The 72,089-nt window shown below is 38.5% G+C and overlaps 1 protein-coding gene across 1 annotated transcript; it reads left to right on the top strand.

Moving 5' to 3' along the window:
- Nucleotides 1–48,548: 48,548 nt before the first annotated feature.
- On the top strand, nt 48,549–67,447 carry LOC137620958 (protein FAM200C-like). The gene is made up of 3 exons (XM_068351399.1): nt 48,549–49,037; nt 49,230–50,027; nt 67,163–67,447. Exons 1-3 carry the CDS (start codon nt 48,549–48,551, stop codon nt 67,445–67,447), a joined length of 1,572 nt encoding a protein of 523 aa, XP_068207500.1.
- The last annotated feature ends 4,642 nt before the right edge of the window (nt 67,448–72,089 follow it).

Below are 72,089 nucleotides of genomic sequence, written 5' to 3'. Positions count from 1 at the left end.
TGGGTTATTCAGAAACTTTTGGATATTGAACTGTGCCATCTTGTAATATTTCAATAATAAATACCTCTCAAAAAAATAATATACTAACAATACTCAAAATCCTATCAACACTGTACTACTAAAAAAAATCTTTAATCAAACAAAACACGGCCCTGTTATCACCAATATTTGAAACAGACTCACTCGATCCCAAGGGTTTGGGCACCAAAATATATCATATGATATGGCTTCCGAAGTCTGGGCACTAAAAATATACTATACTATGGTTCGTAACTGGGACCAAACATATAATGCTATATATACTATGACTGGAAAGTTAATCAACCTCTCAAATTCCAAACTCCATTGTTTGCTTTTACATGAAAACTATTACACTTTAAAACATTAATACACGAATTCTGAGACCGTTAGATAACTCCCAGACAGCAATATGTAAAAGACAGAATATCCAAAGGTCTCTTAAGCACACTCAAAACCAAGCTGGGTAATAACTCTTAGTTATTAAAAAACATATTTGACTTAATTTGGTTCTTAACAGGAATCGAGCGGAATCTGGTTCCAAATAATGATGACTGTAATAATACACTCTTTACATAAATAAATATATTCTATATAAATTACAACACTTTGAAAGAATTTACACAATAATAAAATAATTACCTGGAAAAAAATTAAATCTGAACAAAACCTAGATTGAGACAAAAATGTTACAATCTAAAAATTATATAAGAACTTGACTTAAACTATGATATCTGAATAGGCTATACCTTAGCCTAAGAAAAGAAACAATGCAATGAAAATTATACAAAAGCTTAAAATAATTCTGAATAATACAATGTTCACGTTAGAACCTTAATGAATAATGGACAACCAGATCATGTTACAAAATCTGTACTTCCTACAGGGCCGTTTACAAAAAACGTTATACTATGCCAGCAGTTACCCTAATACAATGAATTCAAAATCACCTTTAGTTTTGCTTATCTTTTCAGCACACGAATTGCTTTGGGGCACAAAGTCACTATGAGAGGACACATTAATGTACTGAACACTTTCAAAAAACAATACAGTGGGTTACATACGGGAATAAGAGAGCGAGAGGGGAAGGAGGCTATCTTCAGGCTGCAATTCTATCTCGATCTCTATCTGAGTCTAACCAACTTTAGGTCACCCTTTATATGAAATCTAACTACTTCCCTAAACTTCCCTGAGATTTGAGAAGCCTGGTGGGGGTGGCCAAAAAGCATCATAGTCACTAAGTATTACTCTTCCGAACGCTGTAATCATGCCACAACAGATGGCTCTCTCAGACAGCTAGCACCGCACACCTTTTGTGTCTGCAATAAAAAAGATAACATCCTCTCGCTGGGCCTTCATGACGTTTCTAAAGCACATGGTAGAGAATCTTCCAAAGCTCATATATCGGAACATTCTCTCACAAACATGACGCAATACATCATAAAATATAAAAGAACATTACCTAAGCCCTTGTTCATATCTCACATGAATCCTAAAACATTCTCAAATAGACTACGTAAGACTTCGTAGCAAACATTCGTTAAATAAAAAGTTAATCCTTAAAATTTATGTAAATTCACGTATACTAACTTGAATAAAGAATACATTAAAATTCACAACAAACGTTTTATGTAATTTACATAAAATACTTACATCTACATGAGAGGGGCTCATTTTACAGGCTGGGGATCATCTCTTATATGCACAAATAAAAAAAGATATATGAAATATAAATAAAATCATTAATAAACAATGGTATTTACTTTACACTAGACCAGCTTCGTAAAAGAATATAGATACATTGTTACGACTCTTGTCGGGCTATGGTGCAAGTTCTTATTGCACGATAAGAGATGTCAGTGTTTATAGAAATACCCAACAGCAAATTGGTCAGCGGAAACAAAAACACTTGGGAAAACTTAACAATGTTTATTAACAACAAAATCTAGAACAATCAACCTTGTAACTACTTAACAATTAGAAGTAACAATTAACAATTTACCATATGAACATTAATGTCTAAAAAGGCACACACTGAGACAGAGTTTAATATTAATAAAATTCTTAATGTGAAACACCACACTCTTAACGAGAGTCAAATAATTAAATAACAAAGCACAAAAAAAATATAATTATATATATTCTCACACTCTTTGGGGCTGGAAGAAACCACCCCCTGCTCCAACCAAAGTAGCGACTCCAATAACAACATCATCACTCAACTACCGTAGGAAGTGCAGCTTCGTAGGACTCTTTATGAACGGGAGGGAAATGGAGCTCTGGTCCCCAACCCAAAAAGGGTAAAAAATATCTCCTACCTAACAACTGGCCCCCTACTTGTCCCCACGAGCTCCAAAGCTCCTGCAACTGCCTATATCGAGATTCTCTAAAACGCGTTGACGGCGGTGTCCCTCGAGTGTCCACCTTGATGCCAGGATTCCTACGTCGGCGCCGAGCAGCGCAGAAGAGAAAACACAGGAATCACAAATCCCCGCAGGTGGCCGAAATACACCTGCTTAAAGCCGTCAAACATTGGCGTCGCAATCCTCTAAAACGCTCACATAAGCCAGTTGCTGCAGTAGGTTAGGGGAGTGGCGAGCTCGAACTGTCTTCCTGCAATCGAGTTCCTTGCACGTAAATACAGGTGTCTCTTCTCACCAAGGACTTGAAAAACACAGGAAAGAAACAAGCATTAAACTCGACACTTATAAATCTTTAAGCGAGCGGGGAGGCAGCACTTCAAAAGAAAAAAAAATTGAATTTACAACTGAAACCTTATTAACCAAACCTTATGCTAGTTTTACATAAAACAAAAATACAGTAACAAGGCTGATGTAAACAAAAGCGAAATTGCATTATTACATAATACCTTCCTCCCCAAAGAAAAAAATAATTTAAACAGAAAAATTTTTTTTTTATATACAAATGGAAATGCATCTGTAAAGTAAGAACAATAAGTATAATAACAGAAAAATAAACCTAAAACCAAACAGAAAGTACCCCTAAAGATTACAAAACAAAAGCTTTGTATAGCTTACCATTATTTTAAAGATCCAATATTACCGTACTTCGTCAAAAATCTATAATTCTGTGGAAACAAACCTACCTAACTAAACCTAGATAAACTTGCAGGTACGCCCACAGACATACCCTTAACCTACAATACACCAGCATTATAATCCAAAAAGTCATAGATATTATTATACAATCAAAAGTCTTAGTATATCGGGACAAATCAATAATTAATTCAAGGGAACCTTCATTAAACACTAGAGTGTATACCACTCAAAGAAACCTCTTAAACAGAACTACATCCTGACAAATATTTTCCATACAAACACAATGGAGAAACACGCAAGGCGGCGTATGAGAAGGATCAGGCAGGCACACTAAATTCTAGAAAGGGTGTCAGGAATTTTGTTGTCAATCCCTTTAACATGTTTTATAACTAAATTGAATTCCTGCAAAAAAAGGGCCCAGCACAAAATCCTCTGGTTTACTCCCTTCATCTGCTCAATGAAAACCAGAGAATTGTGGACCACCCATATCTCAGCCGGGAAAGAAAAATTTGTCACGTACTGCTTGAAATAGTGAAGAGCGCGGACCAAAGAAAGAGCTTCCTTTTTTATGGTGGAGTAACATTTTTCCGCCGCCAGAAGCTTTTTACTATAGTAAGACAGGATGAACACTGTCCTTCTTTCTCTGAAAAAGGATACCTCTAATGCCGACGTCACTGGCATCTACTGCTATAATAAAAGGCTTCTGAAAATCTAGGGAAGTCAAAATGGGGTTACTAATTAATACTGATTTAATTTTATTAAGAGGTTCTTCACACTGATCCGACCACAATTTTTTTTTCCTTTTTCTAATAAACTAGTAAGAGGCTGAGCAAGATCAGAGTAATTACACACAAATCTTCTTACCTCTCTAACATTACCAGGCCTTTTCAAATTTATAATTGCCTCGAGGTTAGCTTGTTTCGGAGCCACCTGACCTAAACTAACCTCGTGACCCATATAACAAACCTTGGCCTGGCCCAATTCGCACTTAGCCAAATTAACAACTAACCCTGCAGACCTAAGGGCTTCCTAAACATTCCATAACATTAACATGTGGGTATCCCAGTCATTATTGTATACTACCAAGTCATCAATATAAATTTCCACTTCTTCCAAACCACAAATTACCTTATTCATGAGCCTTTGAAAAGTACATGCACCATTCTTCATTCCAAAAGGCATTACCTTACACTCGTATAGGCCAAATGGAGTGACAAATGTGTATATTTCACGAGCTTGGTCGAATAATGGAACCTGCCAATAACCCTTTGAATGATGCAGCTTAGTAATAATTTGGCAGAACTAATCCGATCCAGACAATCATCAATACTAGGGAGAGGAAAAGAATCATTTTTCGTATTGGTGTTCACTCTACGGTAATCCACACACATGCGGAACTTACCATCGGCTTTCTTTACTGCTACAACAGGAGAACTCCAGGGACTTACAGATGGTTGAATAATGTGATGTTTCAACATATACTCTATCTCCTTACTAACTAAATCCAATTTTATTGGGTTCAGCCAGTAAGGACTCTGCTTCACAGGGGAAGCATCACCTACATCAACATCATAACTTAAAATATTTGTCCTACCTGAAGCATCCTGTTAAAGATCTGAAAAGGAATAAATTAAATTCAGCACATCCTCCCGTTTGTTAACATCTAAATGATCTAAACTACTTTATAACATCTCCACATTTTGCATATATTCACCCAATGCATCCGAAGGAAACTGACACCCTAACTCGTCAGAGTCCTCGGGAGGCACATCCAATACCACAAACACAGGCTCCGACACTATCGCTAATGGATCACCTTGCTTACCTTTCAGACGATTAACATGAAATATTCTACATTTACGGGTTGAACCAGGAGCCTCAATTTAATAGTTAACCTCTGACAGTTTCCTCAAAACCTTCCAAGGGCCCTTATATCTTGGTTCGAGAAAACTATCCTGGTCCCCAGGTTCAAATGAACGTACTTTTACCTTTTTGTCAAAGTTGTTCTTCATTACTGACTGGGACCGTTCCAAATTTTCCCTGGCAAACTTCCAGGCACTAGCCATTCTTCCCTTCAAGTCTTCCACAAACCTTTTAACCTTTATTTCCTCCTTCCAATTAGATTTGAGCATTTCAAATACAATTTCCAATGGTCCACGAACCTTGTGCCCAAATACCAACTCGAAAGGAGCTACATCAGTGGAAGAGTTAGGGTGATTCCTGAGAGCAAAGTGGGCAAAAGGGAGGGCTTTGTCCCAGTCGCTATCATGATCATAACAATGTTTCTTCAGGACAGACTTGAGGGTTTGGTGGAACCTCTCCACCATCCCTTGACTCTCCGGGTGATAAGGTACGCTCGTAATGTGCTGAATGGCCAGTTCAGCACACTTACCCCTAAATACCTTACTTGTGAAATTCGTCCCGTACTCGGTCTGAATTACACGAGGGAGACCATACCTGAAAAAGGAATCCATTCATTTTTCAAAGACAACTTTGAAAGTAATACGCCTCATAGGCATATCTTCAGGAAAGCGAGAGGCTCTATCTATGATAGTTAGTAAATATACGTCACTTGATTTAGTTTTGGGTAAGGGACCTACTACAACAATTACTAACTCAGAAAATTGATCACCTATAGCAGGTATGGGATGCAACGGGGCTTTAGGGACCCCCTGATTTGGTTCACCCATAATCTGACAAGTCTCACACCCTCTGATAAACTGCTTCACACTCAATTTAATTCCAGGCCACCAAAAATACCTAGCCAGGCTATGAAAAGTTTTTAACACATACAAATGACCTGAAAAAAAAAATTAGTATGAGCTAACTCCAAAACAGAATTTCTGAATTAAGAAGGTACCATAATCTGTTCCACCCGACCAGTTTTATTCAGATGTGGGACAACTAAACCTATATAATAAGCCCTTTACAACTCAAAATCTAGGTGTAGTTAGATCCTCAACATTGCCTGAATCAAAATTAAATTAATCTTTTTGAGCTTTAATGAAAGCAGCTCTGTCCCAATCAAGTTTCATATTAACTACATCACTACAACTACTCTCTACTAGGCCAGGCCTTAATACATCTAACTCTGCACTAATTAACATCAAGTCATCATCGCTCTCCACATCAAGTAAATTAGCAGCTTTTGCTGCGGACCGAGTCATTACAGCTCCGGGACTAGCATTTACTGATAAAATAGGGAACAGCTCCCATCCTACACTATCCAGCATATCATTTCCCAGGAGACCATCAATACCTGGGATAGGTAGACTATCCACCACAGCCAACTCAGTGACACGATCATATCTTGGAAAAGTCATGCGGATATTAACCAAAGGAGCAGACACAACTGAATCCGGAAAACCTCCCAATAATACAAAATTCCAGTGTATTTGTCAAAACCATTCAGAGCCCTCTTCATGGCTAACGATCTGGCAGAACCAGTGTCCCTAAAAATTTCACCTGGACAACACGAGAGTCAAAAATCAACTTTCCAGGCCACACATATTTGTCGTACTTGAGTCACGATTGGGGATTAGGAGCATTAGGCTTACTACTATTTACTAAACTACTCCTATCTACTACAGGTCTCTCTACAGGACTACTGCTACTAACCTCTGACTTATCATTCACCAAGGCTACAGGACTTTGATTATTGCGCTGAAGGTACATCCTAAGAGCATTACACTGGTTTTGGAAATGCCCGGGCTTGTTACACCAAAAACAGCCTCCTTTACAGCTCGAGCTTCTATTTCCATTATACCTGTTATTTCCCCCACCTGGAAAGTCTCTATTAGCAAAAACTTTAGGGGGAGGAGGACCTCCTTGGACTCTACCCACATCCCTATCACCTGAAAAAGAATTAGAATTAACATTACTATTCTTAGGGATATGGGAAGTCAATGAGGAGGTTTCCCCTCTCTTACCACCATTACAGGAGCAAGATGTTTGATTATCTAAAGTCTTATAAGTAAAATTACCACTACCTGAACGGTGAGTTAATACAAATTCATCCGCTAACTGAGCGGCACTACTCAATTTCACACTTTTTACCTCCTCCAGGTGAACTCTCAACTCCCTGCTACAGGCCTCCTTAAACTCTTCAAGGAGCAACAGTTCACGTAACGCATCGAAAGTGACTATCTGACGACTTTTCAGCCAGTTGTCGAACTGTTCCTCCTTGATGTGTGCAAACTCCACGAAAGACTGCACAGGGTTTTTCATATGGTTGCGAAACTGGAGGCGGAAGGCCTCAGGGACCAAGTCCTACGACTAAAATTAAGGCTTTTACCGTCTGGTAATCCCAAGCTACTCACTCCTTCAATGCATTATACACCCACATTGCCTTGCCCACTAACCTACACTGTACTAATACGAATCCTCATTTCTGCGGGCCAAGACAATTGGGAGGCCACAGGCTCAAATGCCTTGAAGAACTCAGGGACATTCTTTTCGTCAAACACTGGCACCAATTTTAGTGCAGCACCTATGTTAAACTGATCTTGGAAGGTATCTTTTAGGGAACTTATCAAATTGGCCCAATGTAACCTAAACATCTCTATATTTAATTTCGCCATCACCAACTCATGACACCTTACCCACTCGTTCTCCTCAAACTCCATTTTTCGCAACTCTTTGCGTTTACAAATAAGGTTGTATTCCTTCGCCTCCTCGGAGTCACCCAACGCATTAACAGGGGCCAGAGATTTGAAGGGAACAGAATTAGGGTGGCCAAGAACGGATTAGAGGACACATTACCTGGACCCTTCGGAAAATGTGCTGGACCCTCTTAAATGGTACCTACATCAGGAGGATCCTCAAACAGAGTTAGACCAGCCCTCATACTTACTTTGTCCTCTTCTAAACCCTCACCCAAATTCTCCTCACCATCACCAATTACCTTACTCTCACTCACTGAATGTTCAGCTGCAGCTAACTCCTGTTTTATTTTATCCCTAACTGCTACCACTATTTCTGCTCTGGTGTCCGTCGCCTTCCACAGAACACCCAACCACTTAGCACACTCAACTAATTGTTTCTTACCTACCAGGGGCAAATACTTAATGCAATCAACTGACCCCGAAAATTCAGCTGGATCAAAAACAAATTCGTCCATTTCGTAAAACAAAACAAAAATTCAGAGGAGAAAGGCAACACTAAAACAAAAAAATAAATATTGAAGAGTCCACCCAAGTGTCGCTCTACCGACCAAAATGCCGGATACCCTGAGCTCTCTCTCCTGTCATGGTTGCCAAATATGTTACGACCCTTGTCAGGCTATGGTGCAAGTTCTTATTGCACGATAAGAGAGGTCAGTGTTTATGAAAATACCCAACAGCAAATCGGTCAGCGGAAACGAAAACACTTGGGAAAACTTAACAATATTTATTAACAACAAAATTTAGAACAGTCAGCCTTGTGACTACCTCAAAATTAGAATTAACAATAAAAAATTTACCATATGAACATTAATTTCAGGCACATGAGACAGATTAATATTGATAAAATTCTTAAATGAAACACCATACTCTCAACAGGGTTAAATGATTAAATAACAAAGCACATATTTATATATATATATAAAATTCTTAACATGAAACACCACACTCTCAACAAGATATATAATATATATATATATAATAATATATATATAATATATATATATATATATATATATATATATATATATATATATATATATATATATATATATATATATATATATATATTCTCACACTCTTTGGGACTGGATGAAACCACCCCTTGCTCCAACTAAAGTAGGACGCCAATAACATCATCACTCGGCTACCGTAGGGAGTGCAGCTTCGCAGGACTCCTCATCATAGGGAGGGAGATGGAGCTGTGGTCCCCAACCCAAAAAAAGGTAAAGAATATCTCCTACCTAACAACTGGCCCCCTACTTGTCACCACGAGCTCCAAAGGTCCCGCAACTGCGTACATCGAGGATCACTTAACCACGTTGACGGCAGTGTCCCTCCCACATCCACCTTGATGCCGGGATTCCTACGTCAGCGCCGAGGAGCGCAGAAGAGAACACACAGGAATCGCAAATCACCGCAGGTGGCCGAAATGCACCTGCTTAAAGCCGTCAAACGTTGCCGTCGCAATCCTCTAAAACGCTCACATAAGCCAGTTGCTGCAGTAGGTCAGGGGAGTGGCGAGCTCGAACTGTGTCTTCGTGCAATCAAGTTCCTTGCAATTAAACACAGGTGTCTCTTCTCACCAAGGACTCGAAAAACACAGGAAAGAAACAAGTGTTAAACTAGACACTTATAAATCTTTGAGCGAAGGGGTAGCAGGTTAAAACAGAACTTCAAAAGGAAAAAAAAATTAAATTTACAACTGAAACCCTATTTACTAAACCTTATGCTAGTTTTACATAAAACAAAAATGCAGCAACAAGGATGACGTAAACAAAAGCGAAATTACGTTAATATATATATATATATATATATATATATATATATATATATATATATATATATATATATATATATATATATATATATATATATATGTACTATATATGTATTTATTATCACGATTAGTGAATTACGTAAAATCCCGAGCTCCAAAACTCCTCTGTTTTATTTTACATAAGTCTGATACATACTAGAAATACACCGAGATATGATAAAATTACGCAACTCCCAGACAGCAATATACATGAACAATGAATACCCAAAGGTCTCTTTACATAACTCAAAACAAAATTAGGTGATTACTTTACATAAACTATTCAAAAAACAACCTCTTATTTGGTTTTTAGTAAGTGATAGCGAGCAAAATACTGTATCAAGTATTGGTGATATAAAATAATACACACTTTTAAAAAATATATATATTCTATAGAAATATAAAAACAATTCAAAAGAATTCACACCAAAAATAAATCCCTCGAAATGTAAATTTGAATTAGACCTGAGACTTAAAACATAATACTTCAGAAAATTATACAAACACTTGTTTTACCAGAAATTCATTTATAAAGATATTCAATTTTGACAATTAATGAAAAAATTTAATACTTTAACACTCTAATGAATAAACAATAATGAAATTCACATTTACATAACTGTTACACTTACATCTTTTGATTCACATAAGGTTAAAGAACGGCTAAGGAAATTTTTTTTAATCCACTTCACAGTTGCAAAAACTATATAATATAAATTCACTTACACACACTTCATTTGAATTAACATCCAATATTATCAACAACGTTTGAACAACACTATACACGATATATGTTGGATAAAAAATCGCTATTCCCGTTTGAGAGGATACACTATACACACCTGAGAGGAGAAAGGGATAGGCTGAATCTCTTCTGCTGCTTATGCATTGCTAGGTCTTATATATATTAACATAATTAATTCCAGAACCTTCCAATTCGGCCTACTGGAATCGTGGGGGCATGGAAGAATTGATAATGCTAGAGAAGTAATTTGAAGTCATATGTAATTCACAAACCTTACTTAATCCTATGTGAGTGGAACTCACCCTCACCTTACGAGCTGGCTTTACATCTCTTAAATACACAAATAAAATACATGAATAAAATATTCTATTTTCATGAAGACCAGCTTAGTGAGATATATATATATATATATATATATATATATATATATATATATATATATATATATATATATATATATATATATATATATATATATATATATATATATATATAGTTACCTATATACATACAGTATATACAGTTTTCATATAGATATATGCATATATAAACAAGTATATATTACGTTGAGTAAACATGTATGTATAAGTATATATAGATATATATATATATATATATATATATATATATATATATATATATATATATATATATATATATATACAGATAGATAGATAGATAGATATATGCTACAATTATTTTGAAAATTGCCTGGCCATTTTGAAATAAGACCAAATCTGTAGTCACATTGCAAAATGACATAAATTGTTGGGCGTTTTATAAAAGAACCTAGGTTTTTCCTTTTAACAAAATCACCATTATAAATGTTGGTAAGGCCGTTATCAGTAAGGCAATGGTGAAGGTCAGGCAAGGGTGGACAAAGTGGTATTATTACCAGAAATTTTTTTTACTTCCGCCAAATAAGTTGGGAGGAAGTTATGTTCGCCCCTATTTGTCTCTTTGTCCGCTAGTCCGTTTGTTTGTTTGTGAACAACTTTCCGGCCATCATTTTACTCATAGGCTAGTTAAATTTTCAGGGAATAATTGTTATGTTGAGAAGTGGAAGAGATTCAGTTTTGAAAATCCTATGTCAAAGATAAACCCCAGGACGCTCACGCTATCTCAGGCTATTTGAAAGAAGCAATGTAGATCCACCTCAATCTACTCCTCAGACAGAGCACTATGTCTTTATTGTAGGGTCCTTATTACATAGCGCTATAGCTGAGTCATATGCAGATTTCACCATTTGAAAATTTGGGGTGGCAACAGTATATTTTGATGGCTATAATGGACGTCCATCAATCAAGGATAACACTCACCAAAGGCGTTTTGGGCAGAAAGTTCACCCTGTTGTTAGTGTTACAGCAGAGACTTTGTTCTTTGGCAAGAAGGACAAGTTAGATAGCCTAATAGGTTTTCCGATAGAATTTGATATTATATTTCTGCAAGAAATAGAGGCAATTTATACATTTTCTTCAGCAGGCTTTTCAAGTATTAGAAGCAAGATTATTGAAAGCAAGGAACTTGTGGAGTAGTGGCTGCGCTAATAAAAACTACCTTTTAGAGAATCATGTTTATGATGTAAAAGAATTAAAAGACCAAGTGCGGTTTTGCCTTTGCTCTTTTCTTGACCTGTTGTTGGATGCGCTTTCCATTCCTCCCGTAATTCCCTTTATTACAATAACACTAGTTTCTCATTCATTCAAGAACAGATATATAATAACCCTGATATCGAATTGTTGATAATAGGTGAATTGAACCCACGCCTAGGGTCTCTTGTATATTCTAATAATTTCCAGGGATTCCATTATAAATTCTTACATAACTATAAATAATCATAGTAGAGTATTGAGAGAGATTTCTAAAACTTTAAACCTAGCACCAATAAATCATCTAATACAGAGTTCACTGAAGGCGGAAGGAGGACAGACCTATAGACAGGGTTCTCAATGAAGAAGTCAATCTGACTGGGCATTTTCTCATCAGGATTATTTATCTGTTGTTAAAAATTTCTATATTTGCTATTCATATAATCTTCCATCAGACCATGTCCCCACTGGTTTAGAAATAAAAACAGATTTTTGTGCTTCGTTCTTATTGATCGAAATATCTAAATTACTTGCATCCCTTCCTAAAGGTAGCAGTTTACCATTACGAAAACCCATTACATTTAGTAAAATTGTCACAGAACAAGTTACTTTACTGTTATCTGATTTGATGTCAATTATGAATAATGATAATGAATATTGTAATATAAATAATGTATGTTTAAGGTAGGAATTTGTATGATATTCCTTTAAAATCTTTGCAACCCATAGTTACGGTGCCAAATGTAATTCGTGACAATAGAAGGAAATGGTTATTTGGACAGAACGATGTTAAAACAATTTGGACAGCAATAAATTGGAAGGGCACTTTTGACAAAAAGAAAAAAAAACGTATACTGCTTCAAATGATTTTGAAAAGCGAATTATTTTTGTAAAGTGTATAGTGCAGATCATAGGGAAATTGAAGTCCCACACCTCAATGATCCCATTACAGAAAGAGAAATGAAGGATGGCGTGAACACTTCAATGGTCCCATTACAGAAAGAGAAATGAAGGATGGCATTCAGGATATCAAGTACAATAAAGCCCCTGGCCCAGATGGTATAACTCATGTAGTTTTTAAACTGATTGATGTAGCTTCGATTTGATTCACAGCATTTATTCTGAATTCTGTCTTCACAGACAACTACCAAGTTTTTTAGCATTTCAAAGGAGGGGATCCTAGGGATCCTAAGGATCATGGCAACTACTTTAGGATAAACATTATGTCGGCATTGCCCAAACTTTATTATCATGTACTTACTAATAGACTAAATCAATTATTTATACCTGACAAAGAACAAGCTGGGGCCAAGTAGTGGAAGGGATGTGATGAACAAATTTTTACTTTGCGCCTCTAAATAGATATTTCTAGAAGGACAAAAGCCCCATTGTATATATTTTTTGTAGATTTTGCGAGGGCTTACGAAAGAATACTCCCATATACAAATAGGTTGAAGACCATATTAAGAAGCATGCTAATAGCCTGCAGAAGTTGCTCTCATATTTATCTAGAAATAATGATGCTCCTTTTAATGTAAAACGAAAGGTTTGGTCTGTAGGATTATATAGTGCAGTATTTAATAGTTCTGGAACTTAGATGTCATCTAACTTCAAATCTGCTAGAAATGCTTGCCTGCGGAGTTTGCATGATCTTCTAAGTATAAAAAACCAGTCTGCTCTGATTTAGTGCATTTCGAATCCAGAGAATCAACCTACTTTGCTACCGTCATAAATAAGACCATAGAATTACAGTCTCCGATGGTCATCTACATTGACTAGTTACAGAGAACTCAAGAAGATCCAATATCACTTAAAAAACAAATACTAGAAACATAGGTGAACAACCACTTTGAATCAACTCGACGGAAAACTTACAAACAGCTCAACCCACATCTAGAATCTCCAGCATTGTCCCAGAAAAATACACCTTGCATTCCAGGGTATCACCGAATTGATTAAACGCAATTACGACTGAGTTCTCACCACCTTAGATTTGAGATTGGACAATAGTCAAGAATTCCAAATGGGATACACCTTTGCCCGTGTGGATCTGTACAGGATGAGATCCATGTCATCTTAAACTGTCCTTTGCTCATGCATGTCAGAAAATATTTTGCAGGGATCAACTTTAATTCCTTTGAAGATTGCATGAACTATAATGACGAACGTGAACTATATAAATACATATGCAGTGTAACTCAACTTATTATTCAATATAACTCTAAATTACTGCAAACCATGTAAAAAAATTCTTCTTATGTTGTAATGTAATTTTTTTTTTTCTTAGGTAAGGTCTACATCTGAAGTTCATTAAAGCTAATGAACCGTCAGAAGATCATTATGGACAGTCATAAATTAATTCAGGATCTTTGTCCCCTATTTGATTTGCTGAATGTAACAAATAAAAATTAAGTAAATATTTGTAATTGTATAAAATGTAATGATTATGGTCAATAAATAACTAATTAACTAACTAACTAGGTCTTAAAATGAATTGGGGTAAAACTAAGATAATGTTCAATGAAAATATAGAGAGACAAAAAAATAAGAGTTATCGACGAACCTCTAGACTCTAGAGATTGCTTATTAATATATATAGTCAGGACAGGCAGTAATTACTTCCCTAGGATACGAGACCGAAATTAAAAGAAGGATAAGTGTGAGATGGAGAGTTTTTGGTAAACCAATACATTGAGTCTTATTTTCGTAAAAGTCGTGGCCATAAGAAAATTGTCGAAATGCTAATACATCTAAAACAGGTAATTTGATTTCATTCTCCTTCACAGAAGGATTTGGTATCAAATTAATATGTGAAGAGATCAAATGTCATCAACATACTGTACTGCATGTGTTTCGTACATGCTCATACACTGAAACAGTTCTGATTTTTTATCTTATCACTCGCTCTTCCCTGTACTGTTATATATCAACTTATGTTCTCATGCTAGTTCATGCTTTTTCATGTTTGAATATTTTTGACGTTCTTGCTCGCACATTATTATCATTATAATTATCATTATTATTATTACTAGCTAAGCTACAACCCTCGTTGGAAAAGCAAGATGCTATAAGCCCAAAGGCTCCAACAAGGAAAAATAGCCCAGTGAGAAAAGGAAATAATTAAATAAATAAACGATATAAGAAGTGATGAAAAATTCAAATAAATATTTCAAAAATACTAACAACATTAAAACAGATATTTGATATACAAACTATAAACTGACTTATGTAAGCCACTTCAACATAAAAACATTTGCTGCGAGTTTGAACATTTGAAGTTCTACTAATTCAACTACCCGATTAGGAAGATCCTTCCACAACTTCGTTACAGCCGGAATAAAACTTCTAGAGTACTGTGTAGTATTGAGCCTCAACATGGAGAAGGCCTGACTATTAGAATTAATTGCATACTTAGTATTACGAACAGAATGGAACTGTCCGGGAAGATCTGAATGTAAAGGATGGTCAGAATTATAAAAAAAAATCTTATGCAACACGCATAATGAACTAATTGAACGACGGTGCCAAAGATTAATATCTAGATCGAGAATAAAAAAATTTAGTTGACCTTAAGTTCCTGAGAATCTGCAGCTGAAGACCACACAGGACAACAATACTCGAAACCATGTAAAATGAAAAGATTAAAACATTTCTCCAGAATGGATTGATCACCAAAAATCTTGAAAGGTGTTCTCAATAAGACAATTTTTTGTACAATTGATGAAGACAGACCAAATGTGTTTCTCAAAAGTAAATATACTATCGAGAATCACACCTAAAATTTTAAAAGTCATACAAAGTTAAAGAAACATTATCAATGCTGAGATCCGGATGTTGAGGAGCCAGGGTCCTTGACCTACTTACCTTGAGTCATGTTAGGATTCAACTTCATACCCCATGATTTGCACCATGCCCTAATTGTAGCTAGATCTCTATTAATGGAATCAGTAACCCCAGATCTACATTTAAGAGAGGGAACTGATGCAAAGAGAGCAGCATCATCTGCATATGCAACAAGCTTGTTCTCTAGGCCAAACTGCATGTCATGTGTATATAGTATGAAGAATAATGGGCCAAGAACACTACCTTGAGGAACACCAAATGCACATTCCTATACTCTCTATGGTGCCCATCAACAACTCTTTGCGATCTATTCCTTAAAAATTCAATAATTATGCTAAGAAACGACCCACCCATTCCCAACTGTTTGAGTTTGAAAACAAGTGGCTCATGATTAACACAGTCAAAGGCAGCACTAAAATCAAGGCTAATCATACGAACATCCTGACCAAAATCGAGGTATTTCTATACAGCATTGGAGATTGTATAAAGGGCATCACATGCTCCAAGACCTTTACGAAAACCAAATTGCAAACTAGGAAACAGATGATTACCTTCAGCAAACCAATTAAGATGTTTTGACAAGACGTTCAAAAACTTTAGATGATATGGGAGTTATGGAAATTGGGTGGTATTCAGTTGGACTTGAGCTATCAAAAACACATTTACATAGTGGAGTAACATTACCAATTCTCCAACAAGTGCAAGAAGCTCCTCTTCTTGTTAACTTGCGCAAAATAACAGATAACTTTGGAGCTAAGAAATCTGCAGTCTTTATAAAAAACAAAGGAAAATACAATTTTGGTCTATGCCTACATAAGCTACAAGGTCCATCAACAGAGCTTTAATTTCACGAGATCGAAAAGCTAAACTAGTTAGTTTAACCTCAGAAAAACAGGGATGAGGAAGATCAGGTTTTTTATTACTCTGCTTGCTGTCAAACACATCAGCCAAAAAAAGTTGCCTTTTCCCTTGGACAGTGAGTGACAGAGCCATCTGGTTTAAGCAAAGGAGGAACTGTTGCATTTACATAAAAAAGAGTGCATATTTAAGGCTAATCCACCAATTATGCTCCTAGGTTGTACCAGAAAGTTTTTTTTTTATGGTTAATTGTATTCTTTTTCAGCTGAATCATAAACTCTCCTTCATTTGGTACCTTAGTAGACAAAACAGGATACGCCTGTCAATTATGCTGACTTAGATTACCATTCAAAGGGCCCACAAGATCAACACTACTATACAATCGTTGTATATCGCTGTATATAAACTCAATTATTGTTTCATAAAGTTTAGCTGTATTCACTTCACCTCTCAGTTATCACCTAACTGGCACCTTCGCACATTGGTGACCAGTGCAAAGTCTGCTCCCTCCTGCCTGCCCCATCACTGCCTCTTTGGCACACTCCACCTCATTGACTGCCACCCTTCGCAAGCAGAGAAGCGTTTGCCTAGTTCTAGCGTGCTGATGTCTCATTTTGCATCAAGGTCCTGACTTAGTCAAGCACTAAAGTAGATTATGTTCTCACGGCAATCCCTGAGGGCATGTTCCCGTAAATCTCCAAGCTCTTTGCAAGCAAGGGGGCACCCCAATAGCATATGACGCACTCAAAAAATGGCTCATGGAGCTGTACTCCCTATTGCCAACTGCCCGCATAGCCAAAATTTTTCAGCTTTCTCAACAAAGAAAGCTTCTCGCCCTCAGAGAAATGACCAGTATTGCTCGCCTGCAACTTGCCTCTTTCATGTCTTTTGGGTACGACTGCTACTTGAACCAGTATGTGCTGCCATCCCCGTTGTCGATATTTTGCCAATGATGGACCTGATTACCAAAGTCGACGCCCTTATGGACATCCACTTCACCACCTTTAAGACCTCCATCAACACCTTCCTTCATGACAAAGTGGACAAATATTCAACATTGACCAAAGCTGACTTGAATGCGGTAGGAGACAGATGCCCACCCCGTGACATGCCAGAGCAATGACAAATATATCATCCCTCTCTTACACTTAAACCAACGACCCCTCCACCCACTTACTGACACCCATTGGCCGCATTTATACTACTATCACTTCAAATTCAGGGCTGCTGCAAAGAAATGTACGAATGATTATCAGTGGCCAAAAAACATATAAGTAGGCCATTGCTTATGGTATAGGCCTCCCCTGTCACTAATCTTTTCTTTTTACATGATGCAGATACGGGCGTACAACTTTTGGTAGACACAGGTTCTTGCTGTTTTCTGCCAAAGCCGCTCTCCAGGACATGATGTAGTCGGTCTAAGTCTGCTGACATCCGCCTGGTAGCTGCCAAAAGATCTGCGATACCCACTCACGGTTATGAAACCATCACATTATCATTTGGAAGTGCCGAATATATTTGAAAGTTTCTCGTTGCTGGCGTCACATTGCCAATCCTCAGTGCGGATTTCCTATCACATTTCCACATCCTGGTTAATGTAGCTCACCGACAGTTAGGTAATACAGATTCATACTCCTCGACACCTCTCCAACTCGCGCCCTCCAACATCACTCTCCACATCAGAGCACCAATGGATGCTTACGCCTACCTCCTCATTACGTAGCCGGAAGTTTTCCTTCCAGAACTTCATCAAAGCTCCATGGTTCCAACCGAACAAAGTTTGTCACCATATCAAGATGACGGGGCCCCTAGTATTCTCCAGATTCAGGTATCTGGCACCAAATCGTTTGGCAGATGCTAAACAAACGTTTGCTGAAATGCAAGAACCTGGCCTTTGCCCAAAGGCCTCAAGCCCATGTTCCTCACCCTTACACATCATTCTGAAGACAAATGGCTCTCTACGTCCAAGTGCAGATTAAATGCGCCTGAAAATGCAGAGAGGAGCTGATCACTACCCTCTCCCAAGCATGACCTCCTACTTGCACAAAGGGAAGGTTTCCCCACGTTCGACCTCCTGAAGAAGCCCATGAACACAGAAGACACCCCCAACACTGGCATCACCACCCTCTTCGGTACATACACTTTCAATTACTCCTCTTTAGGCCTTCGTAATGCTGAGGATGGCATCTTAGGGAACCTACCTTCCATGTATGTTATGTGGACGACATACTTGGGTTCTCTTCCTCTAAAGAGCAACACCTCCGTCATCTATGTAACGCGTTCGACAGCCTACAACAGAATGGCCTTGTAGTCCGGTACGACAAATGTACCTTTGGCGCTAATGAAGTATTGTTCTTAGAACACCACATCACGCCTGAAGGAGTCTATCTTCTGTCTGAGAAGGTAGCAGCCGTTCAGAACTTCCCCACACCCTTGACCGTCAAAGCACTGGAAGAACTTTTAAGCATGATCAACTATTACCAGCGTTTCTTGCCAGTCATCGCCACCACTCTTGCCCCCCTCTATGCGTCCCTCGAGGCCAAGCCAAAAGGCCTGCAGTGGGGTTTCCTTCAAGAAACGGCCTTCTGCAATGCAAAGAAGGGCGTATCAACCTCTACTGCTGTTCTCATTTTTCCCTCCTCTGCTTCTCTCCACCAATGTCAGTGACAGCGCTATTGGTGCAGAACTCGTGCAGGTGGTCAAAAGCTCACCACATCCATTGGCTTTTTTCAGTAAAAAACAGTTCAAGGCAGAATCCAGCTACTCTACCTTCGACCGCGAATTGCTGACGGTGCACTTGGCTGTCCGTCACTCTCACCACTTACTGGAGGGTACACCCTTGGTCATTTGCATGGACCACATGCCTCTGGCGCACACCATTACTTGATAGTTCGAAACCTGGTCTATTCGCCAACGCTGACATATCTCTGCCATGGCTGAATAAAATGGCACTCTTCAACAAGTCCCTAGGAAAATAAATCCCGTTGCCAATATCCTGTCAAGAAACACATTGTCTGCCATTCACCTGGGATTAAAGTACAATGCCTTGGCAGAAGCCCAACGAAAGGATCTAGAGTACCAAACACGTAGGACCTCCTGCTTATCCCTCCATTGGAAAAATATCTTCCTCGATGACTCCAACGCCACCCTCCTCAGTGACATCAGTAATGATAGACCTAGACCGTGGATACCTGCTCCCATGTGCCGACAGGGGTTTGACTTCATTCATGGCCTTTCATATCCATTGCGCCAATCTACTGCACAGCTACTGAAGACAAAGTTCATTTTGTACGGCATTACTAAGGATAGGGTCCACACCTGTACTTCATGCCAAACTTCAAAAGTTCATCGACACATAGATTCAGGAGTGGGCACCTCTCCTTAACCTCATCATCGGTTTCCCCATACCCACGTTGATGCAGTTGGGCTCCTTCCCACATCACGAGAATATCTTTACCTCTTTACCGTCATCAACCACTCCACCCGTTGGCCTGAAGCCTTTCTGATTGAAACTGCAACGTCCGCCTCATGTACCTCTTCCTTACTCTCAGGAGGGATAGCAAGATTTGGTATCCCTGAGCATATTACTTCAGACAGGGGTACCACTTTCACCTCTCAATTGTGGAAATTATTAGTGAATCTTCTGGAAATCAGAAAACCGCCTACAACCCTGCTGCCAGTGAAATAGTTGAACATTTTTATTGCACCCTCAAAGCAGCTTTGATTTCCCGCTGTAATGACTCGAGCGAGTTTATCTAGCTTACCTGGATCTTCCTAGGACTAAGGACTGATGATATATAATGAGGTGTTGTAGATGAAGATAGATGATTCCACAGAGCAAAAGGGTTCTGTACAGTGGTGCTCTACAAGGAGAACAGCTCATACCAGTAGAAGCAAAAAGACTGATCATAAGCATGCACAAGTGCTGGCCAGGACAACTCATGCAAATCGTTTGTAACATACAAAGATTTTGAAACGTAAAGGGTGCATATATGTAAGACAATATTACAATAATCTACACTTACCCTCCCCTTTTGCGTTCAAAAAAGTATATTGAACCTACTAAGCAAGTTACATACACTGAACTAATCAAACAATAGTGTGCAAAGCAAATAACATAAAATGGATGTATCAAACATAAAGGTATGCAGCAGGTTGCAAAAATGGCACATGGGCTTTATACATTATATAGGCCTGCTTAATCTTGGAGACCTGTGGGTAGTTGTGGAAGGAACTGATGACTTATCCATGTCAGAGTTAGAGACCACAGGGAGATCAGAGTTGGGAGCTTAACTGGGACCAGGCACTGGATGCAAGAAGAGACGGTTTTGATGTAGCACTCGACCATTAGGGAGGCAAATCTTGTACTTGCATGATCTCACGCCACCCATGATGATCACAATCTTGTCCCATCTGTGGGATGTTGGGTCCTGGAGATGGACATGTTGACCAACATTCAGTCCAGGCAGGGAACGGAAATGGGCATCATAGTTGTGCTGCACTTAAGTAGTTCTGGCAGCAGCTCGGCAATCACAACCATGGGCCTTTTCTTACTAAAATTCCATGAATAACTGAGGATGGGCGTGCACACACATACGGAGAGGGTGACCATGCAGTACCTGACCAGAAGAGTGACCAGAGTGGTTAGGCATGTTTAGTAACTTAAAGAGTCCACGATCAAAAGCCTCGTAGTCAATATTTCCTGAAGGGGCCGTTTTGAGGATCAAATGCTTGACAGCTTTGAGAGGAGCCTCGGTGTGTCGATTAGACTGTTGGTAGTGTGGCAACAAAGTTATATGGTGTACATCCCAACGATCTGCGAAGTCAGCAAACTCTTTTCTGGTAAAGTGGGGTCTCCCATCAGTGGGTAGGCGCAGGGGAACGCCTACCTCTCTGAGTTAGCGGCAAAAGTGTCGTAAGTTTGAGGAGGCAGTTATGTCGCCCTTGCAAGGAACGACCACAAGCCAGCTGGAGAGGTGGTCGGCAACAACAAGGAAGGACTTCTCCGCTACCTGGAAGAAGTCCGCCGATACTGACTCGAAGTGCCTTGATGGGTGGTTATCATTGTGAAGAGGTATTGGCTGTAACGTAAGACTTTGCAGGGCTCGCAGGCGACGATGGTTTTAGCAATGTCAGAGTCTATCTCAGGCCAGAAGACAGTTTATCGTGCTCGATGTTTAGTAGCTTCAACACCTCGGTGGCTGTCATGGAGTCTGGGTAGTGTATGGCGACGTAGAGCGGCAGGAACTAATATTCTTGATCTGTAGACCATGAGGGTACCATTAGTAGAAAGGGCTTCTCACAGCTTCCAATGTGGTAGAAAAGAATGTATGTAGGTCGTACCAATTCGTGGGAAATCCAGACATGATGTAATCACAAAGGTGAACATTTTTCGGATCAGCCTGCATTTCTGTTGACATGTCCTTTAGAGTCCTGTTGGCATTGACGATTGTGGCATCCTCTTACTGGGAAACTATGACGACATCGAAGACAGACCTGACATGTGACGTTACCTCAGTACAGCTGGTCATGTCCTCAGATGTGGGGTAATTAACAGGTGCACACTAAAGGGCATCAGGAATGCATAAATACTTGCCGGTGTGTCACACTGCAATAAATTGGTATTGTGACATACACTCCTTCATTCACTGAAGCTGTGGGTTTCCAATCATGTCTAATGTGTAGATGTTGATAATAGGCACTAGTGGACGATGCTCCAATTGTAGTGTGAAGGATGGCAGTTCTTGGAGGTACAAACGGTATTTTGTGAGAGCACAAGAAACAGCGAGCATCTCCAACTCAATTGTCGTGTACCTCGTCTCGGCATCCCCGAGAAAGCGTGATGCGCGCTGGACTACTCGCAGGCGTCCGGAACCGTAGTCCTGGAGGAGAGGGCAGCCTATTCCATAGAGACGAGATGCGTTGGTCTGGAGAATTGTTGGCAAGGTTGGGTCAAAATACGCTAAAACTGGAGAGCTTGAGGGTGCTTGCTTCACACGTTTGAAGGCCTGGTCGTGGTCTGGTGTCCAAATAAAAGAGCGCTTGGGGCTCATGATTGGGCGAAGGGGCTATGCAGTCATAGCGATATCTGGAGTGAATTCTGCCAATTGGTTAACTAACCCCATGAAGGAACGTGTGGGGAAATCTTGCAAAGGTGCAACTCGTCCTGGATCTGCATCTATTCAGGGACGTGAGAATGTTTTTTTAGGGTGGGGGGCTAAAGTTTGAAAACTTACTGATGGGGCAGGTCTGGGGTCCTCCCTCAGAAAATTTTTACGAGGAATAATTTCCTGGCATTTCAGAGTAGATTGTAGCAACAAGATATATTTCAATTTGTACACATTAAATATAACGAAATACTAGTAGACCTACTTGATGAATTTATCAAGAGCATACTAATGATGTTGACTCTCTGCTATAAACTCAATCCCAATATCGATGACGTTAGGGTTATCAGTTTCCGAAACGTACTATGTCTTTACTTACGTTTTATTATATCTATAATTTTTTTTTCAGTTCCAATTTTATCTTAAACCTTTTAACGGCTTTTAGATTTTGAATTTCTTCTAATTTGTAATTTACATATGACAATTGTCTAATGTTTTAATTGATTATTATGTTATTTATCTTTGTTTTTAGAAAATGGTGATAAAGTATGAAGATGAAAACCTGACTAACAGAGAAGTTCTCCATAGATTCTCAATACTGCATTATTCATAAAGATAAAGGTTTCCAAGATTCCTTTCTATTCAGAAACAGTATATATATATATATATATATATATATATATATATATATATATATATATATATATATATATATATATATATATATATATATAACGGATTTTGAGCGAAGCGAAAAATCTATTTTTGGGTGAGATAGCCATGTCGTCCTGATGGAAGTTCCTATAGGGTAGCTTCCTAGGGTATATTACAACTACGGCGATATTCCCAGAGAATTTACCTTAAGGTACCAGAATTCTAACTCCTGGAGCGAGTATCCCTCGTGAACGGGATATCGCGACATATCAGAGGACGTATTCTAGACACGTCACATGGCAATCTACGACCTGAACAGAGATTCGTCTCGTAGGAGGGAGATTGACGAGATACGAATTCGGGAAAGAAAAAGGGGGAGCCGCTCCCAAGGCTTCCCAATCCCCCGATTCGTATGCGTGCCTGGCGCCAATCCTGGCGCCATCTGTATTCCTTGTAGCGTACACGAGGTGCTACAGATACTGTATGTAGGGAGGGGTCCTACAGCCCTTTCTTAGAAAGGCAAGGGCGGGTCCATCAGGACGACATGGCTATCTCACCCAAAAATAGATTTTTCGCTTCGCTCAAAATCCGTTTTTTGGGCTCAAGCCATGTCGTCCTGATGGAAGTGTACCAGAGCATTACTGTATCTGTGGATTCTCAGAACGTGCCGTACTCCCCGGAGGTATTTATTCCCGGTCGACTAGACCTAGAGACCTAAGATGTTACCGTTATACATCTTTTCAACTAACTATAAACTATGTTAGAGCTTCCTGCCCCCTACAGGGAAGAGTCCTACTAGACTCTGGAAAGTCTCGAAGAGTACATATATCTATGTATGAATACCAGGCAAGCTAATATAGTGGTCTCGCCCTATATTAAGTAAAGCATAGTTTGTATAGAACCACTGCGTCAATCTATTGACCAGTAATCCGCACAATACTTGTATTGGACAAAGGTTTATATCCGCATAGGAAGAAACTAATAAAACCGCCCTCGTCCCTTTATGGGACGGAGTCCTCCCATTAGGGGACTTACATAAACCAATGCAACATAGCTTGCATAACAGAACAATTCTATCAGAATTATCCCGGATAAGATACATAGAATTAAAATGCTCAATTATACCAATAAATAGACACAGGTGAGAGAGACGCAAGGTTCTCAAGAACAAGTTTATTGACAGATAATAAACAGACAGGTTAACAACAAATATATATATTTATATAAAAGAGGGTAACCCAAAACTTTAAGCATAAGTATGATAGTAAACAGAACTTGTTTATCTGAAAGAAAAACCATTAAACACCACTTTAATAAGATACCAAGGTATCAAGTCATAAAAATCTGTATTACAAATCAATCACATTAGCGTTAGAAACGCTTGGCACACATGTCTGAACTTATGCAAGGTTCACCTTTGAAAGAAGGAACAGTCTATATGGGCACTTGGTGCCCTCATTTAGTTTGTAGTACAGTATGTACCTACACACTCACCCTGGACTTAATCGTCCCAATTAAGACCACTGTTCCTCGCAGAGTTAAACAGTAGGGTTAACTACACGACCCACTGCTACCACAGATCTCTTAAGTTCCTCTACTTGCTTCGCATAGTGGCGAAAGAACACCCTGGAAGACTTCCAGCCCGTGTATGAACGGAGATGTTCAAAATCCATACAATTAAAGAAATTTAGGGATGAGGCAACTTTCCTCGGATCGTGACCTGCGGGTGTACTGTCAGGATCCGCTCTGCGAATAAAATATGTCATTTTCGCTCTGAGTTGATTCAGAGATAAATTTGAGCCTGATGTTTCTCCCCTGAATAGTTGACTACCCTTGAAGTCTGAAGTTCTACGAAGATAGACCTTTAGGCATTCTACTGGACATAGAGATGCATCTTCTTTCAGAGGGCAGATTCTCCAGGGACCCCACCTGTTGGTGGGTAACTCATTCTTGGCGAGAAACGTAGGATCCGGAAACAGGTTCAGCTCCCCCCCATCCAGGAACTGAACACGACCTGCCTCTCTCGAGAGGGCTACGATCTCACTAACCCTGGCCCCGGACGCGAGTGCAAATAGGAAAATAACTTTTTGCGTTAAATCCTTTAACGCACATTCTTCATTGCTCAACAGGGAGGCGAAATGAAGAACTTTGTCTAAAGACCATGAAATGGGCTTTGGAGGTGCTGAAGGTCTGAGCCTAGCGCAGGCTTTCGGAACTTTATTAAAGATCTCGTTACCTAGGTCGATCTGGAAGGCAAATAAAATGGGTCTCATCAAACCCGATTTACACACTGAAATCGTGTTAGCTGCCAACCCTTGGCCATGGAGGTGGATGAAGAAAGATAAGCAGAAGTCTGTTGAGATCTCCTGCGGATTCTTTGCCTTTACAAAGGCCACCCATTTTCTCCAAGATGACTCATATTGCCTTCTAGTCGATTTGCACTTATATTCCTCTAGGAAGTCTATGCTGGCTTTCGAAACCCCGAAACACTTTCTCACCGCTAGGGCGAGAAAATCATGAGCTGCAGGGTCTGGGTTTTCTGTAATGAAGCGCAGACAGTCGACTTCTGGACTCGCTGGGTCAGAACTGGATGTGGTAGCGGCACGAACTTCATCTGTAGTTCCAACGCCAAGGGGAACCACATACTGTTCGCCCACTTGTGGGCCACTATTGCCGCTACCCCCTTGAAGGATCTCAGTTTGTTGAGGACCCTCAACAGAAGGTTGTGAGGAGGGAACAGATAAATCCTGGACCATCTGTTCCAGTCGAGGGACATTGCGTCCACTGCTTCCGCTAAGGGGTCCTCGTACGGGGACACGTACAGGGGCAACTTCTTGTTGTCTTTCGTCGCAAAGAGGTCTATTTGCAGTTCTGGGACTTGATTCAGAATGAAGGAAAGTGATCCTGCGTCTAAGGACCATTCCGACTCTATCGGTGTGAACCTGGATAGAGCGTCCGCTGTCACATTGCGGACTCCTTGAAGGTGAACTGCCGACAGGTACCACTTCTTCTTTTCTGCCAATCGGAAAATGGCTAACATCACTTGGTTGAGAGGTGGTGACCTCGACCCTTGTCGATTCAAGCATCTCACAACCACCTCGCTGTCTGTCACCAATCTTATGTGGATCGAGTGACGCGGGGAGACTTTCTTTAAGGTAAGGAGCACTGCCATAGCTTCTAGAAAGTTTATATGAAAGGTCCTGAATAGCTTGGACCAAGTCCCCTGGACTTTTTTCCGATGAGAGTGACCTCCCCATCCCTCCTTTGAGGCGTCTGAGTGAATCGTCATCGACGGGGGAGGTGGCTGAAGAAGAACCGACTTCTTTAGATGTCTGGCTTGGGACCAAGGTCTGAGAAGAGTACGTAGCCGAGGCGGCACTGGTCTTCTCAGGTCTCTTCGCGCGTTTGATGCATACCTTCTCCAAACTCCGGTTGCATCCTTTAGCTGTGCTCTTAGCACTGGGTCTGTCACTGAAGCAAACTGGAGAGAGCCTAGTACCCTCTCCTGTTCGCGTCTTGATATCCTTTTGGAATCTAGAAGTCTCTTGACAGAGCCCGCTATCTCCTTCCTTTTCTTCATTGGGATGGAGAAACTGTGTGACAAAAGGTCCCAGTGGATTCCCAGCCACTGGAACTTTTGGGATGGAGAAAGTCGAGACTTTTTCTTGTTGATCTTGAAGCCTAGGTACTCTAGGAACTGGATCACCTGACTGGAAGCTTGCAAGCATTCGGTCTCGGATGCTGCCCACACCAGCCAGTCGTCCAGGTAGGCTACTACCTGAATTCCCTTTAGGCGTAATTGTTTGAGAGCTGCGCTCGCAAGCTTCGTGAAAATCCTTGGGGCTATGTTTAGCCCGAATGGCATGGCTCTGAAGGCGTACAGTTTCCGTTGTAGCCTGAACCCTAGGTAGGGGGAGAGTCGACGGCTGATTGGGATGTGCCAATAGGCGTCTGACAAGTCTATAGAGACTGAGTATGCCCTCTTGGGCAGTAAGGTCCTTATGTGTTGCAGTGTTAGCATCTTGAATTTGCAATTCACTATGAACTTGTTGAGTGGTGACAAGTCCAGAATGACTCTGAGCTTTTCCGAGTCTTTCTTGGGAACACAAAACAGCCTCCCTTGGAATTTGATGGACTTTACCTTTCGGATCACATTTTTCTCCAACAGTTCTTGAACGTACTCCTCCAAAATGGGGGTGGAGTGTTGGAAAAACCGAAGGCATGGGGGTGGAGTGCTGTACCAGCTCCAACCCAGTCCATTCTTGAGTAGGCTTTGGGCCCAGGGATCGAAGGTCCAGCGATCCCAAAATTTCATCAGTCTCCCTCCTACCGGTATCGTTTCACTTGGACTGCCGTCCTGAGGTCTTGCCTCCCTGACCACGACCACCTCTGAATCCCCTTCCCCTTGAGGGGCGCCTAGACGAGCCTCTGGCTGCTCCTCTAGGTTTTGCACGAAAGGAAGAAGACTGTCCTTCGAACGTTGGGGTGAATGTGGTTGACTGACCTGGCACAGCCTGGGGTACCCACTGAAAAGTAGTCGGGGTTTGTGCCACCATCTGGGGCACTGGAGGGAAAGGCAATTGCAGTTGCTGTTGCTGTCTATAAGGCTTGGCTGGCCGAGACGGTAGCCTAGTCCTCATATTCTTCCTCTTTGGTTGAGGACCCTCATCCGGGGAAGATTTTCTTTTGATAGCCAGGCCCCACTTCTGGAGAAGGTTTCTATTTTCCACGGCGGCCTTATCAACAACCTCTTTGACCACATCGGTAGGGAAAAGGTCTTTTCCCCAAATGTTGGAGGATATTAACTTCCTTGGCTCGTGTCTCACCGAAGCCCCGGTGAACACGAACTCCCTGCAAGCTCTCCTTGCCTTGACGAAGCCATAAAGGTCCTTCGTCACTGTGGCTAGGTGAGACTTAGCCACTACCATGAACATTTCATGGACCTTAGGGTCACTTGCCATCGTCTCAAGAGTAGTCTGATGAGACATTGAGGCAGCCAGTCTTTCTTTTGTCTCGAACTCTCTTCGTAAAAGAAATTCGGACAACTTGGGGAGGTCCTCGCCGAATTGCCGTCCGGCAATATCAGCCTTCAACTTTCCCACTGAGAATGTCAGATGGACATCCTTCCAGTCCTTGTGGTCCATAGGCAGAGCCAGCGACAAGGGTTTACACTCCTCCAGGGAGGGGCAAGGCTTGCCGGCCTCGATTGCCTTTAGGACAGCCGCAAACCCTTTTTGTAAAAAGGGGAAGGCTCTATCAGAAGAGGACACAAAAGAAGGGAGCTTCTTGCTCAATGCTGCTACCTTCGAATTCGAGAAGCCCCTCTCTTTCATCGAGGATGAAAGTAGGGCTTGAGCCTTAGCGTGGTCCATAATAATGACCTCTTTCGGCTCTGTCTCCTCCCTTGAAGCTGGTTCTTTTCTCAGCCGGACATAGCAGTCCGGATATGATGCCTTGCTGGGCCAGAATTCTACCTCCTCTAGGAGAACTGAACCCAGCTTATCCGAAATGATGATCTTACCAGTCGTCATTGGCATGTGCTCAGCATACCTCCATGGGTTAGCATCTGAGCATATGGGAAGGTCTTTCACATTGAGCCTTTTCCGGGGCCCATGTGATTCTGCTAGGGACTGCATACGCAGTTCCATTGCAGCCGCCTTCTCCTGATTCTCCTTCTGCATTTGTTGGATCATTCCAACAATCGAAGAGAGGGCCTGTCCCAGTTCTACTGGGAGACCAGCGGATGTTGAGGGGATGGGCTCCGGCATCTGAACCGGAGTAGCCGACACCTCGTCGACCCCATCCTCTGCGACATCCGGGGTTTGAACTTGATCCTGACCTTCTGCCAGGAGGTCTTCTTCCAAACCTTCGTCCACTTCAGACATCCTGTCACACAACTGGATGTCTTGCATCGCATCTGCGACTTCCTCGTCCACCTGGACTAGGTCTTGGGGGATCTCCTCTTGAGGCTGGGGAATCACTGCTTCAGCTGATGCCTGGGGAAAAAGATACGCCCTCATCTTCTCACTAGGAAGATAAGGGCCAGAGGTGTTCTTCTTGAAGCCCCTTGCCCAAGTACGGAGCTTTTCCCTAGCTATATCCCTTGATTCCGCCGTTCTAGGGGAATCAAAAGCCTCAGTAATCAGGTTAGTGCATACAGTACATACCTGAGGGTCCCAATACTGGAGATCATCCTTGGAGACAGCGCATGCTGCGTGTCTCCTACAACACTCATGTCCGCAGAGGTTCCTGCTACGGACATTGCAGAAAACATTTCCGCACTTCGGAGGGTCCTCCTGTAAAGAGAAAAAATTTCCATGAGTATCAAGTGAACTATGTATCACTTGGATATGCATAGTATAGCATAACAATTCATAAAGGAAAGACACACACTTGTGTTTCCTTCACAACCCATTGTTGCAGCTTTCCAGATAATAAAATCAAAATGGTTTATCTCTACTAGAGTAACCAATGCAAGGTTTCCAGAGGAAACAGGTGGAGCTCACACCTAGGCAATGATTTTAAAATCCTGGATAATAGACGGGGAAGAACTCTGCTTCCTGTCTGAGGGCAACAGCAAAGGGCTGTGCAAGAAAACACAATAGTGTTAGAAGATACAGTGCTGTACCTAAACTTTTACTATAGTTTTCTTCTTACTGTATATGCTATACAGAAGAATACTAGTACAGTATAGGAGGATGTGTGCCGGCCTGCCTTTGCAGGCCGGCACACACCACAATTAGCTTTAAAGTATACTACTTAACAGCTATAGGGCGGCAGCCCTCTGGTTCAAATGCCTGTGCCGGCGGCAGTAGCTGCCGGCCAGCAACAGCCAGTGTTGGCCGGCAATGACTGCCGGCCAGTAACTACACAAGGTAGTACCTAGCTGCCGGCCACACTCTTGGTGACCGGCAGACAAGGACTGACATAAGCCGGCCGGCAAAGGTACAAGACCGATGCCAGCCGGCAGCAAAAGAACCAGAAGACTACACCTGCCCGGCTGTCGGCCTCATAGGCCGGCAGCCGGGACAGGTACAGCACTAGAAGAAAATAGAATGGATGCCGGGATAAGAGTGTACACAACCCCCCAAGCCCGGCAACCAAAAGAGTGCATATAAGGAAGGGGAGAAACTTAATTCAGGCTTCCTTGACCAATGCCGTCCGGCTCTGTCGGCGGGCATGGATGAGGGACCAAGAGAGGTCCGGGCAGCACTCGAAAACATAAGACCCTTGCCGGCCAGCATCTCAGCCGGCCGGCAATGGGCTTAGTCAATTCCACATCCCAACCTATACTAGGTCCAGAAGTAGAATGACGTACAGTACAGTAATACCCCTGCCGGCCAGCTCTGCCGGCCGGCAAGGTACAGTACAGTAATGGCAAGGCCATTACGGAGATAGAGGGGGAAGGGACAAAAGGGTCCTGCCAACCTTGCTTTAGTGACAGATCACCCGCAGCCAAGAACTTTGTCTTAGCCTAAGGGAGATCTAAGGGAAAGGGCCAGCAATACTTGCCAGCTTCCAAAGCACCAAAGCAAGGAAGGCGTTGCTACTCCCAAGGGAAGATTTTATCCTCCCCAAGAACAGCAACAGGACTTAGTCTGGTCGATCACAAAAGGAGGAATCATAACTACAGAAACCTTCGATAGTGACCTAAGGGAGCTAAGCTCCCTTTATAAGTGTTAGGTCAGCGAGGGGAACTCTGCCCCAAGCCAGACAACACGGACTCAGACTAAAAACTCTGTTGTTCTGTCCCTCTTTGAACCAGACTTTGCTGGAACAGGAAGGTACAGTAACACCCTAGTATAGTTTTATCGAAAATAAATTCGGAAAAAACCACTTAGGGATAAGCCCAAGGCTTAAACAGAGGGAAAGGGATTGCATACCTTCTCCGAAGAAAAGAAAGCAACCGGGGAGAATAATAAAGTATACTAAGGCTCCATAAGCAATTAGCCTAGGCACCAAGAGAATCGATTACCTAATTCACCGAAACTCTCACGTATACAATCTTGGAAATATTCCACACAGTCTAAAATGTATAAAATATAGCCTAAAGCTTTAATAAACTTTTAATTACACTCGGAAAAACCAAAATCATGCATTAAGTACTAGGACCAAACGACTAGGCTACATGGCCTAGCGTAGGCCAGAATGGCGAATACTTCGCCAAATAATACTAAGCACGAAAGGAAATCCTATGTAAAGCTAAATAGCTAAAATTTATTAAGCAAAACAACCAGGAATGTCACTCTGACTAACTAATTTATACCTAGCGAGTGACAGTGTCCAGGACACCTCTGGTAGGCTACGGCTCTTGTATCAAAGATTAATCCTATTAATCACTCAAAATTTTACCAAGAGCCTACATTTATACATAACAGACACTATACTCAACTTATCCGAGGCCAACGAAGACGGAGAAGCCATGAAAAGCTGAATAAATCCAAGATTTGCGAGAAAAACAGGAAAAAACACCGAGTTGTTAAGCTACGCAAAAAGGAATACAGATGGCGCCAGGATTGGCGCCAGGCACGCATACGAATCGGGGGATTGGGAAGCCTTGGGAGCGGCTCCCCCTTTTTCTTTCCCGAATTCGTATCTCGTCAATCTCCCTCCCACGAGACGAATCTCTGTTCAGGTCGTAGATTGCCATGTGACGTGTCTAGAATACGTCCTCTGATATGTCGCGATATCCCTTTCACGAGGGATACTCGCTCCAGGAGTTAGAATTCTGGTACCTTAAGGTAAATTCTCTGGGAATATCGCCGTAGTTGTAATATACCCTAGGAAGCTACCCTATAGGAACTTCCATCAGGACGACATGGCTTGAGCCCAAAAATATATATATATATTTATATACATATATATATATATATATATATATATATATATATACATATATATATATATATATATACACACAGTATATGTATATATATATATATATATATATATATATATATATATATATATATATATATATATATATATATACACAGTATATATATATATATATATATATATATATATATATATATATATATATGTATATATATATATATATACATATATATATATATATATATATATATATATATATATATATATATATATATATATATATATATGCCAACTTTGAAAACTGAAGCTTCCAACATACACATCAGGACCCTGTGTAGGGATGATGTTGCTGAGTTAATAGAGGAGCTGAAAGTAATGAATTGGGATACAATAGGATTAAGTGAAATGAGAAATGGGAAATCTTATAGGCTATATAGTTAAAAGAGAGCCATGTCTTTTGCATGAAATGACATGAAAAGAACAAAGAAAATGAAGTGGGTTTTCTCGTTAATAAAAATTGTAAAGGCAACATAGAAGAATTTTATAGTATCAGTGATAGACTTGCCGGATTCATTATCAAACGAAATAAAAAGTATAAAAGGAAGATCATTCACATGTATGCCCCAGCAACTGAGAAAGAAAGACAAACTATTTAGGGATATCCGGAAAAAAAACATAATACTCCATTTACATTTATTTTGGGGAATTACCATGACAAAGTAGAGCGAATGAAGAGAGGAGAATCAGCTGTAGGCAAATTTGGAGAAGGCGCAAGAAGTAACAGAGGCGACATGCTTGTATAATTTGCTGAAAGAAACAAATTTTAAAATCTTAAACACCATTTTTTATAAAAAGGAACATATAAAATAGAAAGAAAGAAGACAACCATTAAGGGAAAAAAATAAATTTCATCATCAGTGAAAAAAAAAAAATAATTTTCTTAAAGATATAGCCGTGCTAAAAAGGTTAAATTCAAGTGACCATAGAATTGTAAGAAATAAATTTTTGTAGATATGAGGAAAGAAAGAAAAAATTACGAAAGAAATTAAACACTCCTGCAATAAAAGAAAAATATGACGAGTTTAGTTAATCAGTACAAAATTGGTACTCCTGGATACATAAAAAAAATGGAGGCAAATAAAGACTAAATTAGTAGTAATTTAACAAAATTTGTATGTGAATGGGTCCAAGAGATAGCTGGAAAGGTTTTTCAACAAGATAAAGAATAGTTTCCAGAAAACACCAAATATCTAATAAAGGACTGTAAATGAGGGTAAAATCCAACAGATATAAAGTTGAATTAGCAAAATTATCCAAAACCATACACACAAAAAAACACAAGACATTTGCAATCAAAATCAGACGAAAAATTAAAGAGAGGAAGAAACATCAAGTTAATGAAAAGAAGACTTGGAACAGGGTGCCAACAGATATTTGCATTAACAGATGAAAATTGAGGGAAAAAATGGTATAGGATTTCTATGCAATGCTATACAACAGTGATATAAGGAAAAATCTTTTCTGATAGAAATAGTGAAACACCTGAGCCGGTACCCAAAGTAAGAGTAAAAGTAAGAAAAAAAAAATTAGAAGATGGCCTAACACATGATTTATAGATGGAGGATATTTCACAATAGTAAATCTTGCCGAACTTTACACAAAATGTTTACAATACTGTTGTATATTTTCATTTTAGAAAAAATCTAATTTTATCATTCACAAAAAGAGACACACAAAACACCTGAAAAATTACTGCCAAATAAGTTCACTGTCAGTAATAAATGAAATATTTACCAAGATCAAATTTGGCAAAAAGGAAAGAAAGTAGACTTCAATCAACCAAGAGAGTACATTAACCATGTCATTGAAAAATCAACTAGGACAAATCACTATGTTTGGCATTTAAAGACTATAAGAAAGCTTTTGATTCGATCAAAACTTTAAGAATAATGAAAGCACTTCAGAGACCAGGAATATATGATACTTATGTTAGAACACTTGAATATGCCTTTATGGATAGTTAAGCAATCCTAGAAATACATAAATTTAGTAAAGAATTCCAATTGAGAAAAAGAGTTAGAAAAGGAGACCCTATCTCTCAAATTATTCACAGGTTTCTTAGAAGTTTTTTAAGAATTTAGATTGAGAAATTGTAGGAATTAACATTCTTGGCAATACCTTAACAACTTCAAATTTGCAGAAGATTTAGTTCTATTTAGTGATAGAAGTTTGAATAGAGAAAGCAAAAATGTAGGACAGAAACTGAAGAAAAGTAAAACTAAGATAATGTTCAATGAAAAAGCAGAGAGATAACAAATAAGTGTTATGGACTAAGCTGAAAAGCTTGTTAAGGAATATGCGTACTTATGACATACACAAGGGTTTCCCATCGACATGAGACCGAAATTGAATAATGGAATAGCGGCAAGTAGAGAGTTGTTGGTTTCATTGAAAAGAAAAGTATTCAATCAGATGGTCCCACCAGTATTAACTTGTGCATCAGAAAATTGAGACCTACTAAAGCCTCAAACCATAAGGTAGTTACAACTCAAATAGCTCTACAAAGAATAATGATGGGCATACATCTAGGAGACAGAAGAAGAGTAGCATGGATTCGAGAACAAACTAAAGTAGAGGATATTCTAATAACATGTAAGAGAAAAAAATGGATGTGGGCATGACATATAATGATAATGGTAGATAATATATGGACTAAGAAAATAACAGAATGGATCTCTAGAAATTACAAACTGAGCGAGGGAAGGGAGAAAAGATGATGGATTCACGCGCTAAGAAAATTTGCTGCTGTATATGTGTATACAGATATATCTAATATATATATATATATATATATATATATATATATATATATATATATATATATATATATATATATATATATATATATATATATATATATATATATATATATATATATATACTTATGTATATATATACATATATTTATTTATATCTATACAAATAAGTAGAATAATTCTTCCCTTTAACATGAAAATTAATGTAAACAAAACCCTTTTATTGGAGATATTGTTTTTGAATGATAATTCTTATGAAGAATTAGTTACTAAATTTATGTAATATAAAATGTTTGAATCTTTTCTGAGTTACTAAGCTTATAAAGTTTATTTTCTCTTAATCTTTTCTGAAGTAAAAGATAGAAAATTAGATTTCAGACAAAAGAGTGGGGAGGAATGTCCCCCCCTCCCCCCCCCCCCTACTTCTACGTCCATGGTCTTCTTCGGAAAGGGTGAATCCACAGAAATTCACTTGAGTCTCTGCTACTATGAACTTACTTATCTCATTTGACAGTGATGTCGTTTTTGCGGCAGCGAGTGAGTAATTCATGGATCCTATGGTAATGTGTCAGTAGGTAGTCGTCAAAGATGAGAATGTCATCGATAACCTTGACACATTTCTTCATGCCCTGGAGGTCACAGTAACAGTAGGCCTCACCGTTGGCAGTGAAGCATATAGGTCCTCAGCAATGCTGGAAGCATCCATAAGGAGTAATAAAAGTGGTGAGATGACAGTCCTCCTCCGCTAGCTCTATCTGCCAGTAACCGTGTAGAGCGTCCGCAGTGCTGAAGAATTTAGGGAAGGAATGGACAGCATTGACAGCAGCTATGGATGTGGGTGAAAGGTGGGCCGGTCTGGAGACTTGTGATGCTATCTCCATTGGCCTTTGGGACGACAACTAGAGGGTGGCCCCATTCTGATAGCATGTCTCCACAAGGATTAATGATGCCCTGCTGGACCATAGACTCTCATTCTTTCTTGACAGGTTCGCAGAAAGCGTGGTGGATCTGCCGGTAGGTCCTTACATCTGTTCATGTGGACATCCTGTAGGATGGGTCGTGGAAAGTCTTGTGGGATGATGGCTAACTCCTTGCAATGTGCGTAGGACAGGAGTGGCATCTGAATACCTTCATGGACTTGGATCGCAGCTTGACAGGATTGGTTGGCCAAAAACAGAGTGGCCTTAAAGGTACCTAAAGCTGGTATCATCTGTGTTCCATCTGCTGTGAGTGTCATCGAGGTGGTAGAAAGTTGTAGCTCATTCCTGGTGATTAGAAGAAGTTCCAAATGCTGAGGACCCACCACTGATAAATCGGCTCCTGTGTCTAGCAGCATCATAATCTTGGATGTCTCACCCTTTTAGGTGAGGTCGAGGGATATGGGCGCTGGTGAGAGGCAAGTTGTTGTAGAAAAGGTCTCAACCTTGCGACAATTAGAGGGCTTGCTCGAAGGGGGTGTGACATTGAGTGGGCCACCTTGCTTGGCATTCATCTGTTGTTGGCAACATCTGTCGTAGTGTCCCACATGGCCATAGTGTCTGCATGTGGCCTTGTTTGCAGGATACTTTGAGGTCTTACGCCAGTGTCCCTTGCCAGAACAGTTTCTGCATACGCACTCGGCAGCCGGACAAAGTGTACCTGTTTTGGTTTAGATGAGAAGTAGTAGCTTTACTCCCATGTCCTTTAGATTTTGTAGGTATAGACAGCACACATTTTAGGTGGGGCACGTATGGCAGTCGTGGCTGTCCTTGTGGCCTCATAGGAGTGACATTCATTGAAGAGTCCAGGGCAATAAGTTTTTGTGTGAGCTCCTCGTCCCTGACTCCCATAATGATGATCATCTTTAGGTGAGTTTCTTCATAAGTAGCAGACTGGCCAGGAGGGACATCAATTTCTTTAGCTACCTACTTCAGTCTGACGTAGAAATTGCTGAAGCTTTCCCCTTCCCTCTGTTTGCAGGAAAGCAGGTCCCTGGGACATAAAGCTTAATTTCATAAGATCTTGGTGTGTTCCTAGAGAACCTTCAAGATTTCCTCCACGCTCCGATCTGTGTCTGGTGGCACGTTGACAGTGTGTTCGAGTGACCTTTGGGTCTCCAGGCTGAGGCGCATGCGGAGTTTCATTGACTGCTTCCTGGTAGGTAAAGTGCCTAGGTCCACCATTACACTTTAGTCATCCCAGCCTCTACGCCATTCCCTAAATACTTGATATGTGGTGTCGAGACGTAAGGGCGATGTGGTCTGGGCGATAGCTTTTTGTGAGGTGCTGGCTGAACGGACAAAGGTACTGAGGATTAGGTTGAATATTGTTCCGAGTCCGGTGGTGTTGCTAGCTGGTGGGCAGGGTTGACCATGAGTAGCTGAAACAAAGCAGTGAAATGCTGGGCTTCCTCTTCTCTTCTTATATAGTCCTCTTGGCTGCGTAATTCCTCCTCGTGATGACATTGAGCCTCCTCTGTCCAATGTGTAGCCAAACTAAACCTGTCGATATACCTCCAGGTATTTGATGAGGAGCCTTAAATCCCCACCTGTAGCTGTTGAAGGCAGCATAGTCAGGTGTGGTGAGAGCAAAGGCGGGGTTTCCAGCATTGAAAAACCTAGTGGAGTTCGACATTCTCTTGGTGAAGCTGGGTGTGAAGGTAGCTGGCGGTCGTCATTGGCCTGGTCATGTTACATATCCCAAGATTCGTCTTGATGTGAGGTAGTAAACATTATAAATCCTATTAAGCTATCGCCCACAATTTAAAAGAAAAGACAAAAAGATAAGGGACTTTGTACCATTATTATTTTTAAATTACTGTAAATCACCAGTGGCAAATGGCAACACGAGCAAGTGTAGGAGGGCTCATAGGTGGGGCATGAAGTGAGACAACTGACCACTGTCACTTAATGAGCCGGTCAGCGGGCCGTGTGTTTCCGGTGATGAGGAAGAGTGCCTGGAACTTGAATTCTGGAGATGGTAGGGGTAAAAAGGTTCTTAGATGGGGCGTGAAGAAGGGCACGACACACAAGAGAAATTCTACCTACTAAAATAAAATCACCAATACCACAATACATTGGCATTGTATCAATGGTTCACAAGCAAAGCACAAACACTAAAATCCACATGTGGTCGACGGGAAATGGAGCCCCGATGCAAAGGCTGGATCCCCCTGTTCCCTTAAAGCTGAATGGTTTTGTCACTGCGCCATAGTGATATATGATGAGGTTTTGTAGATGAAGTTAGATGATTGCAGGTATGAATAAATAAAATCCTGAATTGTAGGTTGTGGTTATTTCACACAGCAAAGGGGTTATGTACAGTGGTGCTCTGCAAGGTGAACAGCTCATGACAAGAAGCAAGATGACTGATCATGCACATACACGGAGTGCTGACAGCACGACTCATGCACATGCATTTGTAACATACTAAACTTATGAAAAGTAAAGAGTGCATATATGTAAGACAATATTATTATAATCTACAAGGACCACTCCTAATAATACCCTGTATGTCTCGGAAGCTGAAAGGGTGTATGGCGACCCATTGGTACTGCCTGCTGATTTTATTCCATCTACAACCTTCTCCGACAATCTCCAGCACCTACATCACATTGTAGGAAAATTTACTTCATCCCGCCAGACTTATAAGCCCCCAGCTAAGCAACACATACCGACAAATCTATATTCAGCAACGCATGTTTTCCTGTACAACAACACTAGCAAGCCACCGCTAACTAACCCCTACACAGTCCCTTTCCTCGTGATCCATCATATATCGAAGGCTTTCTGCATTGATCGTCTAAAACCTGCAAATCTCATGTCATATGACCCACCTACAGTATTCCTCTCTTTAGCATGGTGTTCATAATAAGAGACAATTTTCCAGTATGGTCTCCTCCAGGGATCACATGGAAATATTGGCAAACGTTGGTAACCCATAGCTATCCCATCAACCTTTTTATTTAATTCCCCATTGAAAACAAGGGCCATGTTCAGGACAGCCAACTTCAATAGTTTCTTGAAAGACATGCAAGATCACTCTCGACTGTTTCCTCCAAAGGAACGTTTGTTAACAGGCTACTTTATTTATTTTTCAAAGGAGATAGTACCGGGGAGAGGTTGCATTTTAGTGAAATTTGGAAATGTTTGTCTCAGGACGAAATTAGAGCCAATCACATTGCGAGATCACTTAGTGGAGGCAAGTATTACCAACCCATGACATCATCACTTACCCTTGTACTCCGTGTACCACCTGCCAGGTCAATTTATATCACATCCCTCAAATGGTCTTTGTTCCTCCGTGACTCCCTTCACTTGCAATTAAACATTATCTCATTGCTCCTTTGTTCTGGTGAGTGGTACATGGATGTGCTTTGCATGCCATCCACATGTGTCACTATTAAAGATTGGTAATACTTGCCTCTGCTGAGTAAGCTAGTGCTGTGATTAGCTTTAATTTCATCCAAGGACAAACACTTCCAGACCTTACTTAGCTGTGGTAGGTTGGCCAAGGCATCAGCCACCCATTGAGGTACTACTGCTAGAGAGTAATAAATATTGGGTTCCTAGACTGGCCAGACAGTACTACATTGGATCCCTCTCTCTGGTTACTGCTTATTTTTATTTTGGCTGTACACACTGAATAGTCGGGCTGATTCTTTCCACAATCTCTTTTGTCCTTATACGCCTGACAACACTGAGATTACCAAACAATTCTTCTTCATTCAAGGGGTTATCTATTGCACTATAATTGTTCAATGGCTACTTTCCTCTTGGTAAGGGTAGAAGAGATTCTTTAGCTATGGTAGGCAGCTCTTATAAGAGAGGGACATCCAAATTCAAACCATTGTTCTCTAATCTTGAATATTGCCATATACTCTGTACCAGTATTCCATTGTCTTCAGTTCTCTTGCTTGACGGTGCACCCAGGCGCACTATTCTATCTTATTTCTCTCCCTTTTGTTTTGTTTTTATTTTTTATGGTTTATATATGAAAATCTATTTTAATGTTGATGCTGTTCTTAGAATGTTTTATTTTGGTTGTTCATTGTTTCTCTTGTAGTTAGTTTTTCCTTTCTTCATTTGATTTTTTTACCCTGTGGAATCTTGTGGGCTTAAAGCTTCTTGCTTTTCCAACTAGCGCTGTAGCTTAGCTAATAATAATAATAATAATAATAATAATAATAATAATAATAATAATAATAATAATAATGTGCCTCGGGATATAATCCTCTACTTTACCGTTGAGTCTTTATGAGTAAGAATGATGGTCCTGCTAACTTTTTTTGACACCAGCAGAACCTAGTTCCCAATTAAGAAGTCAATGAAAGGATCCACTGACCTTGGAAATATGAACGAAGCCTGTGGATGAAGGTGGCAAGACATTTATTTTTCTAGTCAATTGATCAAGAAAGTTAAGTAGCACTGTTTCGAAAGGGAATTTGGAAGACCGCCGAGAATTTCCTGACACCTATGGAACAAAAACATTTTAGACATTCATGGGGAGGGAGTATATGAAAATCGTATAGCAATAGTAATTGCCAGTTGATGTCTTCACTACCAAATCTGATAAAGATGAGGAAATGGTACATTTGAATATAGATATCATCATCAATTAGATTCCCTCATTATAAAAGATTATGAAATTGATAAAAGACGCCTAAATGAGATCATCGCAGTTCTACAAGTTAGAAAAATCAATAAGAGGTGAAAGAAAAGATTTTTTGGGAATTCTTTGAAATAATCAACCCTGCTATCCTCTATTACTATGGCCTCTCAAAGATACGTTCTTTGATTTTCAACAAATGAATAAAGATACCTGTATAATCCCCATCAAATTTCAAAGGACATTCACCATCCTCTCACATAAAACATGCAGTTCTCATAAAAAGATATTTTGACTTTAATATCTTAATGAACAACATTAAACTTCTTTTTAGACGTGAAATGAAATCATTCTTTGTTAAGGTCACACTGATTTACGATCTGCTGCTTCTCCTGTACCACACATGTAGCACACAGGCTTGTACACTGTAACGATATTTTTGTTTCTTTTCTTTAAATTGCCGTTATCGCTCTTCCATTGTACTGATAACCTGTTATCACTGTATCTCCTTGCATCAATCTGTTTTAATTTTTTCTTTCACTGAAACTGATGTTATAAATGCTCACTTTCTGTTGATGTAAATTTAGTTGCAATCACGAGAGTCTCTCAGCTCCCTCTCACCTTCCCCCTCAGACACTGACTCTGCTATCAATGCCATGCACCTGAAACTACCGTCTTTAGCCAGCTTAGAAGCGTTTTCCTGGTTTCAGCGTGCTGAAGTCCATTTTCGCATAAAGTGGGCAATTCAGTCAAACACCAAAGCAGATTATGTTCTCGCTGCACTCCCCAAGGAAACTTTCCTAGAAGTCTTCAATTGGCTGTGCAAACAAGGGGATACCCCCATAAAGTACAAAGACCTCAAATCATACCTCCTAGACCAGTACTTGACATCACCAGCTGCCCACTTAGCAAATCTTTTTCAGCTCTCTCAACAACAGTTTAGGAACTAAAAACCTCGTTAATTTTAGGGAAATGGCAAGTATTATTCGCCTGCAACCTGCTGCTGACGGCTCTCCTCATCAAGTGAGTCTACTTTGGCCCTTTGGGTACATTGCTACCTAAACTGTACATGCTGCCATTCCCAATGTCGATAGTTTGCCCATGAAGAATCTGATAACCAAAGTCGATGGACAGCCACTTCACCATCTCCATCAATGCCTCCACTTCTGAAGAAGTGGACAACTATTAAACATCAACCAAAGCTGACATGAATGCAGTAGGAGACAGACGCCCTCTCTATGACAAAAACGCCCACCACCCACATATACCACCCCTCGTTACACACAAACCCTCGACCTCTCCAGCCACTTACTGACATCCATTGCCTGCAGTTATGCTACTACACGCCTTCCTCAAGGGCAAGCCAAAAGACCTGAAGTGGAAACCCTTTCAAGAAACCTCCTTCTGCAATGCAAAAAAATGCCCTATCAACCATTGTTGCTCTCATTTTTTCTGTGCCACGTGCACCTCACCTTCTCTACCTCCAATGCCAGCGACGTTGCTTTTGGGGCAGTCCTCAAGCAGGTGGACAACGGCTCACCCACCCCAATGACCTTTTTTAGAAGAAAACTGTCCAAGGTGTAATACAGCCACTCTATCTTCGACCGTGAAATGCTGGCAGTGCACTTTGCTGTTTGTCACTTTTGCCACTACTTGGAAGGTGCGCCCTTCGTCATTCGCACGCACCACATGCCTCCGGTGCATGCCTTCACTCGACAGTCCAGCTCTGGTCCACCCGTCAACACCGACATCTCTCTGCCATGGCTGAATACAATTCTACCCTTCAGCATGTATCATGTTGCCGATACCTTGTCAGGAAACACATTAGCCACCAGTCACTTAGGATTGGATTACAATGCCTTGGCAGAAGCCCAACAAAAGATCCAGAGTATCAAGCATGTAGGACATTCCTCTCAACAATTCCAACGTGGCGTCAATATTAGTGGACCTAGACCGCGGATACCTTATCCCATGTGCCAACTAGTGTTTGATTTCATTCACAGCCTTTCACATCCCTCGCGCAGTTCTACTGCACAGCTGTTGAAGTCAAAGTTCATTTGGCATGGCATTACTAAGGATGCTAAGGATTGAGTACACACCTCTATTTCATGCCAAACCTCAAAAGTACATCGACACATGGATTCAAGAGTGTCCACCTTTCCTCAACCTCAGCAGCAATTTTCTTACATTTACACCAATGATGTAGGTCCCCTACCCACATCACAAGGACATCATTACCTATTTACCGTCATTGACCGCTCCACTCGTTGGCCTGAAGCCATTCTCATGGAAACTGCAACGTCTGCCTCGTGTACTTCTGCCTTACTCTCACGATGTATAGCAAGATTTGGTATCCCTGAGCATATTACTTCCGACTGGGGTGCCACTTTCACCTCTCAATTGTGGAAATCATTAGCGAATCTTCTGGGTATCACCCTTCATCAGACAACCTCATACAACCAACGGTATGGTTGAACGTTTTCACTGTACCCTCAAAGCAGCTTTGATATCCTGCTGCAAGAACTCAAACTGATTTACCCAGCCACCTTGTGTCTTCCTGGGACCAAGAACCTCTCCTAAAGATGCTCTGGATGTCTTGGCAGCTGAATGGTGTATGGCGACCCATTAGTCTTCCCTGCCAAATTTTTTCCATCGCCAACCTCCTCCGACAATCTCTAGCTCCTACGTCACTTTGCAGGAATATTTACGCCATGCCATCATACTTTCAAGCCCCCAGCTAAGCAACACATACCGACAGATCTGCATTCGGCAACGTATGTTTTCTAATGCAACTACACTAGCAAGCCACCATTAATGCCCCGTTACAAGGGTCCTTTCCTCATGATCCGTCGTACTCCGAAAGCATTCCTCCTCAGCATGTGTGGCAAAGAAGACTGAGTCTCCATTGATTGCATAAAACCTTCATATCTCCTGCAAGATGACCCGCCTACAGTACGCCTTTCAAAAGCAGGGCACCCTATTTCACATGACTGTCTTTTTTAGTGGGGGACCCATGTACCGCACGTGTAGCATACACCCTCGTACAATGTAACGGTATTTCTGTTTTTATATATATACTGTATATATTTTCGTTATCACTTTCCCCTCACACTAATAACCTGTTTATGCCTGTATCTTCTTGTATCGATTTGTTTGAGTTTTTGTGACCCTCTTTCACTGAAACTGTTGTTATAAAAGCTCACTGTCTGTTGAAATGAAGTTAGTTGCATTCACGAGAGTCTCTCGCCTGCACACTCCTAAGAAGAAATTTAAAGCTTTATCATGTCCCCTTTTTCCTGTTCAGTTTCGTAAAACCATAAAGCTAGTCAGCTCTCGTGTAGCCAAAAACATTTTTTCTTGCAGTGGTAACTTTTTCAAAAAAACTATTGGCTAAGGAACAGGCATCCCCCTTACTTTTGGTGCTCATGAACTTTCATATTCATTATTCTAAAGCAGAAATTCTCCCATACATGAAACTAGATCTGGCTTAATATATATTCACAGTATGGGACAAGAGCTGAGGAGTTTTAGATTTTTTTTAATGGGCAGAATTCCGTGGTAAATGTGAAAGGACGGCACTTTCCTTATCCAGACATCTAATTCAAAAGAAAATAAACGAATTATGATTATTCATCCACATCATGAGTTAAAATGTTTTAGTAAACACCATGGTTAGCTTAAATCTTCTTCTTAAAGCTTCTATGGGTATCTGGAAAAAATGCTAGACATTACATCTAATAACTAAATAGTACTTTAACAAGACTGTAAAACTGTTATGATGAAAGCATAAAAAACATTACACGTCTAATCCGATAACTTGTCTACCTATTTACTAGCTCATAAGCAATACTTTACTTGCATTTCTTTAAGGCCTGTTATGCTATTATCACTCATGGAAACCGTGTGCACTACTGGACCTACAAAATCTGTTTTTTATATATATTCTTAGGTATTTAGACTGTAACGCATCATATTCCATATTAATTGTCAAATCCATAGTATTGAAGCACTTAGATAACAAGAGAGTCTTAAGCTCTTTTTGAAAGCCATAATAACTTCAGTCTTTCGTACATCAAGTGAAAGTTTGTTATATAGTCTTCGGGCCGTATATTGTAAAGCTCTAGTTGGACACAGGAATTCTGGGTACACATCACTTTGAGGTAGTCCACCCAGCCATACCCATACTGCACAGCCAATAATTGTGTTTAGCTCTGCCCGCCAACTTTGCCGTCTCTCCCTACACTATCTGTTTGGTTACTCTCTTCAAAGTAAGTGTGTGAAAGGGTACATTTCTTTGGAGTGAAGTGTACAAGGAACTCTTGTGTCTAACTTACATCTTTGCTCCGGTAACTTGAAACCATTTGTAACCATCCTCATACCAACACTATACGTTGGCTGCACAATGTGTAGCAATTCTCTTAGACATTTTGGACATCCGATTCTAATAACGTAATGAGTCATTGCACAAATCTTGAACTCTATTCTGGCTTTAATAGACAGTTAGTATAATTCTATTAGCATAGGTGTAATATTTTCTCTGGCTGGAACACCTTTTATCAATCTTGCTCTTATGTTTCTTATATTTTGTGATTTCCCAAGATGAGATTTAGGTAGATTGCGATGGATCAAGTTACAGTAGTCAATAATCCTAGTTATACCTAAGTTAAATACAAGTTTCTTTACAGAATATTCATCCAGATACCTCTTTACTACAGCAATGTTTCTAAGGTGATATGTGGACTGAGAGACAAATCACAGTTAAGTGATACACCTAAGTCACGAACTCTAGTATAGTTTACCAAACTTTCTAAGGCCACTATAGTGTGGCCGGTACAGATATCATATGTGGCCAATTTAATGTTATGATAATCATAATAGCGTCAAGGCGTCTATTGAAATATGTATCATTTCTTGAAATGTAGTGTTTAGCTTTCGACAGATATTTTGAATATACTTTATTTCATCTATTATTAAATAAAACCTAAGTTTCATTATCTAAAATATAGATGTGGCATTATTTGACCGACATTGCCAGATCTGAGTGTAAAGATTCCACGGTTCATATCAGGATTAAAATGTGGTCAGTATCATGAAAGGCCTACCACCCTTGATCACCTACTGTGATAACAATGGACAGCCTAAGTGACTCCCAAAAATGTCTTCACTCATCACCCAAGGCCAAGTAAATAGTCTATAATTTTAAAAAATATTTCCTTTTAGAAAAACAACAGTGTTTCAAAAAAAAGAAAAGACAGAAAGTGAGGCCAGTGACTGACGAAGATTTTGATGAAAATGTCCTGCAAAGAATAATTCTTGGTTTCTACAATCAGAAGGAAATTCCTACTCTCGATAAAGTTCTGGTAGCAATGAAAGATAATATTGCTTTTAATAGAAAGTAGAGGATCTGTTCGAAAGCTGATAAAAAAATAGGCTTTTGCTAAGCAAAAGTAATCAGTCGACAGTTTTTGATAGAGAAGGTGATGTTTTGTCTTTATTGTAAATCTTTTTTTACAAAAAATAGATGTAAAAAATAAAGAACGTCTAATTATATACTAAGACGAAATCTGGTTGAATCAAAATTATAGTGTCAGTATGTGCTGAACAGATACAAGCTCCTCTGAAGACGACGACAACGTGTGTTATTGTAAACATGGATTAAGTAATCAATGGTCTCCATACTTTATAAAGTAAATGATATATTAAAGTTCTGTGTGGGCATAGGCTTTAAAGAATGTTGATATTTATTTATTGATGAAAAAATAAAGAAATAGATAAATAGACAACTATATTTCTCCTTCAAAAGATAAGGATATGAAAAGATGCTACAAATGATTCCAGTATCTTATGCTGCAATATTCACTTTATCCATTAATACAAAAACTAATAATAAAATATATGTAAATAAGGAGTAAATAGAATTGGGAATGAAAATAGAAAATAAAGAAGAGGGTGCATTTAAGAAGCAAGTCTTTTCCTGCAACTCTCAAGGTCTTAAGCAAATCTTTCCTAGAAGTGTTATCTGTACGGGAAGCATTTGAACTTTAAATGCTGCCCATAGAACTGACAACTGTATTTTCTACCTGGCTCCACCACAATGGCCTTAGAAAATTTGACTGACTATAGATATTGGGACCAGGATTTTATTAGTATTTGTTTGGAGGTCAGCTAAGTTTCTAAAGTAGTTTTTCTTCCCTACTGACATCCATTTCCTAACACTAGTAGGAATGTAGTTTAAAGTTTCAACGTTATCATTAATGTCATTTATGGAGAAGTGGAATTATGTACAATTAGTGTACAAATAGTTTAAACTTCCCTTCGTGTCTTAGTAGTATTTTTTCTTTTCTTAGACCTATATTATAGATGCAAATTAAGATTGAGCCTAGTACATTTCCTTTGGGTACCCATCTTCTTTATGATCCATATGATGAGTGAGAGTTTGCTATTCGTGAAAGGTAATTTCTGTCAACCAAGTAATCTTTTTGATACTCATAAGCTTGACTTTCATTACCAATAACGTAAGTCATAGAATAGCAGTTCATGCACAATAGTAACAGAAGCAGCACAAAGATTAAGTAATATCCAGATGTCACATTTATCCTCATCAGGGGCGTCATTTCATTTGTCCTGGGGGTGGAGCAAAGGATAGTTTGAGGGGACCTCCCCTGAAAGAGGGGTCAAGCAAAACTAACAAAATAGGATCAATTTGAAGCCAATTGTAAAGGAAATTTGAAGAATCTTTATTCGTTAAAAATGCTGTACATCAAATTTTGAGATAATAACTACAGTTGAAAAGGTAGTGGAAATTTCTAAGGAAATCAAACTATAAACTATAGTATTGGTCCTAAAATATCTGCAATTTAACATGTTGAATTAAATACAGCTCACTAACTACACAAGAGTTATTCCGGAAAACAAGATAAGTTGAGGTGAACAGGAAGATAATAAGCTTGGGAAAATGTGTAGAGATAAAATGGTAAATATTTATAACAAGATTCCTCTAAATAAATTTCAAAATAAACACATGCTGCATGCATTTCAAATATTATCTACTGCATTATTGATAACTCCTTGGTCTTAATTTTGTCAAATTATTAACCAGTATGTTATAGTTAAGATTTTTAACAAGCCCCATTTTTTTAGGCCATGAGAAGCAAGTCATTCAAGCACTCATTTTTCATGGTAGTTGGAAGATACGTTTTCACTAACCTAAGTACTGTAAACGGTAGTCCATTGCTGGCAGTACATACTAGAAGAGAGATGAGAATTTTAATCGTTCCATGAAATTCTGAGTAGGCACATGCTAATGGTTTGAGTTTATCTTACATTTGAAAAAAAAAAAAATAGGATTTTTATTCCTAGTTAGAAAGTGGCCCTTTTCTACAGAAATTTGGGTATTTGAAGGTTGCCTACTTTCAGTTCTAATTTCATCAGAATAGATGTCACCAGAACGTCAGCCGGGCAAGCCCAACATCCCACTGTGGTGCCCAAACACAGCAGTAGGCTTCCCAGCAAACAGCTTAAACTCACGCTCCCAAGCTGGGATTGATCTGCTATCATGCAAATGCTAGACAAACACATTACCACTGTACTACCCGGTAGGCTAAGAGGATTTCATCTATGTGAATATCCTTATAAAACTACTATGGTAGAAAGTGTCTTATCATTTGAAACGTCATTAGAAGGCAAGTTAGTGCAGTCATCACTACTCTCAGTGGCATATTATGAGTGTCCGGTATGTCAAAATATTTTGTTTTTTTTGAATGGTACCTCAGGAGCAAGACTTGTATTAGCCTCACCCATTCCTTTAGTTCAGTGTTTCTTAACCTGGGGGTCGTGACCCCCTGGGGGGTCGTTTGGGATTTCTTAAGGGGTCACAAAGGGTTCTGGAGAATAATTTATTTTTCATATACATTATACACGTATTTGAAATAGCCAGTAGGGCATTTACCAGTTTGATGAGTACAACACTGGTCACAAGTTGGGTGGTCTGCTGCACATTAACCATAGCCAGTGTTACCAAAATAGCGTTAGATTCCCATTATAGCTCAATCGGATACTCCTCCAAGTCACGTGATATGAAGCCAAGCAAGCTGAAGATCCATTTTGAGTCCTATCACAGCCATTTGGGGGACAAAAACTTGGACTATTTCAAGCAAAAAGAAGCTGCCCTGAAGGCCAGTCGCATCGATTCGACCTGTCACTTTGCTTGTCAGAATAAAGTAGCGTTGGAGGTTTCATACAGAATTGCTCTAAAAATTGCTAAGACCAAGAAACCTCATAATATTGGTGAAGACTTGATTAAGCCTTGCATTCTGGAAGCAACGAAGGTAATTCTTGGAGAACAGCAGGCAAACAAGATAAGGGCTATTTCCCTTTCGAATGATACAGTCAGGAGTCGGATCTCGAACATGAGTGACGATATTATGCTGCAAGTAGTGGCTGCTGTAAGGAGTAGCCCAGTCTATTCATTGTAACTGGACGAGTCAACGGATGTTGCTTCATGTTCCCAACTTATTGTTTATGTTCGTTACCTTAACGTGGAAGTTATGAAAGAGGAGTACCTGTTCTCTGAACCACTGGCCACAACCACTCGTGGAAAAGATATTTTCAAAATCCTTGAAGCCTTTCTCCTTTAGCACGAACTAGGTTGGGACGCACTTGTTGGAGTGTGTACAGATGGAGCTCCTTCTATGGCCGGCTACAAATCGGGCTTCAAAGCCTTCGTGAAGAATGCCGCTCCACATGTCTCTTTCACTCACTGTATGCTTCATCGGTATGCTTTGGCAATGAAGACTCTCCCACCTGGACTTCAAGAAGGGCTTACTGACGTTGTAAAGATTGTGAACCATATACGAGGAAGTGAAACAACTTCAAGGATTTTTAAATTGCTATGTGAAGAAATGGGTGCTGAATTTTCTGTTCTACTATTTCATACAGAGGTACGTTGGCTCTCACGCGGCAAAGTTTTAAATCGCGTGCTACAACTTCGCGAAGAAATAACAATGCTGTTGGAACGTGGTCATACGGCAAAGGAGAATCTTCTTCATGAAAAGATGCAGGATGATTGTTTTGTAACAAAGGTTGCCTACTTGGCCGATTTCTTCTCGGAAGTAAATTCTCTGAATACTTCAATCCAAGGAAACGTTACAATGATGCACACAGCTCGGGACAAAGTGGCAGCGTTCAAGTCTAAGATTCAACTTTACCAGAAAAGAGTTGACATGACTTTCTTCATGGAGATGATGACTCTCTTGGGTTCCATGCCAGATGCTGAATGTAGTTTCCGTGAGGAAATCTCCACTCATCTTTTGGCAGTAAATGACGCCATCGAAAGTTACTTTCCAGGACTAAACGACCGCTGTACTGATGCTTGGATCTATAGACCCTTTTCAGTAAAAGATAGTGCCATCAGTGATACTGATGTTGCTGCTAAGGTAGAATTTTATCAAATTCGTGAGGATTCTCAGCTTAAAGTCGATTTTGCCGAACAAGAGCTTCCAACATTTTGGGCAAAAGTGAAGAACTACTGTCCTATTCTCTCGATGCGTGCATTAACCATGTTGATTCAGTCCCCGTCAACCTACCGGTGCGAGGTTGGATTCTCAGCAATGGTTGCACTGAAAACGAAGGCACGCAATAGGCTTGTCATCGATGCTGACATGAGGTGTTGCCTATCGAACACTGGTCCTCGCTTTGATAGACTTATGGCTGCAAAACAATTTCAACCATCACACTGAGTGAATGAGAAGTAGGTGCTAGGTTTTGTATGGTGTTGAATAGTTCTTTGGAATTGATAATTTTATGGCATTTGTAGAGGCTATGTAAGTGGAATTTTTCAAGGTTTTTGTTCTGTGGTGTTTCCAATAAAATTGTATAAGAGTAAACCATTTTGTATGATGTTGAATAGTTCTTTGGAAATGATAATTTTATGGCATTTGTAGAGGCCATGTAAGTGGAATTTTTCAAGGTTTTTGTTCTGTGGTGTTTCCAATAAAATTGTATAGGAGTAAACCATTTTGTATGATGTTGAATAGTTGTTTGGAATTTATAATTTTATGGTGTTTGTAGAGGCTAGGAAAGTGGAATTTTTCAAGGTTTTTGTTCTGTGGTGTTTCCAATAAAATTGTATAGGAGTAAACCATTTTGTATGATGTTGAATAGTTCTTTGGAATTTATAATTTTATGGCATTTGTAAAGGCTAGGAAAGTGGAATTTTTCAAGGTTTTTGTTCTGTGGTGTTTCCAATAAAATTGTATAGGAGTAAACCATGGTCTTCCTGTAATTTTTTTTACTTGACCCTTTGACAAGGTTCATTATTTCCAAATCTATTATAGGGGGTCATAATAATACTCTGATTAGTCCCAGGGGGTCATGGGATGAAAAAGGTTAAGAACCACTGCTTTAGTTGAATCAGTTAAAAAGTCTTTTAACTTAGATGAGATCTTCTGGATCCTCCTAGGTCTGTCTAATTGATTTGGGCTTTCAAGTTTGTAGTAATCTAATATACGGCGGAAAAAATCTTAATATTGTCAAAGATATTATAGAAACTTTCATCTGTTCTCAATACCTGTACTTCTTTAATAGTCGACTGTATGAAAGGGCAAGCTTCACATAGCAAAAACTTCCTTGCTCCAGCTGGTCTGACAAGCTGTTGGTAACTTTCAAGACTTGCTCTGCATACATGAAGATTCGCTACAAATTTGAAAAACAGTAACAGCTTTTGAGTCCACTTGCTTCAGCTGCAGCCTGTTAATCAGAGCTCTCTTCAATTTTGTGAAGGACTGCTAACAAACTTCCATAACGAAGTTTAACCTTTGCAACTGACCGATAATAACAACACCAACTTGTTATATCAAGTCTTTCTAATGTCAAAACTTGCAGGTCTTTTGCTTTCTGTGCCTCTATGAAAAGTTGGTACTTTGTAGTATTGCTAATTATAAGTGGGCACAGTGTGTTAATAACTAAAAAGAATGAAGAGAGGCCACTGATATTCTTTACAGTTTACTCAGTCATCCAGTACTAAATTAAGTTCGTGATCATGATAATGTATGTGCAGTGCTTAGTGAATTTTACCTCGCATTTGTACCTGAACGCCAGTAAAGCATCTACTCATAACACTTTCCTTATCATATCAATGTCCCCATGATTTGACTAAATCAAAATCATATTCTTCAATCTCCTTTTATATAAAATCAGCTAAACTGGCCGCATCAACCTTTTTCTTGATACGTATCGATGACATGATCCTTCATCATTCTTTTACTAAAGTGCCAACTGTTTTTTTTTTTTTTTCTTTTTTTTTTTCATTTACAAGTCTTTTGTTTCATCAACCATAACAGAAAAAACTGAGCAGATTTTGCGTGTTTAATATGAGTTTAAATAAGTGATATTAAGTCATCCTGATACTGAGGAAAAGTGTAATGCCCATATCGTCTATCTAGCTTTTTCTTTACAGTGAATTAGATTACGCAATTAGCTCAAGAGATTCTAAAAAATTCCCGAATTTAATGCATAATCACCTTACTTATGACGATGAAAAGGCAATGGCCCATGTTTGTCTACATTGTTAGTGATGAAATCTTTCCAACTTTTCAATTAATGGCTTGAGAGTGAGTTGGAGTAAATTCCCGAATTTAATGCATAATCACCTTACTTATGACGATGAAAAGGCAATGGCCCATGTTTGTCTACATTGTTAGTGATGAAATCTTTCCAACTTTTCAATTACTGGCTTGAGAGTGTGTTGGAGTAGCAATGGCACCAAGTGTCAACAAAGCATGGGATTTGGTAGAGATTTGAATTTTCATAAGCTTATATGTGAAAGGTTTTATTCAATTATTAGATGCATAATAAATCATAGAGTAAGCATGAAAATATTGTCTACGATCAATCAAACACTGTCTGACAGGTCATCAATCCATTAGTGAATAAAGTCATCAGATGTCTCAGCTCTTAAAAACTGCATTTTCCTAAATTCTTTAACAAGTAACTATAATATGTTATGTATTATTTCTATTGTTCCGAACTAATCTGAAAATAACTAATCTAAATTAATACCTCATTTCTTCGATACTTTTTCGTAAACAGTGACCTTATAATATATATATATATATATATATATATATATATATATATATATATATATATATATATATATATATATATATATACACATGTATATATATACATATATTTGTATATATATATATATATATATATATATATATATATATATATATATATACATATATATATATATATATATATATATATATATATATATATATATATATATATATATACATATATTTGTATATATATATATATATAGAGAGAGAGAGAGAGAGAGAGAGAGAGAGAGAGAGAGAGAGAGAGAGAGAGAGAGAGAGAGAGAGAGAGAGAGAGAGATTTCCTTATCGCTGAATTGGAAACCCTCTATCATAAAATTTGACTACCTTGTCGTTGAAGGGTCCTCATTACTGCTGCGCTTTTGACAGAATCAAAAGATTTTACAGTCTATAAATGCCATACATAGTGGTTTGTAATACTATGTTAACTTTTTCATTAGCAGGTTAATTACATGGATATGGTCAGTTTAATACCCTCTTCTGAAGCTTCCCTGCTCTTTCGGTTGATTAAAGTCTAGGTGTCTTTTTAATCGGCCTAAATTGATCTCAGTATCTATTTATATATTACGGAGATTAAACTTATTGGGCCGTAATTTTTCGGGTCTTGTGTGTCTCCCTTTTTGTGAATTAATATAATGATGAAGTTCTTCCAAGCTGTAGGTACAGAGCATTCTTGAAAACATTTTGTTTAAAGTTCAGCCGGTTCTACTTCTAAGAAATCTCCTCCATCTATTATTAAATCAAGTCGAATGAAGATTACAAAACAACTATTTTGCGAAGTTATTGAATTAAATATTAGGCCATCTTCTCTCATTGCTTTGTCTCTTGTCATGCCTTTTAATGCTTTCTTCACTTTTGTTGTTACGTTTGGTGCATGCACAGGTTTTTCATTATTTGTATTGGAAAAGTTATCTCTTATATAACTATCATATAGCATTGTGTAGAAATCCTCTGAAATATTTATCACGCCATCTCTACTGTTGATAATACTTCCATGTTCATCCTTTAAAGCAAACATCTGTTGGCGTCCTGTTCCAAGTTTTCTTTTCATCAATTTGATGCTTCTTCCTTTCTTTAGCGTTTCCTATATTTTAGTCTGATTGTGTTCAGGAATGTTTAGGCTTTTTAGTTTGTTTATTGTTTTGGAGAGTTCTCCTTATTCTATTTTATCTCTCCTGTGTTTTACCCTCATTTCCAATATTTTTCTTTATTATGATTATGGTCTTTTCTGATAGTTTTCCTTTTAGTTAAATTACTGTTCATTTCTTCTTTACCTGCATCCATTTCGTTATGTAGCTGGGAGTACATTTTTTCTATTTTCAAACTAAACTCATCAGACTTTTCTTTTATAATAGGAGTGTAAATTTTCTGTCTTAAATTTATTCTCTCTCTCTCTCTCTCTCTCTCTCTCTCTCTCTCTCTCTCTCTCTCTCTCTCTCTCTCTCTCTCTCTCTCTCTCTCTCTCTCTCTCTCTCTCTCTCTTTTCTTAATTTAAGAAAAATTTGCCTCTCTCCATTCTATGCTAGCTTAATTTAACTTATTCATCACTGTTACATCTTTAACTAAATTAACTTTTCCACTGAGAATAAAATATATTTCATTTTTCGTTTCTCCATTTTGGTACCACTCCATGTCCATTTTCTGTGTTCCTCTTCATAAAAGAAGGAGTTCATGATTTTCAGATTGTTTCTTTCAGAAAATTCTACAAGCAGGTTTCCTCTGTCATTCCTTGTGCCAATGTTTTTTCATAGATATCTCCAAATCTTCATAAAAGTTTCATTTTCTTCCTCTGCATGGGATGTTGTTGGTGCATATGTATAAATGATCTCGAATCCTGCAGTTCTATCACTAGTACGTAAACATTCTTCTATGTCACCTGCAAGATTTTTATTTGAGCATATCCTCTGAAGGAAAATATATGGCCCTCTTATAACTCTATATAAGATTCCCCAGTTCTTCTCATTTCACTAAATCCTATTATATCCTTTTTATTTATTTCAGCTCTTCTGGTAACACAACAAGATCTTCCCTAGACAGGGTCCTGGCGTTGTAGGTTGTAAGGTTCATATACAGTATATGTATATCTATATTTATAAAGATATATATATACATATATTTTCTGTCACGCTCAGGGGGAGAGGGAATAGCCTTACCCTGGTGAGAGCGGGTACCTCGAAAGGTACACTCGAAAACCATATTCTCCCACAAATTGCCGAACCAGCGGGCTGTAATTAGGAATGGTGGAGGTGGGAAGGGTTGAATCTGTGTGTGTGCGCATGTGCGTTTGTGTGTATCTATCTAAAGACTTCTACGCCATTTTGATAGTTCGGGTAAACTAGTTTGTAAAGAATCAGCCAGACTCTTCGGTGTATGTTTAGTCAAAGGAAAAAATAGCCGTAACCAGAGATCCTATGTAGTATTATCTGGACAGTCAAAGGAACCCATAACTCTCTAGCGGTAGTATCTCAACGGATGGCTGATGTCCTGGCCAACCTACTACCTACAAATAGATACATAGAGATTAACACTTACTAGAGGTACGTTGCAAAGACCTTACAGAATGACACTTGGGGTTCGTTTGGAACGTGAAGCTCTATGATGTATGAAACATCTACGGAAGAAAATAGAGCTGTAAAATAAACCGACTGGAAGATAATATAAGTTGCATTATAAACAATATTCGTAAATTCAAATAGATTTACTGTCGGTTAACGAGGGCAAGATAGCAACGCCAGTCACTTGTGAAAATAAAATTTATATTTCACAAATGTTTTTTTACGAGAAAAATATTCAAACTTTGACTAGGATAAAATGTGGAGAAAAATGCAAAGTAATTAATCTCTTTCACCATTGATATACTCAACTCCAAGCGAGTATAGAATCAGTCCATGTGAAACCAAGCATATCTAAAATTTATTAAAGAACACAGATAATTTCACAAGTGACCTAAATGCTGGAATTGAGATATTAAAGGGTTAGGAGAAACTTTTATCTCGGAACATAATCGTCTTGCGCTAAAGAAAGGGATAAGAAAACTTGGTGAAGCATTTTGACCAACTGGAAACCGCGATGAAAAACCACTATAAAGTGATAAGTAAATGACTAAAGTCTAGTTTGAAAAATTAATCATCAAAGCAAAGGAGGACATCTCTAATCTACTATTCACACAATGTTTCAAACAATGAGGGATACAAGTTGGAATACTGTAATGTATTATTCTTTTTTACATTGTTTTAGCTCCTGACCTTGATTCGTATTTCCAAAATGCATTCATAAAGATCACTTGCATATGGCAAATACACCAAAAACGACGCATTTGACTGCTAGTAAATATGTTAGATATGGAATTAGATACCACAGTCTGAGAATATCTTCCAGCTTTTATCTTACTAGAAATGATAGATCGATTGATATGAGATTACTCAAGTATTTATGCGACAATCAAATTTCTAATGAGACAGGAGAAATCTTGATTTGATTCTCGTTTTACTTCATTTCTAGTTTTGGTTAAGAGGAGACGACGATATATTCATGACACTCAGGGTAATGAAACTTCTGGCTGGGAAATCTGCCGTATTTACTGCAGAATTAATCATTTTCGATGGGAAATGAAATATATTTTCATTAAGATTAAAATCGCGTAACACCATAAAGCACACAAATCAACGAAATCTGTGTGCATCTACAACTTTAAATGTGCAAGGGAAAAACAGAATACTCATGGCAAGATCCTCAGTATGAACATTCCTAAAAAAAAAAACATACGAATGCAAATACTTATGTGAAACGAAGTGTGCAATGCATTCCTATACAGACTAATCTATAGAAAAAAATATACACGGTATAATAGCGTCAAAATCCCGAAGAACTGTCAATTTTCGGTTCTCTGACAACTGCTTTCACTCTTTTTCACAAGGCGATTCTATGACAACTATTTTAGTTATACCCAGTTTTTTTTTTTTCATTCTCCTATTCTTTTCTTTTTCAAGTTTTTTTAGCCTGTGTTAGTTATTTCAATGTTCGCAATAAATGTTTGGTAAAGTGAAGAATTTCATGATATATCTTTTAGCAACGCAGTTCATGAAGTGAACTTACTTTTTACTACGTCGTTTCATTGTAATGAGGATAAAAGAAGGGTCAAATAATGATACACAAGAGACTTAATGTTTATCATTGCTGTGGATGATGCAATTTCATAAACTCTTTTAGTTTCTCAACCTAATCTTGGACTGATATAACAAGTTTGAAATTAATCCCTGAGAAATTATTGCTATTGCAAACGGAGTTATGGCCGTGTAAAGGAAAGGAGGTGCAGCTATTGAGAAATGTCTCGTTCGAAATGTTTTCTTATATTTCGTGAAGAGATATTCTAGGTAGGAAAAATAGCATGCCAAATTGTATCACATTCCCAATTCTAAAATTTCTACTAATACAGTAATATGATGACTAAACTTCTGTAGACTCGCTTTGATCGAAATTACGACCAATTATCCGACAATTAATATCATAGAATTATTGAATACACAATGAACGACAGTTGTTTTGTGCGTATACTAAGAAAAAAACTTTCTTTTTAACTAACTTTTAAAATCGATAAATTTTACCTTTCGTTCCCTGCTCATCTTACGATTGGCCGTCTTTTTTTGGAACACAAGCAATCCATCTTTTTCGTTTGACTCTCATCAAGCATTTCGATAACAATACATACATTTATATCTGAAATCATAATCTCTCAATACTAACATTATAAAATATCTAGAAAAAAACTGAAGGATCACGTATGTGATTTATATTTTTTTCACCTGCGCAAGGCTTATCAGGTAACTTGGACTCCTGGTAGGTAAATCCTGCCGTGGGCCGTATCTCTGGAAGTGATTATTTTCTGGTGGTGAATAAGAACGTAAAAATTCGTTATTCATTTATGATTCTGATAAGCGGCATTAGCTTTTCTCTGCGATATGAGGCGTTTGATGAGAGAGAGAGAGAGAGAGAGAGAGAGAGAGAGAGAGAGAGAGAGAGAGAGAGAGAGAGAGAGAGAGAGAGAGAGAGATTGATTCGATAATGTAAGGGTTAGGAAGGGTTCTAAGGTCACTATGTTAAAAGTTGCTTGGGGCTTTACAAGGATCTATTGTTAGCTTTTTGTGCTTTTTATCCTAATAATAATTTTTAGATTCACTTTATTTCATACCACTGTTCTTGGCAAGGTTTATGGTCTTACAAATCTTTCTTACAGAGTTGATGATAACAGTATTATTATTATTATTATTATTATTATTATTATTATTATTATCATTATTATTATTATTATTAGCAGTAGTAGTAGTAGTAGTAGTAGTAGTAGTAGGAAATATATTAGAGATTGCATAGAAACGATTAAAAAGACTCATAACATTTCTTTTTAGATAGCATGTAAAGTTTAGAGCAGGGAAAATGAAGGAAGTTGGATAGCCAAGAGTGAAGACTTAAAGGAACTGATGAAAAGTGCAAGGCAGAGAAGAAGTGAGGCGGAGGGAGAAAATAAATTCAAAAAGTGATACCCCTTCCAGTTAGGGAGTAACAGCTTTGTATATTAGTTGTAAAACTAATCACGACGATGATCGTAATACTGATAAGAGTAATGACAGTTCTAGTATTAATAATAACGACAGTAATGTTAATAGTAACAAGAAATCCTTACCTAATTCTTTATTATATTGCAAAACAGTAACCCATATCTTTACCGCGTTAAAGAATTACCTTCGTTAAAACGTTTAACATAAAATGATCGGTAACCCTTTAATCAGTACAGGTCTATTTTATTTTGTTATCTTTTAAGAGAACTTTTCTTGTTATGAGTAATTTACAATAACATTCTCTGTAAAAAATCAAATTTCAAAAAAGAAATTAGATTTTCTTTTTCTATCCGAGTGCAATATTTGCACATGGAATTTTAGATTAACTATGACAAAGGTCAATTTTCATATCTTGAATTACATGAACCTCATAATATTATGAGTATTTTACAGCGCATATAAAGTCTGGGGATTAATATTTCTTACGAAAACAGTTTGTTTTTATTAGAGAGAATATGGTAAAGTTCTTTCTCAAAGCTTCATGTATGTAAATCCAATTTAACAATGAATTAGAAGTCAAGTTTTTTTTTTTTTTTTATGAATTATACGTCTACTGAGCTCCTTGAATCTTATATTGTGGCCATAAGACTCTTTTCATAATTTTGTTCTTTTGGAACACAAATATTGTAGTTCTAAATTGGTTTAAAGATGGTCGTTATTATGTAATTATTATTTCCCTTTTACAAGAATACGTAACTTGAAATTTTGCTTTCAAAACCAATTGGAATATTTCGATAAATTGTGTTTTAGACCTGGAAGTTATCATGTATCTTTCAGACATTTGAATGCAGCCAGTCGTCAATACCCGCAATGAACCGGTTAATTTTCATGGTTGCTTGTCCATTTCAGAACACCAGTTATGTAACTACGGAATGACCTTAAAGTCACAGAACAAAATGCTATTTACTCTCGAAAACAGGCCTTGTTGTATAAGAATACTACCTGTGATGAAAGAACAATCTAGAATAACTATAGAAAATAATGTTCATCACTGCTGGTAAACTCATCTAACCCAGAATATGAAAATACTCGTATATGTCCTGAACACCAAGACTGATTCCGGATGGGAACTGATATATATAGCCCAAAGCTATTTGGTTTATTTCTCAAAGTGATTTGATGGTTAAAACAAACAAATACTGATAGCTAAATTGTACTTCAATTCTAAGACCTTTAGCAATTCAGAAAAGTAAAGTAAATAACCCACATCCATTATTATTATTTTTTTTTTTTTTTTTTTTTTTTTTTTTTTTTTTTTTTTTAAATTCCGAAACTAGTTCTTTCTTTAGCCAACCAGGAAAGGGTCAAATGCTACTCAGTTATTGATAGGACATTATAATCTTATAATGCCATCTATACTCCACAATCTCCTATTTTTGTTCATGTCTGATATATTTGTTTTCTCTATGAAAAATATAAACATAACGGAAGAGGTGATGGCATATCTTTATAATCACAAGTGCCATTGCATGACAATGCTATAGAAATCATGGCTGTTGGCTATGAATCTAATGCTGGTATTACATTTGTAGCTGCAAGCCCTGAGTTTCATCACAGCCGATATTTATAAGGTCTCCACTCTGTACTGCAAAGCAATGTGAATCTTTAGTTGTAAAAAAAGAAATTGCATCCTGGCATAATAGAAACTACCATATTGTTTTGTGATTTTCAAACATACCACATTTTTGGGGAGGTTTCATTGAGAAGGATCCACTGGTACTGGAAATCAGATAATGGATATTTGGTTTTCTAGTCGTTGTGAAAGAAAAATTCTATATACCTTCACGCAGCGGTGAAAAGAAGTAGGTATAAAGACTCCACTAGAGACATGATAATATTAACTTGTCATATACAGTATACAGTATACAGTATACATCCCTTTCTAAACATAAAGAAGGAAATAAATGGAGCTTTATAAACCTAGTGGGAGAGTCTACAAAGTAGTAACCAGGAAATGCTGAATTTGTCAAAGCCGTTCTCCAATGGCCTTCCAGTAATATGTCAAGGGGAATAAACCCAAACCGGATAAGATTCAGTAGGCTTACATCTGAAGTAGATCCACATATCTATTAATCACTATTCAGTTAGATAGATAGATAAATAGATAAACAGACACCTTGACAGAATAATATATAATACAGCGCAGTTTAAGCAGTGGCTGTTTGGTACCCTTGACTGTGAGGCACTTCCTGGTTGACAGATTTAGTCATAGCAATTTGAGAGTACTTTTCTCTTCTGAACGTCCGAACAGGAAAGTAATTATATTATATCCGGAGTTTTGCCGGCTGTTAAGATGTCAAAGTATTTATGAATCATATATAAATTGGATGACTGCTCTGTGAAAAAAAAAAAAAAGCTCTTTTTTTTCTGAAAATCATGATAGGAGATATAGATATTTCTAGTAAGCGTCGATTATTATAGTTACTGTTACCACTGTACACGGAGATTATATAATGTGTACGGCTAAATACTAAATATAGAACTTCGTGAACGTATCCGAAACAGGGCAATGATCCGAGATTATCTCTCAGGATATAAATGTGTCCCTTTTCTTGTATAAAAAGCTGCCTCTCCACGATGCACGGGGATCGTCGAATGGTAAATACTTATGGATGGGTTTCTCTCTTGCAGTCGAACTCAAAGATCTTCGTTCCTCTCTCGAAAGGGATATGAAATAGGCCTGATTAAGCTGAAGAAGCAATCTAAAGACAGCTGCTTATATAATGTGTGTATATATATACATACATATATATATATATATATATATATATATATATATATATATATATATATATATATATATATATATATATATATATATATATACGTATAAATATATATATATATATATATATATATATATATATATATATATATATATATATATATATATATATATATATATATATATACATATATATATATATATATATATATATATATATATATATATATATATATATATATATATATATATATATATATATATATACGTATATATATATATATATATATATATATATATATATATATATACGTATATATATATATATATATATATATATATATATATATATATATATATATATATATATATATATATAAACAGGTTTTGAAAGCTATTAAATCAAGTTTATCAGTATCGCTTTTGCTGGTAACTGTTAACTGAAAATTAATTGCTAAGAATGATAAAGGCAAAATACGTCCATGTCATTTGATGTTGTCTGTTAAACTTGTAAATGAGGATGTGTGGTGGACTATGCATGTGAATACATATAAATGTTAATTTTCGTTTAGGAAATCAGCTGATCGTGTTACGAAAAGCTCCATTGTATTTAATATAGTATAACAAGCAACGTTATCTTGGAAATTTTTATTTTTATTTCATTACTTATATGTTTGCCCTTTGCTTTGCTTACTCTTCCATTACTCTCAATAGTGTGCTTTTTATTTCTACCTTTTATTGAAAACGGAATATTTTGTATCATTAATACTACTGCCTATATCGCTCATGCTTAAGTGGCATCTTGTCTTTCCTCTTCTGTTACTACCACCAAACACCTAATTTAGCATTTGAACCTCAGGCGTGCAAAACAGACAAGCGAGTGTGTCTTTGCTTGTTTTGTGGCTTCCTTAGCTAGATCATAAAGAAGGGTTTTCCCCTTTACCTTCAATGACTGAGAAGGACGTAAAGTTTACTTTTAACCATCCTAAAGGCCTCACATAGTTTTAAATGGCTCCCCCTCTCGATTTTATCACGCTTTCATATCTTAAATAAAGTCATCCAAGAAATAGGGTTAAAGCCGCGTTTCATTGAGAACTTTACTCATTCTCCACTCCCCTCCTTCATAATCACACATGAATTTAAACGAAAATTTCTAACTTATTTAAAAGTTTGTACATAAAGAATTTGTCCAATATTTTGTGGGGAGGGAGTCCATATCTGACAGTTTTCTTTTCACACGAGAACTTTATTTTGAAAACAGCGTCCACTGGTGATAATCGTTGAGTAATTACTGTCTTTCCGTAATTAGGTATGATTTGTACTTATTAATCCTACAGGTTTCTCACGTAAACACTTAATCAGCTGACTTTGTTGTTCGTGACTGTGATATTCCTTTGCACCAGAACAGAATGTTACTTAGCTACGGTCAACTTTAATTAAAAGCTGTCGTTATGATCTATTGCCCGATAAGCGAACTTTCTCTGGTGCTTTTACGCACGCGATATTATAGCATTTATCAAAAAGATTTAATTTAACTTAAGTACACCTCTTGCTTCGGTAAAGAGTGCTCACAAGCAATTGCACATCAACTCAAAAGTAGTTGAGGGTGTTCAATCTCAAATCACATTAATTTCATACTTTAACAGTGTCAAAACAATTACGTAAAACTTTATCCGTACAGTTTATGTATACTTATTTCCTAATCATATATTTTGGACAAGTAAAATAATATACTACCAAAGTTTGCATCAGATTGGGGATTTAATATTTATTATGGAATAAAGAAACCGGTGTTCTCGGGGTTTTGTATGCTCTAATGTCTATAACAGGGAATTTGGATCAAATGGCCTTTTGTAACTGTATTTAGAATTTTAGGCAGTGGCTGAAATGGACCGTGGCACACATTTTCCAATTTGGGAACATTAGGTATAGCCTGACATTGGGAGTAGGAAAATTAAATATTTCAACATAATAACTTATAAATTTACTGCCTCTCTCAAAGTACAGACTTCATGAACTTATTACATTGATTATATATATATATATATATATATATATATATATATATATATATATATATATATATATATATATATATATATATATATACATATATATATATACATATATATATATATATATATATATATATATATATATGTATATATATATATATATATATATATATATATATATATATATATATATATATATATATATATATAATGTTTTTCCTTTAACTAAAATTATGAGATGACCAAATTGATAATCTTCTCTCTTTAATGGCTACCAGATTATCTCACTTCTAAAAAAAAATTGGCCTCTGGGTTCATAGTGAGTCTTTTAATTCTGATAGTTTCCATGACATTTCATTAAAACAAAGGCAGTTTTGTAAGCTCCATAAATTGTCTTTCTTGATAGTTTTAGAAACCTTACAAAGGCTTTTGTAGACACTGAGGCATTCGCTGTTGAGGTTGGCTTCCATCAGGGATCTACTCCGAGTTCATTTTGGTTCCTTGCCGTTATACGTTTGACATCAGAATTAAGAAATAACGAAACATTATGTGAAGGGATGCTTGTTGAGGATTTAGTAATTTTAGCAGATACAAAAGAACTGTAAGAAATATTTTTAGCATGAAAAGAAGAACTAGAAAGGAAAGGATTGAAGGTGAACATTGGAAAGACAGAGCTAATGATTAATAATAGACAGGGCCATGGGGAAGTATTCATTCATATGGAATATGGTACTGTGCTAAAAAAAGAACAATAATGACATAGTAGGGATTCTGAGAAGTAACTTGAGTTGTTTCATATAAGAAATTAATGCTGAGGTTCCAAATTAAGATTTATTTGATAGTCAGTTATCAGGACCATACTATTATATGGGACAAAAAATTGAGAACTTTTGAGGAAAGGGGAGGGATTGTTTAAATGACTGGAGATGAGGATGGTGAGATGGATTGCTAGAATATCATTACTCGAAAGGAGGGAGAATGTGTGGTTTATGAAATATAAAAGGGAAGGGTATGGATGCTCGCCTGAGATAATAAGTCCATTAAAAAAGATGGGAGGAGGTAGAACCAATCAAGAGAGCTAAAAACATAAGTTATGAGGAAGAAGAGTTTAGTGCTTCAGCGGATCAGATATATGGATGTTAGGAAGAAGGATATGGGAGAGGTGGGCCCTGTGGAAGACAATATATGGAATAGAAATAGATGGAGAAAGTTGACTCAAGATATCAACTCTGATTTACTGTAGGGCTGATAAGATTGATAGAAGGACATAAATACTCATACATATCACGTAGAATAGTGTTTCCCGTATATGTTTTGTACTAACACAGAAGAGAGGTGTCAATGACATTATACTTAGATATGAACACTCGATAGGTACACATGCAGCACTAAATTCCATCCATGGCAAAATAAGTTTTCCCTTTTGCGTGCAATACAAATTAAAATATTTATTAAGAGCTGAAACTTAATTTTCCAATTCACTTGTAAGTTATATAAGGGATTTACAGTGTCATCTATATTAGTATGCAAATTACCTTTCTATATAAGTACAGCCTAATAGAGGCGGGCACGAAGCAGGCCCATTCAATACACAAACATCCAAATTCTAGAGCAAATATCCTCCTTTGCTAAACTGAACTATATTTAACTGTACTATATTTCCCTCCTTAACAGTGGAGATCACAAAAGAAGAAATTAGAGGAGGGTATATATAACTATAGCTTGGAGCATAGCGTTAATCTGGGATTTTATTTTATTTATTAATAGAAAGAATAGAAACGGGGGAAGTAGGTAAAATTAACATAGAGGGCTTAGCAATAATAATATGCGTAATCTATATAGGCGAGAAAGAGGGGTGATGAAAGTATTTAGAACAATTTAAATCAAATAAACAATCTAATCAAATTCACGTTGGAAGAAGAAAAAGAAGGAAAATATATTTTGGATGTATTATTTGATAAAAAAGGGTAGTACCCCTAGTTATAACATATATAGAAAAAATATATTTTTTCATATATATATATTTTTCGAGCCACGCAAAAAGATATAAAAAAGTGAATAATGATGAGGCTAAATAAACACTAGATTTTATAGAATTTGTTCTCGATGGACGAGGAACTAGATAACCTAAAAGTCAATTTCGATAAGTTAGGGTATTCGAGATTCATATAAGCAAAGTCTAGAGTGTGGGATTTATAAGGTCTATACCGCACGTTGTTTCATAACGCTCGTACACTGGAAAGGTATTGTTTTTTGTTTCATCGCTCGCTTTTGCCCACTCTAGTAATAGACCAATCTTTGTAAGCTTGCTAGCTCATGTTTTGGTTTGTTTAAATTTTTGTGACGTTCTTGCTCGCAAGTACTTATATTTAAGCTCATTGTCTGTTCAAAGTATAGTTGCATTCCTCTTGCCTCTCTGTTATAACCTAGCAGCCCACTCGCACAATTAGTGACCGCCGGAAGATCAACTCCCTCCTGCCTTCCCCTTCACAGTTTTCCAATGCCACCCTCCGACCCAGATGCTTCTGTCAACACCACATTGATAAAACTACCGCCTTTTGCCAGTACAGAAGCATTCGCCTTTTTTCAGGCTCAAGCAGCAAAGCAGACTATGTTCTTCCGGCGATACCCGAGGACACTTGCCCGGAAATCTCAGATTGAATTTGAAACCAAGGGGACTGTTACGATCCTAATATTGTTACAGGTTCTTTTAATATTTAAATTAAAATCTTACGACAACAACCAAATAAAACATGGGAAATGAATATAAAAAGAAAACTCGCAAAAAACACAACACGTTTATTCACAAACTTACAAAGAAAATAAATTTTACTAATTAGGTTACCTTAACTGACCAATCAAATCAATCAAAACATTAATAGAAAAGAGGAACAGTCAGTAAGGCAGAAATACTCAAAGAATAGTTTTCTGCAGCTGCTGAGAGATACGTGTACGGAGGCTTCAGGCTTGAGAACGTAGCCGAAGGCCGGCTGATGTTCAGGTGAAACTGGTGCAATGTCTGGATTCGAAGACGTTACAGAAAGGGTGCCCTCAAGATGGAATATCAGAAGTCTTCTCCAAGAATTCGATGATAGTATTGAACTAAGGCCAGGCTGCGGGCAGTGTTAGCTACTTCTCGTCACAAGCAGGGAGGTCTGGCAGTTTCAATTTGTCTCTTCTCAGCTATAACAGGATTTTGGAGGTAGGCATTTGTCGTTCGAAGGGAAGGTTGGAAACTGACTCTATCAGACTCTGGTCTTCTCTCTTTTCTTATGTCTTGTTCTATCTCTTCTGGACAATCTCTTCTTGAAGTTTATGTACCCATGAATGAACATAGCTAATTACATTGGAGAGTAGTCATTCTCATATAAGGTGCTTTTTTGACAATTCTGCATCTCGATTAGCTTCCTCAAAAATGCCCACTTCGATCACGCCATGAAAGCCTCTAGAACAAATATCTGATGCAATCTGGACCTCGTGTCAAGTCATAACAAAAGCACAGCGCATGTCCACCTGTAATGATATTTTTTCATAAACATAGATATCCCTTATACATGATTCCTCAAAAATGCTGACTCCACTGATTAAAGTGATGACATCTTTGTCAAAACAAGACAGTTTCCTTATTGCTGCAGGCGCTCTTTGTCGAGGCTCGGTTTGTTTCCAAAATGCTGACGACAGTGAAGTAATAACAGCTTTGACCAAAGATTATGGTAATCGAATCTCGTCTCGCTGCTCACACTTTGGGAATAGATATAAGTTTTTATTTTGATTACATATTCCTCTAATAGTATTGTATCTACCCATAACAGGGGCACCCCAATAGCGTACTAAGCCCTCAAAATATACCTCCTGGAGCAGTATTCATTATCACCAGCCACCTATATAACCAAGCATTTTCAGCTCTCTAGATAGCCATTGGGGGGCCTAAAGGCTTCGTTCGCCCTCAAGGAAATGACCAGTATCGCTTGCCTACAATCTGCCACAGATGGCTCTCCTCAGGAGGTGAACCTACTTCGTGCCCTTAGGGTACGCCTACATAACCCTGTATGCTCTACCAACCTTTATGTCGATATTTTGCCCATAAAGGACCCAATGACCAAAGTCAACGCCTGTATGAGCAGCCAGTTCACCACCTTCAAGACATCCATCAATGCCTCCACACCTGACGAAGAGGACAACTGTTCAACATCGACCGAAGCTGATACGAATAAAGTAGGACACAGCAGCCCACCACAATCATATAACACCACTCTCTCATGTCACAACAAACGACCTCTACAACCACTTACTGATGCCCACCGGCCACAGTTATGCTACTACTACTCTCGATTCGGAACTGCTGCAAAGAAATGTGCAAACGGTTATCAGTGACCAAGAAACTTGTTAGTAGGCCATCACTTATGTCGGTGGCCTCCCCTATCACTAATATTTTCTTTTTATATGATATAGGTAGGTGCATGCAGTTTTTGGTGAGACACTGGTGCTTGTTGTTGTCTTCTATCAAGGCCACTCTCCAGGACACGATGCAGTCATTCTAAGCCTGCTGACGTCCACTTGGTAGCTGCCAACGGATCTGCGATCCCCACCCACGGGAACAAGACCCTCACATGATCTTTTCGGATCACCCAATATCATTGGAAGTTTCTCATTGCCGACGTCACATTGCCAATCCTCAGTGCGGATTTCCTTTCCCATTTCCACCTCCTGGTTGATGTTGCTCACAGAAATTTAGTCACCGCAGACCCGTTCTCATCAACACCTATTTAACCCACTCCCTCCGACCATGATTTCGACATCAGCACAACCAGAGATGCTCATATCCACCTCCTCACGTCGTACACGGAAGTCTTCTGTTCAGAACTTCCCCAAATGACCAAGGTTCTCACCATGCACGGTATTTATCACCATATCAAGAGGACGCGGCCCAAATGTTTGCCAGATTTAGGCATTGGCAACGGATCATTTGACAGCTATTAAACAAAAGTTTGCCTTTACCAAAAGGCCTTAAGCCTATGGCCGTCTCCCTTACATATCGTTCTGAAGAAAGATATCTCCCTGCACCTTTGCGGGGATTACAGGCATCTGAATATACAGACAAAACTGGTTCACTACCACCTCCCAAACATCACCGACGATGCCTTCTATTTACACAAAGCGAAAGTTTTCTTCACGCTCGCCCTCTTGAATGGGTATTATCAGGTGCCCATGAACCCAGAAGGCATATCTAAGATTGCCATCACCAACCCCTTTGGTACATACACTCACAGTTACCCCTTTTTTGGCCTTCTTAATGCTGGGGTTACTATTTAATGCATCATGGATGGCATCTTAAGGTAACTCTCCTTCTGTGTATGTTACATGGATGACATACTTTTGTTCTCTTCCTCCAAAGAGGAACACCTCCATCACCTATCAATCTTCTCGACACCCTACAATAGAATGGCCTGGTAATACGGTACGACACGTGTCCTTTGGTGCTAACGAAGTATTATTCATAGGGCACCACATCACTCCTGAAGGCCTCCACCCCCTCCCTGAGATGGTATCAACCATTCAGAACTTCTCCACGCCCTCGACCATCAAAGCACTGGGGTCATTTCAAAAAGTGGCCTTCAGCAACACAAAGAAGGCCCTATCAACTACTGTTGCTCTCGTTTCCCCGTGCCACATGCCCCTCTCCTTCTTTCCACTGATGCTAGTGACATTGCTATTGGTGCAGAACTCAGGCAGGCAGTCAAGGGCTCTTCCTACCAACTGGCCTTCTTCAGTAGAAAACTGTCCAAGGCAGAATCAACCTACTCTACCTTTAACCACGGATTGCTGGCAGTGCATTTGGCTGTCTATTACTTTTGCCACTTCTTAAAAGGTACACCCTTAATGGTTCGCACAAACCAAGTGCCTCTGGTGCATGCGTTCACTCAACAGTTTGATGCTTGGTTGGCCCGACAACGCTAACATCTCTCCAATGTGGCTGAATACAACTGCACCTTTCAACACATCCCTAGGAAAATTAATCCTATTGCCGATGCCCTGTCAAGAAACACGTTGGTTGTCATTCATCGGGGATTGGATTACAATGCCTTGGCAAAAGCCCAATGAAAAGATCCAGAGTACCAAACATGTAGGACATCCTGCATATCCCTCCATTGGGAAGGCGTTGCCGTTGACGACTCAGTACTGGTAGACCATGACCATGTATACCTTCTCGCCTGCGACGAAAGGAATTTCATTTCATTCATGGCCTTTCACATGCCTCGTGCCGATATACTACTCAGCTACTGAAGACGATGTTCATTTAGCATCGCAAAACTAAGGATGTTAGGGATTAGGTCTGTGCCTGTACTTCATGCCAAACTTCAAAAGTACATCGACACATGGATTCAGGAATGGGCCTCTTTCTGCAAGCTCAGCATCATTTTGCCCAAATTCACATCAACATAGTAAGCCCCTACTGACATCACAAGGACATCGTAACCTGTTTACTGTCAGTGACCGCTCCCCTCGTTGGCCTGAAGCCATTCCCATAGAAACTGTAGCATCCACCTCATGTACATCCGCCTTACTCTCAGGGTCGATAGCGAAATTTGATATCCCAGAGCATATTACTTCTGACAGGGGTACCACTTTCACCTCTCAATAGTAGACATCATTAGCAAATCTCTTGGGCATCATCCTACATCAGACAACGTTTTCATCGCACCCTTAAAGCAGCTTTGATGTATCACTGCAATGACTCCAACTGGTTTACTCAGCTTCCCTGGGTTCTCCTGTGACTAAGGACCAATCCTAAAGACGCCTTGAATATCTCTGCATCGTAAAAGATGTATGGCGACCCGTTGATCGTACCTGCCGAACTTTTGCCGTCTGCAACTTCCTTTGACAATCTCCAGTGCCTACGTCACGTTATGGTAAAATTTACTCTATTCAGCCAGACTTTCAAACCTCCTAGTGAAGCAACATATACCGACAGATCTGCACTTAGCATCACACATTTTTCTGCGTAGCGACACTAGCAAGCCACCACTAACGGCCCCTTACACAGGGACTTTCCTCGTGATCCATCGCACACTGAAGGCTTTTTTAATTAACATTCATGGCAAAGAAGACTGGGTCTCCATTGATTGCCTAAAACCTGCATATCTCCTGCAAGATGACCCGCCTACAGTGCCCTACATAAGAACAGGGGTCCTCTCAAGAACAGGTTGCCCTATTTCACATGTATTTCATTTTTGGGAGGGAACCATGTACAGCAAGTGTTTCATACGCACCCATACACTGTAATGGTGTTTTTTTTTTTGGTTTTATCGCTCGCTCTTCCTCACTCTGATAATAGAGAAACCTGTGTAAACTTGCTAACTCATGTTTTGGTTTGTTTTGATAATTGTTACATTCTTGCTCGCAAGTACTTGAATGTAAGGTCGTTGTCTATTTAAAAAACTGGAGTTGCATTCCTCTCGCCTCTTTCTTACAAGGTAGCAGACCACTCGCACAGATCACGGGTTGGCAATACTTGCCTCCGTTGAGCTCGCGATGTGATTGGCTCTAATTTTGTCCCAAGGTAATCCCTTCCAGATTTTGCTTATATGCATCTGGATTATTGGTAGAATAAGGCATATGGTAAAGCCAGAAAATACAAGTATTAATGAGGTCTTTAAGCACACACATACATTCATATATATATATATATATATATATATATATATATATATATATATATATATATATATATATATATATATATATATATATATGTATATAGATATCATCCCCTCCTACGCCTATTACGCAAAGGGCCTTGGTTAGATTTCGACAGTCGTTTTTATCTTGAGCCCTTTAATTCGTCCTCTCCTACTTCATGCTTCATAGTCTTCAATCATGTAGGCCTGGGCCCTCCAACTCTTCTAGCGCCTTGTGGAGCCGAGTTGAACGTTTAGTTAGCTAATCTCTCTTGGGGAGTGAAAAGAGTAGGCCCAAACCATCTCCATCTACCCTTTACCATGATCTCATCCACATATGGCTTTCGAGTGATCTCCCTTATAGTTTCATTTCTAATCCTGTCCTGCCCTTTAATTCCCATATATTTCTGAGGGCTTTGTTCTCAAAATCTATAAAATTTGTTGGAGATGGCTGCATTGTCATACCATGACTCATTTCCATACAGTAAAGCTGATCTCACTAAACTGATATATAGCCTGATTTTTATATTCAATTTCAGGCGATTTGATTTCTAAATTTTACTTAACCTGACCATTGTCTGATTTGCATTTTTCTATCTTTCACTAAACTCTAGTTCGAAAGACCCTGTATTAGAGATCATAGTTCCTAAATACTTAAACAATTCTACATTTCATGCTAGTAAGATTTTAGCTGTCATGACTTTCACCATTATATATATGAATGAATATGTCATTCAGTCTGCGTTTGTGTGGGTTGATGCCGTATTCTAGGTCATTCAGAGTTGTATCTTTTTATTAGCTTCCCTTTTTAGTCTATGTATATTTGCCTTATTGGACAGTACGGCATAAATTTTCAGATATTAAAAAAAAGAAAAAAATTGTGTAAGATTATGTCAAATTCAAATTATTAGCATAACACCCGAAATGAAGATTAGCAGAAATTAGCAAGTGGTGCATATAAAAAAGAGAAAATTCTCTATTATCAAAATATTCTCGTCCTTGAATAATTTGGAATGCCTAAAACACTTAATATCTTTTATAGATTAACAGATATTGCCTTAAGAAGAATCTCGTAAGAAGTAGAATAGTTTTTTAAATAAGATTATAAGAAATTACGACCGATATATGAACACATTCTAAGTACAGTTTTCTTTATAACAGATAACTAATATCTGGGAAACAGACAATATTTTATTGAAATCTGATTGTTATAAAACAATTAATTATCAAATATAGTTTTGATCAGCGCCCTAGCAAGGTGTTAAGATGCCTAAGGAGAGGAGAGATCGAATCTGAAAAATGAAGGCTAGTCCTGTTCGTTTCCTTTCAATATTCAT

This window comes from Palaemon carinicauda, chromosome 27 (genome assembly GCF_036898095.1).
Source record: "Palaemon carinicauda isolate YSFRI2023 chromosome 27, ASM3689809v2, whole genome shotgun sequence".
In the NCBI taxonomy this organism is placed as follows: Eukaryota; Metazoa; Arthropoda; class Malacostraca; order Decapoda; family Palaemonidae; genus Palaemon; species Palaemon carinicauda.
This window is presented reverse-complemented; position numbering and strand designations above follow the sequence as displayed.

Bases quoted from the DNA above. Each gene is read 5' to 3' on its own strand.
- LOC137620958 (XM_068351399.1), top strand. From the start codon at position 48,549: ATGAGTACAACACTGGTCACAAGTTGGGTGGTCTGCTGCACATTAACC. The intron at 49,038-49,229 runs GTAAGGAGTAGC...TTTCTCCTTTAG, and splicing joins TGCTGCAAGTAGTGGCTGCT to CACGAACTAGGTTGGGACGC. The intron at 50,028-67,162 runs GTAGAATTTTAT...TTGCCCATAAAG, and splicing joins ATACTGATGTTGCTGCTAAG to GACCCAATGACCAAAGTCAA.